The sequence below is a fragment of the Salmo salar genome, chromosome ssa17 (assembly GCF_905237065.1).
Source record: "Salmo salar chromosome ssa17, Ssal_v3.1, whole genome shotgun sequence".
Classification (NCBI taxonomy): Eukaryota; Metazoa; Chordata; class Actinopteri; order Salmoniformes; family Salmonidae; genus Salmo; species Salmo salar.
The window spans coordinates 60332322-60398070 of NC_059458.1; the positions used below are offsets into that span (position 1 = coordinate 60332322).

Here is a 65749-nt window from a genome sequence, read left to right on the forward strand (position 1 = left end):
AGGAGATGGGGTTACGTGTGTGTGTTGTGTCAGGAGAGCTTTATTTGTTCCTCTATGATGGCAACGTGTCCAGCCCTCCTCCCCTTTCCTGGACGGGCATGAGAGGGGTCTTTGAGTCGCGCCACGCTGCCCAGCCCAGCGACCATTTGGTAACCCGCCATGGTGTTGGCTCACAGGCTGGTGTTGGTGCCCACCATTCCCCCTGGCATTGCAAAACCAGCTGCGCTGGCAGTGGCAGAACAACCAGGCCGGAACGTACCAGACCCACTAACACACTCAAGGCCTGATAGAGAGGCTAAATAGAGAGAGAGAGAGAGAGAGAGAGAGAGAGAGAGAGAGAGAGAGAGAGAGAGAGAGAGAGAGAGAGAGAGAGAGAGAGAGAGAGAGGGGGCAGGGAGAGGGGGGAGAGAGAGAGAGAGAGAGAGAGAGAGAGAGAGAGAGAGCGCAGGGAGAGGAAGTGGAATGAAAGAATCAGAGGATACAGACAGACGTGGTGTGATCAGAATCAGAATCAACTTTATTCACTAAGTACATTTACACATACTCAGAATTGTACTGTACTTGGTGATATGGTGCTGCTAGTGATACACAACATTTAGAGACAGAATACAGACAATGGAGTTTAAACAAACGTTACAAACACTATATATACAAAAGTATGTGGACACCCCTTCAAATGAGTGGATTCTTTGATTTCAGCCGCACCCGTTGCTGACAGGTGTATAAAATCGAGCACACCGCCATGCAATCTCCATAGACAAACATTGACAGTAGGATGGCCTTACTGAAAACCTCAGTGTCTTTTAACGTGGCACCGTCATAGGAAGCCACCTTTCCAACAAGTCAGTTCGTCACATTTCTGCCTTGGTCCACTTTAAGTGCTGTTATTGTGAAGTGGAAACGTCTAGGAGCAACAACGGCTCAGCCGCGAAGGCCACACAAGCTCACAGAATGGGACCGCTGAGTGCTGAAGCGAGTAGCGTAACACTCACTGCTCGGGTGCAACACTCACTACCGAGTTCCAAATTGCCTCTGGAAGCAACGTCAGCACAAGAACTGTTCGTCAGGGGCTTCATGAAATGGGTTTCTATGGCCAAGCAGCCGCACGCAAGCCTAAGATCCCCATGCACAATGCCAGGCGTCGACTGGAGTGGTGTAAAGCTCGCCGCCATTGGACTCTGGAGCAGTGGAAACGCGTTCTCTGGAGTGATGAATCACGCTTCACCATCTGGCAGTCCGACGGATCAATCTGGGTTTGGCGGATGCCAGGAGAACACTACCTGCCCCAATGCATAGTGCCAACTGTGCAGTGAAGGGAAATCTTAACGCAACAGCATACAATGACATTCTAGATGATTCTGTTGTTCCAACTTTGTGGCAACAGTTTGGGGAAGGCACTTTCCTGTTTCAGCATGACAATGCCCCCGTGCACAAAGCGAGGTCGATACAGAAATTGTTTGTCGAGATCGGTGTGGAAGAACTTGACTGGCCTGCACAGAGCCTTGATCTCAACCCCATCAAACACCTTTGGGATGAATTGGAATGCAGACTGTGAGCCAGGCCTAATCGCCCAACATCAGTGTCCAACCTCACTAATGCTCTTGTGGCTGAATGGGAGCAAGTCCACGCAGCAATGTTCCAACAGTTAGTGGAAAACCTTCCCAGAAGAGTGGAGGCTGTTATAGCAGCAAAGGGGGGACCAACTCCATATTAATGCCCATGATTTTGGAATGAGTGTGTATGTTTCAGATGTTTCCCACTAGCCATAGTGCAGCCCGTTGAATGTTCCTCTCAGAGCCACTTAATGAGACATGGTGACTGAGACCTCCTCCATTTAATTAAAACCATGATTCACTCACTCCTTCACGGCCACCATGCAGTCTACAGCCCTGAGTCTACACTCTATAGCCTGGTCCCAGACCTGTTGCTGCTCTCTCGATAACCTCTCCTAGACAGACTGCGTAAACATAAATGGCACCGTATATCTGTCATGACACAATGGGATGCGTGAGACAACAAGCAGCATTAGTTATGGTGCTAATGCAGACTTGGAAAAAATCACGATTTTGCAGGTGTTAGCATCTATTGAATTTTGGAAGGTGCGGGAACATGTGGCCCATAGACTTGCCCGTAACTTGCAGAGAAGGAGGGTGGAGCTCTTCGTTCCAGTTCCAATCCTCATTATACGTATGGACCTATAACTTCATCGAGCATCTGACCAATTACGCAAGACTTTAGTTCTGGGTTAGCCGAGAAAACTCTCCTGTGGTCATTATAGCGCCTGTGGTCATTATAGCGCCTGTGGTCATTATAGTCTGGTCCCAGACCTGTTTGAGATGTCTTGCCAACACCTATGTTCTTCTTCACAGACAATAGGAGTTGACAAGACAACACAAGCAAATCTGGAACCAGTCTAAGTCTCCACTTCTGTACCCTAACAGTCCTGCTTTGGTGTTGTTGGTCTCAAGGTAGCAGACTGCAGACGGCGTCGCCACAAGCTGTTACCCACTCTAATGACTAAATCAATGTGCTGCTCCATGCTCCCAGCACATAGACCAGGGGCTCGGGACTAAACTGAGCACTCACCCGAAAAGAAACGGCTACTGGGCAACAAATTCTCTCTTTGTCTAACACACACACACACACACACACACACACACACACACACACACACACACACACACACACACACACACACACACACACACACACACACACACACACACACACACACACACACACACACACACACACACTTATTTCTTCTCTGAAACAAATTGACAACAACAAAGGAAGGACCAATATGTTCAGACACGTACGTAGCTGACACACACACACCTCGCTGGCTCTTCTGGCCCTCTGAAGGTAAATATTAGCCGTGAGTCTGTCTGACAGGCTGAGCAGCACTTCACATCATCGACGGACCATGCTGTCACCACCCAGAAATGATCCAGCACCCTCCTCTATCCCTCTCTCCAACACACAGCCGCTAATAATGCCCAAATGTGGTTAACTTCCCGTGTTAACCCGCAGTTAACCTGCTAACCACCCAGTGACTAAAACATAACAACCAAATCAATATTTATCGGCAGGAGGCAGCGTGATTACATTCACATCCCTCTTAGTCTGACGTTCCAGCAACCGCCCAGTAACAGAGAACAGAAGAGGTTTGCTGAGATCAACAGAACCCAGTCAGACTGGTTAATGTGCCTTTCAATCAGAGTCAAGCCCTCTAACGGTTTACGATACGTGGCAACCAGATGTTGATGTGTAGAAAACGGTCCTTAAGCAGACATTTTCCATCATTAACATCCCCCTTCCATATCCACCTCCTATCAGGGAGGACATTATTGTTTGGGGTTGAGAGAAACCCCTGAACATCTGTGAGCCCCTCGTCTGTTAAATAGAGAGGTCTGCCCCATTAGACACAGCACCTTTCACTCAACTATTTACAGTGTGTGTGTGTGTGTGTGTGTGTGTGTGTGTGTGTGTGTGTGTGTGTGTGTGTGTGTGTGTGTGTGTGTGTTTATGCCCTGTTACAGCTGTATCCAAAGAACACACACTCCCACTCGGTTCTTCTGTCTCTCTACCACCTCCTTTACTCAATCACACCTACACACTCCCACTCTCTTCTTCTGTCTCTCTACCTCCTTTACTCAATCACACCTACACACTCCCACTCTCTTCTTCTGTCTCTCTACCTCCTTTACTCAATCACACCTACACACTCCCACTCTCTTCTTCTGTCTCTCTACCTCCTTTCCTCAATCACACCTACACACTCCCACTCTCTTCTTCTGTCTCTCTACCTCCTTTACTCAATCACACCTACACACTCCCACTCTCTTCTTCTGTCTCTCTACCACCTTTCCTCAATCACACCTACACACTCCCACTCGGTTCTTCTCTCTACCTCCTTTACTCAATCACACCTACACACTCCCACTCTCTTCTTCTGTCTCTCTACCACCTTTACTCAATCACACCTACACACTCCCACTCGGTTCTTCTGTCTCTCTACCTCCTTTACTCAATCACACCTACACACTCCCACTCTCTTCTTCTGTCTCTCTACCACCTCCTTTACTCAATCACACCTACACACTCCCACTCTCTTCTTCTGTCTCTCTACCTCCTTTACTCAATCACACCTACACACTCCCACTCTCTTCTTCTGTCTCTCTACCACCTCCTTTACTCAATCACACCTACACACTCCCACTCTTATGAGAGTTCCTTCCAAAAACCTACTAAGGCTTTATTAGGTATCTGTCCTTTATCACCATTTGGGCCACACAGCTTGGTTTCACCAGGCAAGGAGAATGTGTCTCTCTCACAGTAGTACAAATCATAAAGACATAAAAGACTGCTGATACCACTGAGAGACGACTGGTCTTCTCTGTGGTTTCTGAGGGGGAGGCTGACTTCATTTTTCCCATACGCAGTACTACCAGTAAACGTGTTGTGTGTAACTGTGTGTGTCTGTGTCTGTGTGTGTGTGTGTGTGTGTGTGTGTGTGTGTGTGTGTGTGTGTGTGTGTGTGTGTGTGTGTGTGTGTGTGTGTGTGTGTGTGTGTGTGTGTGCACCCCCTGCTGCTGAGAGGCCTCTTACTTGAGGCCCATGATCAGATTATCAGAGGCACAGGAAGTAAGGGGGGGAAGTGGGGGCTCTCTCTCACTTTCTAGAAGACTATCTGTCTATTGTCGCCCATATACATGAGTCTGTGTTTGTTGTTCTGTGCTAAAGAATGTCTATAGCTGTTAATTACTTAATGACTGCATTATCAGAGCACGTGTGTGTGTGTGTGTGTGTGTGTGTGTGTGTGTGTGTGTGTGTGTGTGTGTGTGTGTGTGTGTGTGTGTGTGTGTGTGTGTGTAGCTGTCAGTAACCCAGTGGCAGTCCCCTGTAATGAAGTCCAGACTCTCCAACACATGGCTATCAACCTCACGGCTGCCTGGCCAAAAGTCCAGACGGAACACAGTCATGGGCCCTGAACCGAAGCACCACAGGCCAACGAAATATACAGCATAAATAGGGAACAGTTCACTGTGTGTGGACAGAGCCACAATGTCATGGTCCTTCCCCATCCTTCATGCCCCTCCGGGATGTTTGATCCAAGGCCTTGGGAGTCAAGCTGCTGAGGAAAACAACAATCCCACTCAGATCACACCAACAGGACATCCGGGATATGCTTCCACAATACAGACTCACAGGCAGAGGAGAGAGCAAGGATACAGGACAATGGGGTTGGGAGAGGGTGAGAGAGACAGGCGGAGAGAGAGAGAGAGAGAGAGAGAGAGAGAGAGAGAGAGAGAGAGAGAGAGAGAGAGAGTGGGAGAAGAGTGAGGGAGAAGAGAAAGAGTAGCGAGAGAGAGAGCCCACTGGATAGCTCTTCTGACAACAACCCCACACCCACTGAGGACACACAAAAGCCAGAGATTGTGCTCCTCATTGACTCTAATGGGAAATACATTGATGAGAGGAAACTTTTTCCAAAACACCAAGTGGCTAAACTCTGGTGTCCCAACACCTGGCGTGCCCTGGAGCTGTTGTTAGAGGACCGACTATGGTCCCCGAGCCACATCATAATAGTCACAGGCACAAACGACCTGAGAGCCCAGCAGGAAAGGGTGGCCACAGCATTCAAGGGAGTGTTTGAAAAAGCCTCTTCCCCAACGCACAAGTGGTTATCTCCACCTGCTACCACGAAAAGACTTTCACCCTGCCACCACACTGTGGGTGAATGCAAGCACTTCCTGGGACTGTGCCTCAAAACCAAATGTTTACCTGGCTCATCACTCCACCTTGGACTTGAAGAGCCTTTATGACCAGGTCCACCTCTCCAAGGCAGAAATCCCCACCTTTGCCAGGACCCTGAAGGACATCACCCTCAACCGCAGCCCCAGCACCTCATACAGGAGCAACAGAGAAACGGACGCCCCGCCCAGACCAGCGAGACACTCTCCCTGAACTGTGAAACCTAAACCACACGAAAACAACACTAGACATTATGGAACGCAAAGCTTTACCTAACTCATCCTGGAATATACAAGGTCTGAGGTCAGCTGCCTTTGGCCTAAAGAGCAGGAACCCAGACTTCATGAAAGAAATTGGAAATACAGACATTGTTATCCTACAAGAAACATGGTATAGAGGACACGGACCCACTGGTTGCCCTGTAGGTTACAGAGAGCTGGTAGTCCCATCCACCAAACTACCAGGTGTGAAACAGGGAAGAGACTTGGTATAGTGCAGATCTAACCCACTCTATTAAATTTGTCAAAACAGAAACATTTAACATCTGGCTAGAAATTAATAAGAAAATGATCTCAACAGAGAAAAATGTCCTCATGTGTGCTACCTATATCCCCCCAATAGAATCCCCATAGTTTAACGATGACAGCTTCCCCATCCTAGAGGGGGAGATCAACCATTTCCAGGCCCAGGGACATGTACTAGTCTGTGGCGACCTAAATGCCAGAACTGGATAAGAACCTGACACTCTTAGCACACAGGGGGACAAACACCTACATGGAGGTGACAGCATTCCCTCCCAAATATGTCCCTCTAGACACAACAATGACAGAAAAAAGGAAAAAAAAAACGTGTCACAACTCCTGCAGCTCTGTCGCACGCAGGGTCTGTACATAGTCAATGGTAGGCTTTAAGGGGACTTTTACAGTAGGTACACCTACAGCTCATCCCTTGGCAGTGATACTGTAGATTACTTTATCACTGACCTCAACCCAGAGTCTCTCAGACCGTTCACAGTCAGTCCACTGACACCCCTATCAGATCACAGCAAAATCACAGTCTACTTGAATAGAGCAATACTCAATCATGAGGCATCAAAGCCAAAGGAACTGAGTAATATTAAGAAATGCTATAGATGGAAGGAAAGTAGTGTAGAAACCTACACATTTTTTTTTGGCAACAACAAAACATTTCACTGTAATAGTGAAGGTGTAAACTTGGCAGTAGAAAACCTAAACAGTATATTTGACCTCTCAGCTTCCCTATGAAATCTAAAAATGTCAAGCAGACAACCTAAGAAAATGAACAACAATGACAAATGGTTTGATGAAGAATGCAAAAACCTAAGAAATATATTGAGAAACCTATCCAACCAAAAACATAGAGACCCAGAAAACCTGAGCCTACGCCTTCACTATGGTGAATCCCTAAAACAATACAGAAATACACTACGGAAAAAGAAGGAACAGCACTTCAGAAATCAGTTCAATGTAATTGAAGAATCCATAGCATCTAACCACTTCTGGGAAAATTGGGACACACTAAATAAACAACAACAACACGAAGAGTTATCTATCCAAAACGGAGATGTATGAGTAAACCAGTCGTCCAATTCTTTTGAATCTATAACAAAGAACAAACAGCAAGAAAATACTGTACATGATCAAATACAAATCTTAGAATCAACTGTTAAAGACTACCAAAAACCCACTGGACTCTCCAATTACATTGAATGAACTACAGGACAAAACACAAACCCTCCAACCCTAACAGGTCGGTGGTGTTGATGGTATCCTAAATTAAATGATCAAATATACAGACCACAAATTCCAATTGGCTACACTTAAACATCATCCTCAGCTCTGGCATGTTCCCCAGTATTTGGAACCGAGGACTGATCACCCCAATCCACAAAAGTAGAGACAAATTTGACCCCAATAACTACTGTGGGATATGGGTCAACAGCAACCTTAGGAAAATCCTCTGCATTATCATTAACAGCAGACTTGTACATTTCCTCAGTGAAAACAATGTACTGAGCAAATGTAATTTACCAAATTACCGTTCGACAGACCACATATTCACCCTACAAACCCTAATTGACAAACAAACCAAAACAAAGGCAAAGTCTTCTCATGCTTTGTTGATTTCAAAAAAGCATTTCACTCAATTTGGAATGAGGGTCTGCTATACAAATTGATGGAAAGCGGTGTTGGGGAAAAAACATACAATATTATAAAATCCATGTACACAAACAACAAGTGTGCGGTTAAAATTGGCAAAAAACACACATTCCTTTCCAGAGGGCTGTGGGGTGAAACAGGGATGCAGCTTGAGCCCCACCCTCTTCACCATATATATATATCAACGAATTGGCGAGGGCACTAGAACAGTCTACAGCACCGGGCCTCACCCTACTAGAATCTGAAGTCAAATGTCTACTATTTGCTGATGATCTGGTGCTTCTGTCCCCAACCTAGGAGGACCTACAGCAGCACCTAGATCTTCTGCACAGATTCTGCCAGACCTGGGCCCTGACAGTAAATCTCAGTATGACCAAAATAATGGTGTTCCAAAAAAGTCCAGCTGCCAGGACCACAAATACAAATTCCATCTAGACACCATTGTCCTAGATCAAACAAAAACCTATACATACCTCTGCCTAAATATCAACACCACAGATAACTTCCACAAGGATGTGAATGATCTAAGAGACGAGGCAAGAAGAGCCTTCTGTGCCATCAAAAGGAACATAAAACTCAACATCCCAATTAGGATCTGTCTAAAAATACTTAAATCCGTTATCGAACCCATTGCCTTCTATGGTTGTGAGGTCGCACCAACCAAGAATTCACAAAATGGGACAAACACCCAATTGAGACTCTGCATGCAGAATTCGCCAAAAATATACTTTGTGTACAATGCAAAACCCCAAATAATGCATGTAGAGCAGAATTAGGACTACATGCGCTAGTAATCAAACTCACGAAAAGAGCTGTTCAATTCTACAACCACCTAAAGGGAAGTGATGCCCACACATTCCACCACAAAACCATCACCTACAGAGAGATGAACCTAGAGAAAAGTCCCCTAAACCAGCTGGTTCTGGGGCTCTGTTCACAAACACAAACTGACCCCACAGAGCCCCAGGATACAAACTCATTTAGACCCGACCAAATTATGAGAAAGCAAAAACATTACTATTTGAAAAAACAGAATAAATTAGAATGCTATCTGGCCCTAAACAGAGAGTTCACAGTGGCAGAATACCTGACCACTGTGACTGTCCCTAAATGTAGAAAATCCTTGACTATGTACAGACTCCGTGAGCATAGCCTTGCTATTGAGAGAGGCCGCCATAGGCAGACCTGGCTCTCGAGCGATGACTGGCTATGTGCACACTGCCCACAGAATGAGGTAGAAACTGAGCACCACTTCCTAACCTGCCAATGGTATGACCACATTAGAGTCACATATTTCCCACAGATTATAGACCCACAACAAATTTGAAAACAAATCAAACATTGATAAACTTCCATATCTGTTGGGCGAAATACCGCAGTGTGCAGTCATAGCAGCAAGATGTGACCTGTTGCCATGAGAAAAGGGCAACCAGTGGAGCTCAAATAACATTGTAACCTCAACCTATAATCATCTGTTTATGCATTTCCCCTTTCATACTTCAACCACTTGCACATTGTTACAACACTGTACGAAGCCAATAATAGAACATTTGAAATGTATATATTATTTTATAACTTTTGTGAGTGTAATGTTTACTAATGTATCCCTTGTTAATTTCCCTTTTGTTTATTGTCTATTCCATTTGCTTTGGCAATGTAAACATGTTTCCCATGCCAATAAAGCCAATTTAATTGAATTTTGAGAGAGAGAGAGAGAGAATCTTGTTTTATCACTCTAGGTCATCTCTTCTCTGTTCAGGATAACATCATAAGCTTTTATGCTGGAGAATTCCACAGAAACTGTGACAAGAATTCTAGAATTCCCACAAAAGGGATAAAAGCCATTGAATTCCAATGCACAAAGGGAGACACTGTAGAGCTCTAGAATGTAAGTCAATGATTCTATCATCAAAATCCAGTGATTATGGATGAGGTAACCACAGTCTGCAAATCAGCCGTCTTCCCCAAAGTATCAGTTCCACCTTACATTACTGTCCCGGGGTAGCAAGCAGTAAGGAATTTTGAGTTTCCCAAATAAATTCCACCGGCTGCTTTGGCCATCTCGTTCTTTCCCAAGTCTTTTCCGCAAAACTCCATCTGACTGCCTCATACACCCTTTTCCCCCCTCCCCTAGCTCTCTTTGAGGTCCGTCGCTATGGAAATCTTCCCCAAAAATTCAGCTGGGTTCCAAATTAGGTCAGTGAGCCATGTCACTGTCCATGCTCGGCTGCTCTAGTCTGGACACACTGGTGCATTATGGGGGATGTGAAACGTGAGTGTGTGACTGAGGCCAGAGTGCACAACCAGGTCACCAGTCACACACAGCCAAGAAAATACACTGAACAGAGCCCCAGTATAAACACGTGCACAAACACACACAGAGACAGTCATGCCCAGTCTCTCCAAAATACCCCCTGGCACCTCTCACCCAAAGAATACTGACTAAACTAAACATCCATATTAGCTGCTGTTGCTCCTTTGGTCCCAGTCCTAATGCCTTTATAAGGCTGCCTGCAGTGGAAGGCAACCTCACACAGACACTGAATGATCTATCAGAGGCACAAATGTTCAACTGAGCTCAACTGACAATGACTCAAGCTGGATCTGTCTCTTTGAAGAACACTTTCACTGGAGTGTTTCCAGTGTGTGTGCATGTTTGCAGCCGTGCACGCATGCGAGCAAGTGTGTGTGTGTGTGTGCATGTGAGTGTGTTGAGCCCACAGTGAGACACCCAGATGAGGAGTCTCTCTCCACTGTCTGGTTTAGAGGTCGTGACCTCAAAGGGCCTGTAAAGGAGGTGAGAGTTTGCACAGGGGGGCGAGACAGGATTCCCAGGCAGTCTAACATTCCGGAACCAGAGGAACGCTCCTCGGACTTCCGTGTGCCGTGAACTGTTATGGGAAGACCAGAGGAGTTCAGTCTGTCATGTTCTTAGTGTGTATTGTGTGTGTGTGAGTGTGGGGAGGGGAGGTCAAGAGGGAGATAAATAAACACAATTACACACTGAAATGTCAGACATTGTCCGTTATTCACCTAAGCAATGGGCAGGAACCAGACAGAACAGTTTTAGGCTACTGGAATAGTGTGCAGTTTGGTTCACCTGCCGTTGATGGGGCAACCTCAGATCAGGTTTCATTTGCCAGACCACTATTAATGTCAATCCCTGGTCTCACCCATATAATCGCTTCCTAATCCCAGACACACAACCCCACTACCATTAAACACACCACACATCTACTCCACCACCACTGACACACACACACACACACACACACACACACACCATCTTACACAGGGCTTTCTCTCATATGTCAGACATGGATTCTTCAAAACAATGACATGCAACATTTTCTGATGTCCCCTCTTCTAAAACGATAGGTCCATGCATGCCTCTACCCCTATGCCTGGGAGAGGCTCCCTATAGCAACCCCCTCAGCCTTTTGTCTTTGTGGAACTACAGAATGTCGCGGGGGAGTCATGCATCACCGCTGGAAAGCATTTCTCCACATGCCCTAGTATCTGTGTGCGCACTAACGCACATATACTGGGACAGTCTCCCCGGTGCTGTTTGGTTAACGGAATAGGGATGACACGCATTCCGGTGCAGTAGGCTAGTGATGAGAGCCCCGTCGCGGGTGTAGCCTACATCGATGACTCACAACCGAGGCCTCAGAAATTCCACCAAATGATGTGGAAGTACGGCGTGGCAATTTGAGTTTTACCCATTAGTACTTGGTTATTCTATAGTACAATGAATTTGCTGCTATCCCCCTTCCTTTCAACAAAATCCATTACCATCTTGTTCACTTTTCGGACACAACTTTGTATCAAAGGAGGGGAACGAATAAAGTATTAGTGCAGAATCCCCTTTAGCAATAATACGGTCACTTTGGCTGTGAAAAATCTACATGGTACAATACCCTGTTATTATTTACATCCCTATATTCCCTACTACCGCAAATAGAGACGTGGCCACATTGAAATAAAGCGTAGCCAATGTATTCAATATAATTGAGGTAATTAAATCACACTTTTTTTCTCTCATACGTCACTTACACATCATTCTTGTATCTCCCTTTCTAAAAAGTGTATTTTTGCCACCTCTCTGATCCTGGACCATGGCGTGGAACAGAAGCTGAAATGAAACACTTTCAGTCATGGGAGGAATTTAACAGAAATAATTTATCCTTACAGTAAACCTGTTGTAGGTCAATATTGAGGCATTTTGCTGTTTGTACAGTGCGATCATTGCGTGTCTGAAAGCAGGGCTCTTTGATTCATGGTACAGAGCCTCTACTGTACGGCCGCGGCCGAACTGTACCGTGGCAGAGGCACAGTGTCCACCTTCAGCCAAACTGACTGGAGGGAGACAAAAATAATCCATCCATCCATACCAGCGAAAACGCCCGCGACTACAGGCAATGCGTACCGCAATCTCAAAACACACATGTGCTCGTTTCCCGAGAGATTACTGACTCTGGCACAATAGCCTATACAATCAATTGCATAAACACAAAATCTATGTGATAGTGTTTGACCTAAAACAGGCAACTAATTATTTCCCAACCTCGGCGACACATGATGGAATTACGCGTCCGCCGGATAGATGGGTGTTACAACCTTGTAATTATTTATAAAATGCATGATTCAACACAGTCAACGAATACATCGATATCAACATGCCACAACAGAGTGGGCACTGGGCAGCAGTGAGGACGTCACAGATCAATGAACACATCACACACAACAAATTCGAGAGAGACAGAGATCCTACCTACCTGGTTGGAACATACTTTGGAAATAAAAGATGACCAGAATAAAAGATCCCAAACAAGTGGCGAGTACCATCCGGCATATTCTGCTCATCCTCATCAGCTCGAGCAGAGTCTGTTTCATGGCTGGCAGGGAATGACTGTGGCGGATTTTCTGTGTGGAGGTCGGTCGGTCTGAGCACCGGGGCTTGGCGTGCCGTTGTGGTACTGATGGTGATACTCACTGCAACTGTCCGCTACTCAATGAGCTCAATGCTTTCGCTCTGGACTGTACTATTCGTCCCTCCCTCCTAAACTACAGGGGAAGCAAGACAACGATTCTGCCACCCTTTTGCAACAGAAAATGAGCGCGCCCAAAGGCAATGAGCAAGGGAGACGAGTAAAACAAAACCGCTATCTCACGTCGCACGCTGAGAAATGAATGGTTTTATACCACATTGCTGTATATTTATGTTTGTATGTGTCTAAATATGTCTAAGTGTTTCACCCTTGTAATAAGATTATTCATGGAAAGATGCATTATCACCATCTGAGTGAGTAGCTGTGTAAGAGAAACTGTTAATTATAACAGATATTACATAACGTAGGCTATCGTACAAACCGGTGTTCTTGTATGAAAATGATTTGTGGATCAGTTTGTGAGTAAATTGCGCGCATATATAGATTAGATATATGATTCTTGTTCAAGTCCAGTGATGGGAACACCATATTTAGGTATTTTAATTGCACACAAATCAATTGAGTTAATAGAATTTCAGTCAAATAATGTTGTCAAATCAGGCTACTGAGAGTTATGAATTGAATATATGTGTACTACCTGCATATGACATGGCTAAAATTGACCCATTTTGCCCGTTGGACGTTGCCTTGCCAGTCTTGCAGAGGCCATAGAAGGATAGGGTATGCCAATGTGGTAATTCCCAGGGACCGAGTTTGGGAAACCCTGCCATAGAGTACCACAGTGTGAGTCATCATCAGTGGCGATTTTAGCATGTAAATCTTGGTGGGGCAAACAATTTTTTTTTAAACTAATTATGCATGCCAGCAAAGCCACAACACAACACTAAACAATATATTTATTGCACTAAAATGTTGACAAATGGTGTCCACAAACTGTTAGGACCTACATAAAGCTGTCCTAACAGCAGTCCCAACACCTTACAACTGCTACACCTGGCTATAAGCAGAGCATTGTCTGGCAGTGAAACAGTTCATTCAGCCTCATTTACTGCCTTTTTAAAAACATAGCTGATATGGCTGACTTGTTTAAACAAATGTGGTTTCTACTGACAATTGAGATGTACAAATTATGGCATAATGGGACGACGAGCGGATAAGAGGCAATCCGTAATTTAGATTAAGACATTCATGAGCGAGCTAGGACGGATATTGTCAATATAACAATTTGTTCAGCACTTTTGAAATGCACAGCGACAGAATTCAGAGCATGGGCCATTCTTACAGTATTCTCCCTGTACACAAAGTCAGAACCGTAGGATAAATAACGGGGGCATATAAGCAGACAATGAAAGCTCTTACAATATTCAGTGATTACATTTCTTTAAAACAGGCTATAGGCGACACGTGCATCACCAAGTCCGAACAGTAGGTGAAATTAAGAGGGGAAAAGGAACCAAGTTATTAGCGTGAGGCACATGGGCTACTAAGAGCTTACTACACAACATACACTTAGTATTACTTTCTTAGCTACAGTATACATATCTCCCTGGCATATTACATAATTTATGCAGCAGCATACAATACATTTTTGGACACACCTTGTTATGCTGTGTTCACTTTCTTCCAAACCACTCATTGTTGAATTTGAGATTTCCAACTTATTGTGTAATGTTTATGTCCAATGGCCAATTGAGCACCGATACGTTTGAGCTATAATCTCTCTTCCTTATTTATCTTCATATGACAAGGATTGAAAAGGATTTGCCAGTAGACTGTCAACTTGATTCATGATGACTGCTAGCTAAGATTTTGAAAGCATGATGTGGCCACATTTTATCTGTGTCCAATGACCTTGAGCCTTCTTGGATGGGAACTTTTAATATAACTCTATGGCAGCACCCAAAGGGCTACTTCGCGGTGAAGTAGTGTCCCCATGAGTGACAGAATACTGAGCCAATCACGGCGCAACCCTCTGTATTTTCTGCTGGCTTGCCCCACCACCACAGAACCACTGAGCTGCCTTATTCAAGAAAACAAAAGACTATGATATATATATTTTTACATTGTTTGCAAACTGATGTGACACATTAACACCAAAATAACATGCAAAACAGGCAACCCCCCACCCCCAAAAAATAACATTTATTATTTTTTTGCAAATAATGTGGGGCTTGTCTGAAAGAGATTTACATGGATATCAAAATGTCACGGCATGGTAAGCCTACATGAAACACAGCCCTTAAGTGTTTCTAAAATCCCCAATGTGAAAAATGAATGGTGGAAAAACGATTGGAACCATTTTCCTGTTTGACCGCTAGGTTTTATGGGTATTAGGACACCTTCACTGTGGATCTTTATTGAGCAAGTCCACAGTGGTCTATTCTAAAAACCAATAGAAATACCTTCTGAAAAGATCCCAAGCAAAGTGACAAATTTTAATCAAGGTATCGTTATGATTATAACGAGGACAATTGGAGACATAGCCGAATGGTATTCCTAATAACTTGTTCTGGGTGATATCAAATACATCTCCAGACAGACACTGTTCCGCTTTCCTTCTATTGATCTAATTATATTCTAATAGCGTTTGTAGACTGGTGTACTTTTCCTTATTGGTACATCAGTCTCAGAATGCTCAATGTGTCTGCATAAGGAATAAATAGCAAGGCTGTCTAGAGGACAAGCTGAACTGTAAGCAGTAATAAAAAATGTCTTCCTCAAGCAGAACTAAATCGTTAGTGAAGCATGCCTCTACAATGTTCCATGGGGTAGTACCAGTGATTATCTGCATAAAAGAGAGGTGCAGCACAAACTCATCCATGCGCACACACACGTGCTTACTCTGAATTAACATTTGTGTCTGAAGTGACGGATGTTAATAGCCTTATTAGGGGGGGGGTTCTCTATCATTCTAGGTGTTGCAGCCTTTTGCCCCGTCTCTCATCCCAATAGTATGAGAGACCTTACTAATGATCTCTGTGAATATTCACAGTGTTTAAGTCAGTCACTATGTCCTGCAGAACTGAGACAGAGAAAGACAAATAGAGATAGTGAGGGAGAGAAAAAGACAGTGAGAGAGATTGTAGTCTTAGGTTAATGTATCCCTGTGTGAACCACTTACTTTCATTAAAAATAAGAAATATTAATTAATAAAATTCTCTTAATTCTGAGTTTAATCTTGATCTGTTCATTACATTACGGCACTTAAAACCCTTCAGACCGTAGCTACAGAACCCTGCATAAAAGCATGAACTGTGTTTCTACAGTATTTAAATGCTTAATCAGGGCTTTATTGCTACTCAGCAGCCATTAAACCGAGTCAGTACAGTCACAGACTAATGAGTATTCATATGGACTGCAGAGTTCACAGCTGAAAGGTGTCAGAGGTGCCTCCGCAGGTTAATATCAAAGTTTGGTTCATTAATATGGCAAAACTAAGTAAAAAAAAAAAAAAAAAACATGTAAACAGGAAGTGACCCCAGTGTCTAGGGCCAGCAGCAGCGTCAGTCCCCGCCCACCTGTCAATCAGTCTCCGGACTCAGACGTCATTGGACAGTTGATAGCTGCCCGTCACGCAACAATGAAAATGTTCTGACAGGCTTCTCCCTGCTATCTGTACCGTTGCCTTGGGCAACAGTGATTGACAGCAGGGGGCTAACCTCAGCAGTTCCTTCTGACCATCATGGCGTCAGTGGCATGCTGAGTTACTGTCAGTTTGGTCAACACCTGAGGGAGAGACAATTAATAACCATTTAACACAGACTCAACATCCTTTCAAGAGAGAGAAAACGTTTGTGTGAAGTCCAGACATTTTCCAAACAAAAACCGACCCCACCCAGCACTACTGTTATAAAACCTGTGAGCCATATCACACTTCTCAAATCCCATCTTCCCTGCTCAGTTGGAAACTAAAGTTTTCTACAAACTCCATTAAACTGTCTATTGAAGTCTTAAGAAAGTTTTCAAAGTGTCAGGAGAGTGAAAAGCAGCCCACCAGGACATTGGGATGAGGGCTCCATCCTGTATTAGCTTATAGGAAATGTACTGTGTGTGATGTGGTTTGTAATGTAAGTCTATGAAAGATTCACACAGGGAGCATTAGCAGCAAGAAAATCAACAGATACAGTTGATCTGGGACTGCTGGACTTTTGATAATATACGGTGGCCATTTTGTGCCGGATTGTTCACCATACATTAGTTATTGCAATGGAGAGGAAACTGGCGTACTGACCTGGGCACAAACAGGGTGGAGTCCCACAGTGGTGTCCAGCTGCTGTTTGATCAGACCACACTTCAGAGCCACAGCAAAGCCCTTGATCACCTCTGCACTGGGCCCCATCACATGGAGACCTACCACACGCTCCTGTGGAGGTGACAGAACACACAATAATATACAGAAAACACACAAATATGCCTATACATGGTGGCAAAAGCTGAATGAACATGGTGAAGTGTTCCTCTTGTCACAGGCCGGCTCATAGCCTGTGGCAAAAATGAGGGGACATCAACAACAGGTATAGGCCAATTCAAAAAGTTATTTATTATAAAACAAAACTAACTCTACACAAAGAAAAAGGAATGAGGTGTGGAAATGTCATAATGTAAGGTGTATGTAGGATGCATGGATGCGTGAATATGTGTATGTGAACATGACTGAGTGGAAACTAAATAAACCAACAAAGGAACAAACAAAACATGATCATACCTGGAGGAGCAGGGAGAGAAAGCGATAGAGGTTAGTGGAGCAGTTTTATACCCTGAGCCCAGGTGGCTCCAATCACGCCAGCTCCAATCACTAATGACCCTCCTCTGCCTGCAGGAGGAACCGCCCCTGCACTGCAGAGGAGGAGCCGTGACACTCTAGAGCAGGGATGGGCAACTCCACTCCTCCGGGGCGTGACTGGTGTCATACTTTTGCCCCAGCTAACACACCTGACTCCAATAATTGGTTTAATCAGCTGTGTTTTCTAGGGATGGCCCCAGAGGACTGGAGTTGCCTATCCTTGCTTTAGAGGAAAGAGAATACCCTCAAAGAGAAAAGACATTTAAAGTCAAGCACTAAAATCCCAAACACATACAGTGAGGGAAAAAAGTATTTGATCCCCTGCTGATTTTGTACGTTTCCCACTGGCAAAGAAATGATCAGTCTATAATTTTAATGGTAGGTGTATTTGAACAGTGAGAGACAAAATAACAACAACAAAAATCCAGAAAAACGCATGTCAAAAATTTTATAAATTGATTTGCATTTTAATAAGGGAAATAAGTATTTGATCCCCTCTCAATCAGAAAGATTTCTGGCTCCCAGGTGTCTTTTATACAGGTAACGAGCTGAGATTAGGAGCACACTCTTAAAGGGAGTGCTCCTAACCTCAGTTTGTTACCTGTATAAAGGACACCTGTCCACAGAAGCAATCAATCAATCAGATTCTAAACTCTCCACCATCGCCAAGACCAAAGAGCCCGCCAAGGATGTCAGGGACAAGATTGTAGACCTACACAAGGCTGGAATGGGCTACAAGACCATCGCCAAGCAGCTTGGTGAGAAGGTGACAACATTTGGTGTGATTATTCCCAAATGGAAGAAACACAAAAGAACTGTCAATATCCCTCGGCCTGGGGCTCCATGCAAGATCTCACCTCGTGGAGTTGCAATGATCATGAGAACGGTGAGGAATCAGCCCAGAACTACACGGGAGGATCTTGTCAATGATCTCAAGGCAGCTGGGACCATAGTCACCAAGAAAACAATTGGTAACACACTACGCCGTGAAGGACTGAAATCCTGCAGCGCCCGCAAGGTCCCCCTGCTCAAGAAAGCGCATATACATGCCCGTCTGAAGTTTGCCAATGAACATCTGAATGATTCAGAGGACAACTGGTGAAAGTGTTGTAGTCAGATGAGACCAAAATGAAGCTCTTTGGCATCAACTCAACTCGCCGTGTTTGGAGGAGGAATGCTGCCTATGACCCCAAGAACACCATCTCCACCGTCAAACATGGAGGTGGAAACATTATGCTTTGGGGGTGTTTTTCTGCTAAGGGGACAGGACAACTTCACCGCATCAAAGAGACGATTGACGGGGCCATGTCCCGTCAAATCTTGGGTGAAAACCTCCTTCCCTCAGCCAGGCCATTGAAAATGGGTCGGGGATGGGTATTCCAGCATGACAATGACCCAAAACACATGGCTAAGGCAACAAAGGAGTGGCTCAAGAAAAAGCACATTAAGGTCCTGGAGTGGCCTAGCCAGTCTCCAGACCTTAATCCCATAGCAAATCTGTGGAGGCTAGCTATAGGTTCGAGTTGCCAAATGTCAGCCTCAACCTTAATGACTTGGAGAAGATCTGCAAAGAGGAGTGGGACAAAATCCCTCCTGAGATGTGTGCAAACCTGGTGGCCAACTACAAGAAACGTCTGACCTCGTTGACAATCACAAAGGGTTTTGCCACCACGTACTAAGTCATGTTTTGCAGAGGGGTCAAATACTTATTTCCCTCATTAAAATGCAAATCATTTTATAAAATTTTTGACATGGGTTTTTGTGGATTTTTTTTTGTTGTTAATCTGTCTCTCACTGTTCAAATAAACCTACCATAAAAATTATAGACTGATCATTTCTTTGTCAGTGGGCATACGTACAAAATCAGCAGGGGATCAAATACTTTTTTCCCTCACTGTACAGTTGAAGTCGGAAGTTTACATACACCTTAGCCAAATACATTTAAACTCAGTTTTTCACAATTCCTGATATTTAATCCAAGTAAAAACTCCCTGTCTTAAGTCAGTTAGGATCACCACTTTTATTTTAAGAATGTGAAATGTCAGAATAATAGAGAGAATGATTTATTTCAGCTTTTATTTCTTTTATCACATTCCCAGGTGGTCAGAAGTTTACATACACTCAATTAGTATTTGGTAGCGTTGCCTTTAAATTGTTTCATTTGGGTCAAATGTTTCGGGTAGCCTTCCACAAGCTTCCCACAATAAGTTGGGTGAATTTTCCTCCTGACAGAGCTGGTGTAACTGAGACAAGTTTGTAGGCATCCTTGCTCACACGTGTTTCTCAGTTCTTCCCACAAATTTTCTATAGGATTGAGGTCAGGGCTTTGTGATGGCCACTCCAATACCTTGACTTTGTTGTCCTTAAGCCATTTTGCCACAACTTTGGAAGTATGCTTGGGGTCATTGTCCATTTGGAAGACCCATTTGCGACCAAGCTTTAACTTCCTGACTGTCTTGAGATATTGCTTCAATATAGTCACATAATTTTTCTCCCTCATGATGCCATCTATTTTGTGAAGTGCACCAGTCCCTCTGGCAGCAAAACACCCCCACAACATGATGCTGCCACCCCCGTGCTTCAGGGTTGGGATGGTGTTCTTCGGCTTGCAAGCCTCCCCCTTTTTCCTCCAAACATAACGACGGCCATTATGGCCAAACAGTTCTATTTTTGTTTCATCAGACCAGAGGACATTTCTCCAAAAAGTACGATCTTTGTCCCCATGTGCAGTTGCAAATAGTAGTCTGTCTTTTTTATGGCGGTTTTTGAGCAGTGGCTTCTTGCTTGCTGAGCGGCCTTTCAATTTATGTCGATATAGGACTCATTTTTACTGTGGATATAGATCATTTTGTACCTGTTTCCTCTAGCATCTTCACAAGGTCCTTTGCTGTTGTTCTGGGATTGATTTGCACTTTTTGCACCAAAGTACGTTCATCTCTAGGAGACAGAACACGTCTCCTTCCTGAGCGGTATGAGGGCTGCGTGGTCCCATGGTGTTTATACTTGCATACTATAGTTTGTACAGATTAACGTGGTACCTTCAGACATTTGGAAATTGCTCCCAAGGATGAACCAGACTTGTGTGGAGGTCTATAATTGTTTTTCTGAGGTCTTGGCTGATTTATTTTGATTTTCCCATGATGTCAAGCAAAGAGGCACTGAGTTTGAAGGTAGGCCTTGAAATACATCCACAGGTACACCTCCAATTGACTCCAATTATGTAAATTAGCCTGTCAGAAGCTTCTAAAGCTATTACATAATTTTCTGGAATTTTCCAAGCTGTTTAAAGGTACAAGTCAACTTAGTGTATGTAAACTTCTGACCCCCTGGAATTGTGATACAGTGAATTATAAGTGAGATAATCAGTATCTAAAAACAATTGTTGGAAAAATGACTTGTGTCATGCATAAAGTAGATGTCCTAACCGACTTGCCAAAACTATAGTTTGTTAACAAGACATTTGTGGAGTGGTTGAAAAACGAGTTTTAATGACTCCAACCTAAGTGTATGTAAACTTCCGACCTCAACTGTATGTTCAGGTATTGTGCCCTGTCCCCCGTGGCGATGACGAGTGTCTCTGCTGTGTGATATGTCCTCCTCCCGTTGACATCTTGTCGCCTGATTGGATAACAGCCACAGAGTGACATGACATCACTGACCAGGGCCGTTACTATCGAAATCCCATGAGGAAACACAGAGAATCCTTGTTTGAAGTCCCATATCCAAACTGCTTCCTCATGCTTAGCTGTACACTACACCCACCACCACCCTGTCCAACTGTCCAGACCTCCCTCTACTCCCATTATTCTCACCTGTCCAGAAGCCCCTCCCCCTTGCTGATCTGTACAGTGTGTGGCTCCTGTATCTCTCCATGGGCGTTCAGGTAGGTGACATCACTGTCCCTCAGCTCCCTCCTCAGCTCAAAGCTCACAGACTTCACATGTTGATGTACCGTCTCCACCATATCACCCTAGCCATGGGACACTACAGGCCATAATAACACATAGCAACAGACCATATGAACACATAGCAATGCACACATCTAATCAACCACTAGCATTTAAACTCTGGATAGGACGCAAATAACTAAAGATAACATTTGACGGAATGATAACTAACACACACATTCAATATTGATTCAATGGAACAAAATACATATCTAGACTATAATAGAACTGATGCACTGTAACTGATGCCCTCTCCCTCTCCAACTCTCACCCTGTTTCTCAAACTTACAGCCGTACTTCCGGGCATCCTGGATGGCTTTTCCCAGCAGAGAGGCTTGGTGCAGGAGGTTCCAGGGAATACTGCCCACGTTCACACTGGAACCAGCAAGACTTGGCGGACAGCGAAAGTCAATAACGGCTCAGAAAATGATTGAGCAAGAAATGGCATTATGTAATGAAGTAATAGACAATATGGTGAAAACACTGTCTGCATCACATTTACATTTACATTTTAGTCATTTAGCAGATGCTCTTATCCAGAGAGACTTACAAATTGGTGCATTCACCTATAATATCCAGTGGAACAACCACTTTACAATAGTGCATCTAAATCTTTTAAGGGGGGGGTTAGAAGGATTACTTTATCCTATCCCAGGTATTCCTTGAAGAGGTGGGGTTTCAGGTGTCTCCGGAAGGTGGTGATTGACTCCGCTGTCCTGGCGTCGTGAGGGAGCTTGTTCCACCATTGGGGTGCCAGAGCAGCGAACAGTTTTGACTGGGCTGAGCGGGAACTGTGCTTCCTCAGAGGTAGGGAGGCGAGCAGGCCAGAGGTGGATGAACGGAGTGCCCTTGTTTGGGTAGTGCCTTTAGGAGTGGGAGCCACCAAGTCAAGGACCAGCACCCTCCTCCCAAAGCCAGCAGCGTCATGAAAGAGAAAAGGGGAAAAAGAAAGGGGGAATACAGATAGAGAAGTGGGTGCGGGTAAAGAGAGGTGTCAGTCAGATAAAGTAAAATCCCAAATCCTCTCACTGTCAAGTTCCTTCCTCTCATTTTCACTTATCTCTGGATTTCGGAATATAACAGCTCATATCATTTGCATAAAATCTATTTATATGATAATTATCACAGTATGCTTGGGCACACTGTGAGCATTGGCCAGATCAGATGACTGCTGGTTAAACGAGTTAGTGTGTGTAGGCTGGCTCACAGCCAATTGGGGTTAACACAGCTTTATGCAGGTTGACTACATGTAGAGATAGGGAATATCTGACCTTTGAAGAGGGTTGCAAATCCCAGAAAGGAGAAAAAGAGATTCAAACGGACATATAGGGATCTCATAGCGTTTAGCCATACCCTTATCCTACTCCTCCTCTGTTCCTCTGGTGATGTAGAGATGAATCCAGGCCCTGCAGTACCTAGCTCCACTCCTATTCCCCATGCGCTCTCTTCTGTAACCGTAATAGCCTTGGTTTCATGCATGTTAAAATTAGAAGCCTTCTCCCTAAGTTTGTTTTATTCACTGCTTTAGCACACTCTGCCAACCCGGATGTCCTAGCCGTGTCTGAATCCTGGCTTAGGAAGTCCACCAAAAATCTTCATCCCTAACTACAACATTTTCAGACAAGATAGAACGGCCAAAGGGGGCAGTGTTGCAATCTACTGCAGAGATAGCCTGCAGAGTTCTGTCCTACTATCCAGGTCTGTACCTAAACAATTTGAACTTCTACTTTTAAAAATCCATCTCTCTAAAAACAAGTCTCTCACCATTGCTGCCTGCTATAGACCACCCTCTGCCCCAGCTGTGCTCTGGACACCATATGTGAACTGATTGCCCCCCATCTATCTTCAGAGCTCGTGCTGCTAGGTGACCTAAATGGGGACATGCTTAACACCCCAGCCATCCTACAATCTAAGCTTGATGCCCTCAATCTCACACAAATTATCAATGAACCTACCAGGTACCACCCCAAAGCCATAAACACGGACACCCTCATAGATATCATCCTAACCAACTTGCCCTCTAAATATACCTCTGCTGTTTTCAACCAAGATCTCAGTGATCACTGCCTCATTGCCTGCATCCGTAATGGGTCAGCGGTCAAACAACCTCCACTCATCACTGTCAAACGCTCCCTGAAAAATTTCAGCGAGCAAGCCTTTCTAATAGACCTGGCCCGGGTATCCTGGAAGGATATTGACCTCATCCCGTCAGTAGAGGATGCCTGGTTATTTTTTTTAAATGCCTTCCTCACCATCTTAAATAAGCATGCCCCATTCAAGAAATTTAGAACCAGGAACAGATATAGCCCTTGGTTCTCTCCAGACCTGACTGCCCTTAACCAACACAAAAACATCCTGTGGCGTTCTGCATTAGCATCGAACAGCCCCCGTGATATGCAACTTTTCAGGGAAGTTAGAAACCAATATACACAGGCAGTTAGAAAAGCCAAGGCTAGCTTTTTCAAGCAGACATTTGCTTCCTGCAACACAAACTCAAAAAAGTTCTGGGACACTGTAAAGTCCATGGAGAATAAGAACACCTCCTCCCAGCTACTCTGTCACCTCTGATAAATCCACTATAATTAAGAATTTCAATAAGCATTTTTCAACGGCGGCCATGCTTTCCACCTGGCTACCCCTACCGCGGTCAACAGCACTGCACCCCCCACAGCTACTCGCCCAAGTCTTCCTCATTTCTCCTTCTCCCAAATCCAGTCAGCTGATGTTCTAAAAGACCCTTTCTTTCTAAAATTACCTGCCAAAATTGTTGCAACCCCCATTACTAGCCTGTTCAACATCTCTTTCGTGTCGTCTGAGATTCCAAAAGATTGTAAAGCAGCTGCTGTCATCCCCCTCTTCAAAGGAGGGGACACTCTTGACCCAAACTGCTACAGACCTATATCTATCCTACCCTGCCTTTCTAAGGTCTTCGAAAGCCAAGTCAACAAACAGATTACCGACCATTTCGAATCCCACCAGACCTTCTCCACTATGCAATCTGGTTTCAGAGCTGGTCATGGGTGCACCTCAGCCACGCTCAAGGTCCTAAACGATATCGTAACCGCCATCGATAAGAAACAATACTGTGCTGCCGTATTCATTGACCTGGCCAAGGCTTTCCACTCTGTCAATCACCACATCCTCATCGGCAGACTCAATAGCCTTTGTTTCTCAAATGATTGCCTCGCCTGGTTCACCAACTACTTCTCTGATAGAGTTCAATGTGTCAAATCAGATGGCCTGTTGTCCGGGCCTCTGGTAGTCTCTATGGGGGTGCCACAGGGTTCAATTCTTGGGTCAACTCTTTTCTCTGTATACATCAATGATGTCGCTCTTGCTGCTGGTGAGTCTCTCATCCACCTCTACGCAGACGACACCATTCTGTATACTTCTGGCCCTTCTTTGGACACTGTGTTAACAACCCTCCAGACGAGCTTCAATGCCATACAACTCTCTTTCCGTGGCCTCCAACTGCTCTTAAATACAAGTAAAACTAAATGCATGCTCTTCAACCGATCGCTGCCCGTACCTGCCCGCCCGTCCAGCATCACTACTCTGGACGGTTCTTACTTAGAATATGTGGACAACTACAAATACCTAGGTGTCTGGTTAGACTGTAAGCTCTCCTTCCAGACTCACATCAAACATCTCCAATCCAAAGTTAAATCTAGAATTGGCTTCTTATTTCGCAAAACAAAGCATCCTTCACTCATGCTGCCAAACATACCCTCGTAAAACTGACCATCCTACCGATCCTCGACTTCGGCGATGTCATTTACAAAATAGCCTCCAATACCCTACTCAATAAACTGGATGCAGTCTATCACAGTGCCATCCGTTTTGTCACCAAAACCCCATACACTACCCACCACTGCGACCTGTACGCTCTCGTTAGCTGGCCCTCGCTTCATACTCGTCACCAAACCCACTGGCTCCAGGTCATCTACAAGACCCTGCTAGGTAAAGTCCCCCCTTATCTCAGCTCACTGGTCACCATAGCAACACCCACCTGTAGCACGCGCTCCAGCAGGTATATCTCTCTGGTCACCCCCAAAGCCAATTCCTCCTTTGGCCATCTTTCCTTCCAGTTCTCTGCTGCCAATGACTGGAACGAACTACAAAAATCTCTGAAACTGGAAACACTTATCTCCCTCACTAGCTTTAAACACCAGCTGTCAGAGCAGCTCACAGATCACTGCACCTGTACATAGCCCATCTATAATTTAGCCCAAACAACTACCTCTTCCCCTACTGTATTTATTTATTTATTTTGCTCCTTTGCACCCCATTATTTCTATTTCCACTTTCCAGTGCAAGTAAAACATTCCAGTGTTTTACTTGCTATATTGTATTTACTTTGCCACCATGGCCTTTTTTTGCCTTTACCTACCTTATCTCACCTCATTTGCTCACATTGTATATGGACTTATTTTTCTACTGTAATATTGACTGTATGTTTGTTTTACTCCATGTGTAACTCTGTGTTGTTGTATGTGTCGAACTGCTTTGCTTTATCTTGGCCAGGTCGCAATTGTAAATGAGAACTTGTTCTCAACTTGCCTACCTGGTTAAATAAAGGTAAAATAAAAAAATAAAAAAGATAGAAAGATCATTAAGAAAACCTGCAGGGAGAATGGATTAATCTCAAATAATTGTTATTAATGAGTTTCTCTGAATTTGAAACGTAATTAAAATAACAATTCCTCTTAAAAAAAGAGCAAGACTAGAAGAGAAAGTGAGACAGATCCATAGAGGGTGGTAGATCAGTGACAGACAGGAAGAGACACAGACAGACAGTACTGTAGATGTTGTGTAGTATTAGTGACCCACCTTCGACACAGCCAGGCCTCCAGACCCCACTCCAATGACCAGCAGGTCATAGTCATACTGTCCACAGGACAGCCTTGTTTGCTCCATGTCTCTCTGCTGCAAGACAGACCAGTCTCTTGTGTGCTCCTCAGACCTAGGAGGAGACCGCTGGGGTTGGAGCGAAAACCTACAGGAAGGTAGAGTAGCTCTCCAGGAACTAGGTTGAAGAGCCCTGATAGATATGCTATATAACCACAGAGACTCAAAACAGCCCTAATGGTAAACAGACACAGGATTGGACTTTGGCCACCCTCTGAGCTATAATCAGTCCAGGTTGGAATGGGTCGGGACTGGAGAGATATAACCCTGTCCTGTCAGTGGGACAAGCTTAATCACCCTACATTGATGCTCCAAAATGGGATTTGTAATAATTGCTGATGAGCTTGCCATATGTCTTTGATCTAGACACACAGAGCAGTCAGGGGATGTCTGTTGCAGTCAGGTCCTCCACCTCATATGCCTATAGAAGAGAGGGGACAGAGACAGAGACAGACAGGGAGAGAGAGAGCATTAGGGTCCATACTAGTCATACAGTAAGCATTAGCTGTTTGATATTTCCATTAGAGAAGGAAATTAGGCTAAATCACAACCTTGAGCACAAAGAGACATCTTTGAAGTGTGCTTCTTTGTCTCTCTGGGTGAATATTAGCACACCACATGTATAATTCCTCCAATAACCCCTGAGAAAATGTGACACCTCGTTTCACTCTGAATTTGAAAGACATTATGCTCTCTTAAAAAAAGGAATCTTTAAAAGGATTTAACATTTCAGTCTAGGGGTGTTTCTATCAGAGGTGGTGCAGGCAGTGTGGAAAGGAGAATTATGTTGTGTCCACAGAGAGTTTTACAACCTTTCAGATATTGTTATAGGAGCTCTTCTATTGCAACATAAAAACATCCTTTATATCCACACCCATTTCAACATCCATGTCTGATCCATAGTGGGTTGGAATTAGATCGGCAAGTGGTTTCAGAGTGAAACATAGTGAAGGGGTGTAAAAATACAAGTTAGGGCATTTTTCAACAAACATTTGCATCAGCAGCAGAAACACATATCATTGTACCGTTGATGATATTATGTCAATCAATTCGACTGGGACTCGTGAAGTTTACAGTTCAGCACTGCCTCTTTTCAATTTCTGTTGGTGTAATGTAGCCACCTGGTGGATACAATCAGAGCTGCACTGAAGGTTATACCACAGAATTTCCAAACCATCGTGACTATACTATTGATTATCAATAACTAAATATTGGATGGGTCCATATCATTTTTTTTAATAATCTGATTTCGTAGAGAAACAAGATCCAAAGAGAAGCATACAATATGTATTTACCAACACACTGCATAAATAAATCCAATAAAATATGATTCCAACCAACGGAACGTGTTGTTGGCAAATTCTATCAAGTATATTCTATCCTTCAAGATGATTCTGGAAGGCGTAAGTTATAGCGGTGAACTTTTCCAAATAGTTTCGCTGAAATTTCTGACTCAACCTTTCAGCGAGTGTGCCGATTTTGTCAGTGGACAGTACACAAACGCATGCGCAAAAGGTGCTGCGCTGGTGTTCACTCGTGGAAACAGGCAAATGCATGGATATGTATATCACTGTAATTATGTGAATACACAATAATATATTCAATCAGTTAGTGTGTTAAATGCAATACAATTTTGCACTAGGTCTGATAGGTCATGAAAACACCCTGTTCTTCTATAATCATAACAGACATACTGCATGATGACATCACCATTACATTGTATTAGTCAAAGCTTTTATTTGAAACAATATAATGGTAACAAATGCACATAGAGAAAGCTTTTGTAGCTTTTGAGTAGAACAGCTTTTTACACGTGTAGCTACCAGGTATCATTTAGTGGGAGGGTGACACATCGACAAAACGGCCGCATGGCGGTCAGGGGAGGCAGTGCACTGTATGTTGGGAGGACGTGTAGCTCCGTGCTGGGACTGGTTCTTTTGCAGCCATTTTCTGTCCAACCAACGGCCGTTTTGAGAAGGTAACCAACCAGGGCTTCATTGCAGGTTTGTGCCTGGCTCCGGCCAATGATTGCTAACCAATTCCTCGTTAGCTCGAATGGAAATGTCCGTCTCTGACTAATTTCTATTTGTTGCGTTTAGGAGTTTGAGAGCAGGAAGTCTCGTAAAAATGATGAATTAGCTTCATGTCCCCCTGCCTCCGTTTTCAATACAAAGAACAGGCCGAAATGCGAACTTCCGATATGGAATTTCGTTGTGAACAGACAGGTTTTGCAATGAGACAACCAACGTGGCTACAGGATAACGTGAAATTGTACCCAGAATGCTTTCGTTGCAACAATAGTCGTTGATTAGTCGAAATAAAAATGTGTGAGGGTCAAATGGCTACCTAACTAAAGCCATTGCTTCCTTTGTCCAAATTTTATTTCGCACGAAACATTTGCTAGTTAACGCTAGCTTCCCATTTAGCAAACAACCGCTCATTTGGTCAGCGAAATTAACTAATTCGGTAGACATGCTAGCTAACCGTTTTCTAGCAACCTAACCTGGCGAACACTTAGCCAGCTAGCTAAACATTATTGTTTAGCGAACTAGCCAGTCAACAGTAAGTGCCTTCCAACAACTCAGCTATTTGAGTCAAACCATGTCGTCCTTTGTTCCAGATGGAAGAAGACCGTTCCACCACCGACGCCTCCCAGCTAACGTTGGGCATCTCTGGTGAATACATGTCAGGAGGATATGTACTCCAGTCTCAAGATGGTAAGAGACATCAGTTGATAAATTCAAGCCTAATTGGGGAACCAGGTGTGCGGATATCATGAATCGAATATCCCCCAATCAAAATCTACTGTAGTAATTTTTTTAACCATAATTTAACAAGGCAAGTGAGTCGAGAACAAATTGTTATTTACAATGACGGCCTACCAAAATGCAAAAGGCCTTCTGCGGGGACGGGGCTGGGATTAAAATAAAAAACAGGACAAAACACACATCACGACAATAGACACCACAACACTACACAGAGAGACCTAAGACAACAGCATAACATGGCAGCAACACAACATGGTACAAGTATTATTGGCCACAGACAACAGCACAAAGGGCAAGAAGGTAGAGACAATACATCACGCAATGCAGCCACAACTACATTATCACATTCTCTACATCTCAATGCAACAGTGTCAGTACCTAATGCCTATAATCAATTATCCATGTTTTCCACTTAATAATGTGTGTGATGAAGATGATGGAGAGGAGAGTCTGAACGACCATGATGATGGGGGCATGAAAGAGAACTTCCGGGAGCAGGACATCTACCTCCCCATCGCTAACGTGGCACGCATCATGAAGAACGGCATCCCACAGACCGGGAAGGTAACCATGGTGTGTGTGTGTGTGTGTGTGTGTGTGTGTGTGTGTGTGTGTGTGTGTGGTGTAGGCTGTGTGAGAGCAAGACTTGTGTCGTATTCATTAATGTACACCATAGTAAAACGTTTAACAGAAAACCAAAAGTTTCTTATTGGACAAGTTCAGATAGTCCCTCCCTGTTTCAGTCTGTTTTTTGTTCTTCTCCGTTTGGTGCCAAGTGAATACGACCCAGAAACATTCTCCTCATCTTATTCCTCTTTGTCCTAAATTGTGTGTGTGTGTGTGTGTGTGTGTGTGTGTCTCACAGATAGCGAAAGACGCCAAGGAGTGTGTGCAGGAGTGTGTGAGTGAGTTCATCAGCTTCATCACGTCGGAGGCCAGTGAGCGCTGCCACCAGGAGAAAAGAAAGACCATCAACGGAGAGGACATCCTGTTTGCTATGTCAACCCTGGGCTTCGACATGTACGTGGAGCCCCTCAAACTCTACCTGCAGAAGTTCAGAGAGGTGCGACTAAACACACTACTTCTGCTCTGGCAATTAGCACATCACATGCTATTTAATCTCTCACAATGTGTTGTTTCCTAGGCGATGAAGGGGGAGAAGGGAATCCCAGGTGTGTCGGTGGGAGAAGGCCTGGGGGAGGAGCTTACCGACGATAGCTTCAGTAAGTGGTTCAGAACAGGTCTCAGTTTTGTCATCTCATACTAAAGTAGAGGCTTTACAGTCATGCATACATATGTAAAATGTATGCGGGCATCAGTAAGTCGCTTTGGCTAAAAGCATAAGCTAAATGGCATATTATAGTCTTGTGCTGTGGACGGTTTTGTAATGTCCTCTTCCCTCTATTCCAGCGAATCAACTGCCAGCCGGAATAATAACAGCCGACGGCCAACAGCAGAACGTCATGGTGTACACCACCTCATATCAACAGGTAAGTGACATCATATCAACAGGTAAGTGACATTTGAACCAGAACTAGACCATTACGTCATATCCATGACCGTTCTCTCCATTCTCTCCACTGTTCCTGTAGATTCCTGGCGTGCAGCAGATCCAGTTCTCATGACGAGGCCTTGCTCCTGCTCTGACCGCGGCGGCCATCGACTGCACGGGTACAGGCCTGGTGACTAGGCTGAGCGTATGACCCCACCGTCAAAGGGTCAAAGGCAATCATCAGAAGGACAGGAGTTCTTGGAGGGGGGCTGTTATGGGTGGGAAGGGATGTATCAACCACCACAACCCTGTCATGTAAATGTACAAGTCTGTTCACTAAATGTACTACGTAGTCATGAGCTGCCACATGGTTTGGAGTACATCTTTCAACCAGTTTGGGATACCTTATTTTTAATGCTAATTGGACCACTTAGTTTGTTTTTGTACATTGATTGTTTTATGCAGGTTTGGGAGGTGGAATGGGACGGTTTTTTTTGCTCCCTCATTTTTGAACCATGAGGAGAGGTGTCTTTAATGTCAGCTCTTTTCTACGTGGACAAACTAATACCATGCGCTTTAATGTAATGTAAATCCTTTGAATAAAAATCCAAATGACCCAATACCTTCTGGTTGTCATCGACCTCTTTACACACATCTGAATGATTACACCATTTTTTTTTGCAGTGCTACTGTAATAAATGTAATTTACTGTCATTTAAGGCTCCCGAGTGGCGCAGCAGTCTAAGGCAATGCAACTCAGTCACTACAGTCCCCGGTTCGAATCCAGGCTGTATCACACCCGGCCGGGATTGGGAGTCACACAGGGCGGCGCACAATTGGCCCAGCGTCGCCGGGGTAGGCAGTCATTGTAAATAAGAATTTGTTCTTAACTGACTTGCCTAGTTAAATAAAGGCTAAATCATTATTTTTAAAATTTTATATATATAACCAGGGGTAAAAGTAGATTTGATTTATTCCTGGTACGGGATTTCAATCAATACTGTTTTAATCAATATGACAGTTAAAAATAATCAGTTACAGTTTAGCCATGTAAAGAGTTAACTGTTCCAGGAAGATAACCACAAACAGCATGATCATTACACAGGTGCACCTTGTGCTGGGGACAAAAGGCCACTAAAATTAGAAGTTTTGTGTCAACACAATGCCACAGATGTCTCAAGTGTTGAGGGAGTGTGCAAATTGGCATGCTGACTGCAGGAATGTCCACCAGAGCTGTTGGCAGATAATTTAATGTTAATTTCTCTACCATAATCTGCCTCCAATGTCGTTTTAAGGAATTTGGCAGGACGTCCAACCAGCCTCGCAACCGCAGAGCGTATAGTGTCGTGTGGGCGAGCGGATTTCTGAATTCAACGTTGTGAACAGAGTGCCCCATGGTGGCGGTGGGGTTATGGTATGGTCAGGCATAAGCTTAGGACAACAATGACATTTTATTGATGGCAATTTGAATGCACAGAGATACCGTGACGAGATCCTGAGGCCTATTGTCGTGCCATTCATCACCTCATGTTTCAGCATGATAATGCACAGCCCCATGTCATAAGGATCTGTACATAATTCCTGAAAGCTGAAAATGGCCCAGTTCTTCCATGGCCTGCATACTCACCAGACATCCATTGAGCATGTTTGGGATGCTCTGGATCAACGTACACAACAGTGTTCCAGTTCCAGCCAGGAACTTCACACAGCCATTGAAGAAGAGTGGCACAGCATTCCACAGGCCACAATCAACAGCCTCTGTGCGAATGAGATGTGTCACGCTGCATGAGGCAAATGGTGGTCACACCAGGCACTGACTGGTTTTCTGATCCACACCCCTACCTTTTTTTAAGGGATCTGTGACTAACGGATGTATATCTGTATTCCCAGTCATGTGAAATCCATAGATTAGGGCCTAAGGAATTTATTTAAATTGACGGATTTCCTTATATGAACTGTAACTCAGTAAAATCTTTGAAATTGTTGCATGTTGCATTTATATTTTGTTCAGTGCATATGTTAAACATTTTATACTTTCGTTATAGGATTTATAGGACTTTTATCTATGTTGAAATATCATGTCTCAATATTAGTTAATATTATCCCATAAGAAAATGGTGACAACTCTAAAGCTTAAACTATCAAGAGCTGATTTCAATAAATACTTCATGGTTTCATCTTTGGTCTCTGTCTAGATGTGGCCTACTCCAGCAGTCTCCTGTCTGAAGAGCAGTTCCTGTGCTCTATCTGTCTGGATGTGTTCACTGAGCCTGTCTCTATTCCATGTGGACACAACTTCTGTAAGGCCTGTATCAGAGGATACTGGGATACCAGTGACCTGTGCCAGTGTCCAATGTGTAAAAAAAACATTAGATAAGAGACCAGGTCTGTTTGTCAATACTTTCATTTCTGAGATGGCTGCTCAGTTCAGACAGACAGTTGAAGTTAAAACTACCAGCAGCCCACACCAATGCCCTGACATAATTGTAGAATTATCCTGTGACATCTGCACTGGGATGAAGCTCAAGGCCCTGAAGTCCTGTCTGGTGTGTCTGACCTCTTACTGTGAGACTCACCTGGAGCCTCATCAGAGAGTCCCAGCCTTAAAGAGACACAAGCTGATCAACCCTGTGGAGAACCTGGAAGACAGGATGTGTAAGAAGCACGAGAGACTCCTGGAGCGGTTCTGTAGGACTGACCAGACATGTCTTTGTGTCTTGTGCTTGAAAACAGACCACATGACTCATGACACTGTCCCTCTAGAGGAAGAGTATGGATAGAGGAAGGCTAAACTGAGGCAGAAGTGCAGCAGATGATCCAGGAGAGACTGCAGAAGGTTCAGGAGATCAAACATTCAGTAGATCTGAGTCAGAAAGATGCAGAGACGGAGATATCAGACAGTGTACAGGTCTTCACTTCTCTGGTGCGCTCCATTGAGAGAAGCCAGGCTGAGCTCATTGTGATTGAGGAGAAGCAGAAAGCAGCAGAGAGGCAGGCTGAAGGGATCATTAAAGAGCTGGAGCAGGAAATCATTGAGCTACAGAGGAGAAGCACTGAACTGGAGCAGCTCTCACACACTGAGGACCCCCTCCACCTCCTACAGAGCTGTCCATCCCTCTGCACCCCTCCATCCACCAAGGACTGGTCTGAGATCAGTGTTCACAGCGATCACAAGGTGAATGTTCAGGTGAAAACCATGTGGACTTTAGGAGCGGCCAGAGAGTCCATCAACAGGAAGGGGAACATCACAAAGAGCCCATTAAATGGATCCCGGTGCTGTGGTCCTGAGGGAGGAGAGTAAGTACTCAGCCTGTACCTTCCCCTGTGTCTCCTTATACCTGAGAGAGAATCCCCAGAAGGTGGGGGTGTTTGTGGATTATGAGGAGGGGCAGGTCTCCTTTTATGATGTGGAGGCCAGGTCTCATATCTACTCTTTCACTGGCTGCACCTTCACTGATAAACTATATCCATTCCTTGGCCCTGGCAATGATTAAGGTGAAAACTCTTCCCTTCTGTTCATCTCTCCTGTCAATCACCCAGACTGAGTTCTGAACTGAACTAAATGACCAGTACATTTAATAAATTAAGAATAATCATCATCTGTCGTCATACAGTACCAGGGAGAATATTTCACTGTAATGTAATTTCTGGTGGTGGTTGTTTGTGTCCCCCAGCATTGTAAGCTATAAGAAGATATACGATCTCTCCAGGCTCATAAGTTATGATTCATATCTGGAGTTACATTTCTGAGGAATTTCTGATAATGAGATAATATAAGCAACATTTTTGTTTTTTTAAGCTCATTTATTGTTTGCACTGTATATCTCTAATAACCTTTAATAAACTTGAATCCTGGATTTTGAATCATACAGTAGAAGTAAGAAATACTTGAGTCATTTTCATACACTATCCTAGTCATCCAGTGGAAGTGGTTTCAGTCCAAGCCTGTCTCGGTATTGGTCCATGTATGGCCGAGCTACCTCCCACACCTAGAGAAGGCCACGGGTGAGAAACATAAACAGAGAAGTTAATTTTTATCTGCCTCGTTATCAATTAGCTGGATTGGTTAAAAATATCATACTGAGATGGGGTGAGTCTCTTGCCTTTTCCTCCCTGAGGAGCGTGTGAGCAGCCTCGATGTCAGGACTCATTTGACGGTCATGATCCCAAGGCCTGATGGGAAATAAGAATAAACTGATGTGTTGTAGAACTCTCCCCACACCTTTCCAGAACAACAACATTGGGCAGTCCTCAAATCAGAGATTCACATTCTCATGGTTCGTACCTGACAACAGTACGCACTAGCTCATGGACTTTCTCCAGAGGGGTAGTGGACTTGAGCGGGCGGAGAAACTCCAGGGCTTGACAGGCAGCGAGCAGCTCTATGGCCAGAACTGAAAAGCAGCAATGCCTTTTTATTTTCATGGTTAACTCTGTATGCATGATATTTGATGGGACGAGCATATCACACACTAATGCCATGTGACTTTACTATAGGAGTTACCTTGCTCTACGTGTTCCACCACCCTCAGGGCCTTTCTAGCGGCCCAGCCCCCCATGGAGACGTGGTCTTCAGTGGCTGCGCTGGTGGACAGGGAGTCCACGGAGGACGGGTGGCACAACGCCTTGCTCTCAGATACTGCAGGGGAGCAGAGACAGACACACACACTAATGTTTTCTGTGTGAACACACACACACACACACACACACACACACACACACACACACACACACACACACACACACACACACACACACACACACACACACACACAAAGAGACCTACCAAGGGCGGCAGCAGTGCAGTGTGCAATCATGAAGCCAGAGTTGAGGCCTCCGTCTTGGACCAGGAAGGCAGGCAACTCACTGAGGGAGGGGTTGACCAGCCTCTCTGTCCTCCTCTCACTCATACTGGCCAGCTCATGGACCCCAATGGCCAGGTAGTCTAGAGCCTGGGGGAGAGAGAGGGTTAGCCTTGTCCCAGATCAGTTTGTGCTGCCTTGCTAACTCCTGTGATCATTGGTAAGGCAGTGCAAGTATATCTTTGACCAGTCTAGGAAAGAGGGGGAACAGTACTGAAGGAACCAAGGAGTTTATTGTATGGAGTGAATCTATTTGTCTGTGACTCTACCTTGGCTGGGTATTCTCCATGGAAATTACCCCCAGAGATAGTCTCACCTCGCTCTGCAAAAACCAGCTGGAGGAGAGTTAAGGTTTCATATATGGGACAACATTATGAGTCTCTAATATAAACTGTAAACAGGAAACCAAAGCCCATATGGCTCCTCCTTGTGGTGAACTTATATAAACACAGGAGGGGACTAAAAGGAGATCAAAGAAAGACATGATGTCTTCAAGTAAATATAACACTGTAACTCAGTGGGAGGATACAGGGTTGTCAGTGGCACTGTTGAGCTCAGTGGAGAGGATGCTCTTAACAAAGGCTATGGTGTCGTTAGCCACCCCATGAACCTACAAGAGAGGAGAGAGACACAAATAAACACTGGTACTAGGGTTAGTTCACTCCAGCCCCTCACTGCAGGGGTACAAAGAGTTGTAACACACACACATGCACACACATGCACACACACACACTCTACCTGTGGGATACAGCGGAGGGTGTATGCATCCTGGACACGGTCACATGTCCTATGACTATCTACAGGAAAACACAACAAAGGAAGTCAGAGACAGGAAATGACCAACTAGCACTGTTAAGGTTCCCACCAAAGGAGTAAACGTCTTCATTTGGACACAAAATCATAAGAATAATTGAGTGTGTGTGTTTCGCCTGCCTGACTTTACCAGAGATCTGGGAGGGGAAGATGTCCGAGTGGAGTAGAGAGCGGAGTCTCAGAGCCACCTCTATCTGACCAGGGTGTGGCCTCACTGCATGGACGTCTGGAAGGGCAGAACAAATCAGTACACAATGGAATGGAACAGCTAACTTCTTATAGCTTTATCAAAGCTCCAACAGTGAATTCACTATGTGTGTGAATTCACTATATGTGTGTGTGTGTGTGTGTGTGTGTGTGTGTGTGTGTGTGTGTGTGTGTGACCGCTGTGGAAGGCCTTAGTGGTGCCCCTCAGGGCCTCCAGGCTGAGGGCAGCGATGATGTCAGCCTGCCTGGCCACGCCCACAGCTCGCTCCACTGCCTCTGCCGCCAGAGATGACATCATCTGAGTCCCGTTGATCAGACCGATGCCCTGCACGTTAAAACACTTATCCTTACTTGATCCTCAAAGACATCACTATCTACTGTGATTATATCCCAGATATGATATCATCTAACCCCAGCTATCAATAATCAGTATACAAGACTACTTAATCAATGCCTGATAGAAAATCCAACAAATAGTAAAAACAAGAGTTCCTATTACTACAGCTCTAGCACTGTACCTCTTTAGGCTTCAGTACCAAAGGTGTGAGTCCATGACATTCCAGTACCTGGAAGGGAGGAAAGAAAGAATAAATGAGAGGAGAAAGAAAGACGAAGAAAACGAGTTAGGGGCCTTAATGTATACATTTTATCTCAGTCAGTCATCTAACAAAAACACATTGGTTCTCTGAGGTGTGTCTTTGGGTTGAGAGAGAGAGGCATTGTGGTTAACCCAACTGTTTTGGCATGGTCCCAGCCGCGTTGAGGCGACCACATCCTGCCCTCTCCCATAAGGCCCAGGGTGAGGTGGGCCAGGGGGGCCAGGTCTCCACTAGCCCCTACCGTTCCCTTCTCTGGCACCCACGACAGGCAGGAGGCTGGGGGATTAGAGAGAGAGAGATCTGTCACACACACACACAGACACACACAAGCACAATGTACCTGGACAGGACATGCATACACACAATCACACATGTACACATCCACAAACACACCCACAGAGTTCACGGTTGCTATAAGTCAAACTGTTGAATCAGAATTTCAATGAATGTTGTTACTGTAGACTGGGTTTACCATTGAAGGCTTTGACCATAGCCTGGATCGTTTCCATGGAGACGCCACTGTAGCCTTTGGCCAGAACGTTGATCCTCAGAGCCAGTAGCATACGGGTCCTCTCTACACTTAATGGAGGGCCCACTCCTACACACACACACACACACACACACACACACACACACACACACACACACACACACACACATACATACATACATACACACATCGAAAAGTATTTCAAGGACAGGCCAGATCTGTCCCTTGGATATAAAGGTATTATAATGACATATACTGGGTTTATGTAAGCATGGTAACCCACCAGCACTATGAGATCGAATCAGATTCGCCTGTAGTTCCCTGAAGACAAAAACCCAAAACACACACACGCACACGCACACACACACACACACACACACACACACACACACACACACACACACACACAGTGATGAAATTATTCTGACAGTTAGCGATTGACAAACAGATCTAGTTCACAATGTTTATTCAAATGGGAAAAGACTAGTTCTTCCCAGCTAGTTAATAAACAACTTACATGAGTTTATCCTTCGGAATGAGCGTATGGGCAAATTTCCCAAACCCTGTGTTGACGCCATAGACAACTACAGGGAAAGAACACACAGATATACATAAAGAGACATATAAACACATGTAGAATCACACATTCTATTAATCTATATAATCTATTAATATATATCTATATATTCTATTAATCTATAGCTATATATTCTATTAATCTATACATACCTCGGTTTTCTTTTATGATGGTTTCTATCACTTCTCTGGCTTCATTGACTTTCCCTTCAGCCTCGTAGGTCAGCTGGGTGCCAAAACAGAGGAGTTCAAACGTTAACCGACAGTAGTCGGCCAGCACGGCTGATAACGGTCTGATTGGACTATGATGAAGCATGGTCTTCTTTAATCATACCTTGATGTTGAACAGGCCTTTCCCCAAACGGACCAGATCAGCTGTGTTCAGACTGTTCCCATCCAGAGAGAGGTACTGGAACGCAACAAGACACACACACAGACAACGTCAATGACAGGCATACAGACAGAGACACAGCAATGTAGTCAGCTGATATACAGGGTTACATTGTGGGAAACGTGTCAAATTCGATTTGCTTTTCCATTACAATTTTGACTATTTAATTATGTTCCTCCATCAAGTCTCCCATCCTTTTCTCCCCACACCCTTATTTATGCCAATTAATAGAATATTGTTCAAGCAGAGTATAATAACAGAATGCAGATACTCACCTTTTTGGGATCTAGACACTGGCGTTTCCCAATGGCAGTTTCTTCCTTACCAGCGTTGATAAAGTCGTTGTGCTCCTGCACATCCATTAGGAGAGAGAGAACAACTGTCAGAGAGAAAGAGAGAGAGAGGGATACAATCAGAGAGTGGTAAAGACAGGTAGCAACCTGTGACAATGACAGAGACAATTCTTTATAAAGCCAGGGGAAAGGATCATTTTCATTCATTAACTGGTCTACCCACCACGGGGCTGGTTGCAACACAGTTAGGCTTGTGCCTGGTCATTACTCTACGTCCGATTAAACATGTAATACCAACTTTTTGTTATGTGTAACTGGTGCAACCACCCCCTGTACATTAACAGTTCTGTCTCACATTATGTCCCTGTCTTGTTCCCCAGTCAGTGTACACCAATGTTTAGCGGAGAAGTGGAACGACAATAAAAATGTCACGCCAGCTCCCCCTCCCCTCCCTGGCGCTCGACGGCGCCAGGCTCCCCAGCGTTACGCACTCCTGCCACCATCATTACGCACTGCTGCATTCCCCCGTCACGCCCATCAGTAATTATTGGAATCACCTGGACTCAATCACCTGTGTCATTACCCTATATCTGTCTGTTCCCAAGCTCTGTTCCTTGCTTCAGGATTAATGTTTGTATGTCGTGTTCCTTATTAAACATTGACTCCCCGTACCTGCTTCTCTACTCCAGCGTCCATCCTTACAGAATCCTGAAGCCATCAAACGAAGCATCGGGGAGTGCTGGCTTTCCGCTTGGTGGTGACGCCGATAGAACCAGGGATGCCTAAGCCAGCTCGTCCACCTTCCATGCCCTAGCTGCCTCGAGGGTTTTCTTGTCCCGGTTGGCTCGGCAGGCGCCCATCCCACGTCAGGCCTCAGCCGGATCGCCAGGGTTTTACGCCTCCCGGCTTGCCAGGCGTCTGCGCTTCATCAGGCTCCCATGTTCCAGCAGGATCCTCGGGGGGGGTAGGGGGTACTTTCACCGCTGCTCCCCCTTCCTGGCGCTCGACGGCTCCAGGCTCCCCATCATTACGCACACCTGCCACCATCATTACACCTGCCTTCCCCCCCGTCACGCACATCAGCAATTATTGGACTCACCTGGACTCAATCACCTGTGTCATTACCTCCCCTATATCTGTCTGTTCCCTGCTTCAGGATTCATGTTCATATGTGGTTGTGTTACCCGTGTGCTAACGCTGTTCCTGTCTTGTTCCTTATTAAACGTTGACTCCCCGTACCTGCTTCTCTACTCCAGCTTCGGTCCTTACAAACACACAATATCAAACTAAAGTGTGAAGGCTTATTCAACTTTTTTTTAGCATGAGTCCTTTACCACTCCTTGGTTAGCCAGCATCTGCCTCCTCAGGTGATGCTGTAGATGAATCAGTTCCCTCTTTATGCTGCATCTTATTGATGAAACATTATTCATGGAAAAAGGTCAGCTTCACAGTCAAGTTCCAGCCAAAGCCTATACAACCCTCATTCTAGGCTTGTGCAATTATAGATCTATTATACCCAGCCACCAAGCAGATTGTGTACAGTAAAGGAAGGGAATTGTCATTTGGAATGTGACCCACCAAGCTAGTTGTAACAGTCATGAGCCATAGCAGTCTGATATGATAAATCTGATTATTTCAAGTGTTGGATAATCATTTGTGCAAATGGTCAATGTGGACCATGCAAAAACACAGATCTGTCTGTAAAGACAGACAGGTAGATTGTAGTGTACTTGTTTGTACTGGAACTACAGATGTAACGGAGTAAGCAGCTGATTTGTCATGTGTCTATAGAAATAGGGTGGAGCTGTGTTGAACAGTAATGAAACATGTGGGCTGATTCAGTTGTCAGCAACTGGGTGTCTGACTTTCTGTTAAAATCCGTTTCTGAGAAAGCAACGAAGGAGCGCAACTTTGGCAGTTTTGGACATTTCAAATAGATTAGAACAGCGTGTTTAAGGCACTTGAACACTTGCAGCCCACACTTGGGTCAAAGCCTAATAAAAGGAGATGTATCAGAGAAATCTCTCATCTTGGGGTTGACCATAACAGCCATTGATCAGTGTCAGAAGAAACAGCAGATATGGCTGGACTGCGGATTGTGGTAACCGTGACTCCAGACATGCCCATGGGATGGTATGTATGGGATGGTATCTATAGGATGGTATCCATGGGATCAATCAATCAAATGTATTTATAAAGCCCATCTTATATCAGCTGATGTCACAAAGTGCTGTACAGAAACCCAGCCTAAAACCCCAAACAGCAAGCAATGCAGGTGTAGAAGCACGGTGGCTAGGAAAAACTCCCTAGAAAGGCCGGAACCTAGGAAGAAACCTAGAGAGGAACCAGGCTATGAGGGGTGGCCAGTCCTCTTCTGGCTGTGCCGGGTGGATATTATAACAGAACATGGTCAAGATGTTAAAATGTTCATAAATGACCAGCATGGTCAAATAATAATAATCATAGTAGTTGTCGAGGGTGCAACAAGCACGTCCGGTGAACAGGTCAGGGTTCCATAGCCGCAGGCAGAACAGTTGAAACTGGAGCAGCAGCATGGCCAGGTGGACTGGGGACAGCAAGGAGTCATCATGCCAGGTAGTCCTGAGGCATGGTCCTAGGGCTCAGGTCCTCCGAGAGAAAGAAAGAAAGAGAGAAAGAGAGAATTAGAGAGAGCATATTTAAATTCACACAGGACACCGGATAAGACAAGATAAATATTCCAGATGTAACGGACTGACCCTAGCCCCCCGACACATAAACTACTGCAGCATAAATACTGGAGGCTGAGACAGGAGGGATCAGAAGACACTGTGGCCCCATCCGATGATACCCCCGGACAGGGCCAAACAGGCAGGATATAACCCCACCCACTTTGCGAAAGCACAGCCCCTACACCACTAGAGGGATGTCTCCAACCACCAACTTACCGTCCTAAGACGAGGCCGAGTATAGCCCACAAAATCTCCGCCACGGCACAACCCAAGGGGGGGCGCCAACCCAGACAGGAAGACCACGTCAGTGACTCAACCCACTCAAGTGACGCACCCCTCCCATGGACGGCATGGAAGAACACCAGTAAGCCAGTGACTCAGCCCCTGTAATAGGGTTAGAGGCAGAGAATCCCAGTGGAGAGAGGGGAACCGGCAAGGCAGAGACAGCAAGGGCGGTTTGTTGCTCCAGCCTTTCTGTTCACCTTCACACTCCTGGGCCAGACTATACTTAATCATAGGACCTACTGAAGAGATAAGTCTTCAGTAAAGACTTAAAGGTTGAGACTGAGTCTGTCTCTCTCACATGGGTAGGCAGACCATTCCATAAAAATGGAGCTCTATAGGAGAAAGCCCTACCTCCAGCCGTTTGCTTAGAAATTCTAGGGACAATTAGGAGGCCTGCGTCTTGTGACCGTAGCGTACGTGTAGGTATGTACGGCAGGACCAAATCAGAAAGATAGGTAGGAGCAAGCCCATGTAATGCTTTGTAGGTTAGCAGTAAAACCTTGAAATCAGCCCTTGCCTTAACAGGAAGCCAGTGTAGGGAGGCTAGCACTGGAGTAATATGATCACATTTTTTGGTTCTAGTCAGGATTCTAGCAGCCGTATTTAGCACTAACTGAAGTTTGTTTAGTGCTTTATCCGGGTAGCCGGAAAGTAGAGCATTGCAGTAGTCCAGCCTAGAAGTAACAAAAGCATCGATTAATTTTTCTGCATAATTTTTGGACAGAAAGTTTCTGATTTTTGCAATGTTACGTAGATGGAAAAAAGCTGTCCTTGAAACAGTCTTGATATGTTCTTCAAAAGAGAGATCAGGGTCCAGAGTAACGCCGAGGTCCTTCACAGTTTTATTTGAGACGACTGTACAACCATCCAGATTAATTGTCAGATTCAACAGAAGATCTCTTTGTTTCTTGGGACCTAGAACAAGCATCTCTGTTTTGTCCGAGTTTAAAAGTAGAACGTTTGCAGCCATCCACTTCTTTATGTCTGAAACACAGGCTTCTAGCGAGGGCAGTTTTGGGGCTTCACCATGTTTCATTGAAATGTACAGCTGTGTGTCGTCCGCATAGCAGTGAAATTTAACATTATGTTTTCGAATGACATCCCCAAGAGGTAAAATATATAGTGAAAACAATAGTGGTCCTAAAACGGAACCTTGAGGAACACCGAAATGTACAATTGATTTGTCAGAGGACAAACCATTCACAGAGACAAACTGATATCTTTCCGACAGATAAGATCTAAACCAGGCCAGAACTTGTCCATGTAGACCAATTTGGGTTTCCAATCTCTCCAAAAGAATGTGGTGGTCGATGGTATCAAAAGCAGCACTAAGATCTAGGAGCACGAGGACAGATGCAGAGCCTCGGTCTGACGTCATTAAAAGGTCATTTACCACCTTCACAAGTGCAGTCTCAGTGCTATGATGGGGTCTAAACCCAGACTGAAGCGTTTCGTATACATTGTTTGTCTTCAGGAAGGCAGTGAGTTGCTGCGCAACAGCTTTTTCTAAAATGTTTGAGAGGAATGGAAGATTCGATATAGGCCGATAGTTTTTTATAATTTCTGGGTCAAGAGAGGCTTTTTCAAGAGAGGCTTTATTACTGCCACTTTTAGTGAGCTTGGTACACATCCGGTGGATAGAGAGCCGTTTATTATGTTCAACATAGGAGGGCCGAGCACAGGAAGCAGCTCTTTCAGTAGTTTAGTTGGAATAGGGTCCAGTATGCAGCTTGAGGGTTTAGAGGCCATGATTATTTTCATCATTGTGTCAAGAGATATAGTACTAAAACACTTTAGTATCTCCCTTGATCCTAGGTCCTGGCAGAGTTGTGCAGACTCAGGACAATGGAACTTTGGAGGAATACGCAGATTTAAAGAGGAGTCCGTAATTTGCTTTCTAATGATCATGATCTTTTCCTCAAAGAAGTTCATAAATGTATTACTGCTGAAGTGAAAGCCATCCTCCATTTGCGAATGCTGTTTTTTAGTTAGCTTTGCGACAGTATCAAAAATAAATTTCGGATTGTTCTTATTTTCCTCAATTAAGTTGGAAAAATAGGATGATCGAGCAGCAGTGAGGGCTCTTCGGTATTGTCTTTCCAAGCTAGTCGGAAGACTTCCAGTTTGGTGTGGCGCCATTTCCGTTCCAATTTTCTGGAAGCTTGCTTCAGAGCTCGTGTATTTTCTGTATACCAGGGAGCTAGTTTCTTATGACAGATGTTTTTAGTTTTTAGGGGTGCAACTGCATCTAGAGTATTGCGCAAGGTTAAATTGAGTTCCTCGGTTAGGTGGTTAACTGATTTTTGTCCTCTCACTTATCCTTACACACACACAGTCAATAAATGATTCTGACAGTTAGCGATTGACAAACAGATCTAGTTCACAATGTTTATTCAAATGGGAAAAGACTAGTTCTTCCCAGCTAGTTAATAAACAACTTACATGAGTTTATCCTTCGGAATGAGCGTATGGGCAAATTTCCCAAACCCTGTGTTGACGCCATAGACAACTACAGGGAAAGAACACACAGATATACATAAAGAGACATATAAACACATGTAGAATCACACATTCTATTAATCTATATAATCTATTAATATATATCTATATATTCTATTAATCTATAGCTATATATTCTATTAATCTATACATACCTCGGTTTTCTTTTATGATGGTTTCTATCACTTCTCTGGCTTCATTGACTTTCCCTTCAGCCTCGTAGGTCAGCTGGGTGCCAAAACAGAGGAGTTCAAACGTTAACCGACAGTAGTCGGCCAGCACGGCTGATAACGGTCTGATTGGACTATGATGAAGCATGGTCTTCTTTAATCATACCTTGATGTTGAACAGGCCTTTCCCCAAACGGACCAGATCAGCTGTGTTCAGACTGTTCCCATCCAGAGAGAGGTACTGGAACGCAACAAGACACACACACAGACAACGTCAATGACTGTCACGGGCTGGCTCGAGGAACAGGAGAGGTAGAGTCAGGCGCAGGAGACAGAGAGAGTTCGTGACCACACTTCTTTATTGGAAGCACTGTACTCCGCCCGCTCGATGTCCGCGTCCACCTCCCAGACCACCGGTGCCACCAGGCAGGAGGCTGGAAGTATGGGCGTGGGATCGGTGGACCGTTCCTCGGCGTCATGGAGACGAGACAGTGCGTCGGCCTTAGTGTTCCGGGAACCTGGGATATACGAGATGTTAAACCGAAATCTCGTAAAGAACATCGCCCACCTGGCTTGACGCGGGTTCAGTCTCCTCGCCACCCTGATGTACTCCAGATTGCGGTGGTCAGTCCAGATGAGAAAAGGGTGACGTGCCCCCTCAAGCCAATGTCTCCACACCTTCAGGGCTCTGACCACAGCCAACAGCTCCCTGTCCCCCACATCATAGTTACACTCCGCTGTTTGAATGTTAAATGACGAGACAGAGGCATTGATGCGAGTAACCAGTCTTGTTCAGTATATTGCAATACATCCGGGGATATTTCAAGCACACCGGTAAAAACACTGGAGTTGCAGTAATTAACATTTACCAACAGATGGCATCACTGTGCCATCTTACACCCATAACATCTTTCCTTTTATAAAATAGGACAGGAGCTGTCAATTCACTAACAAAACAAACCTAGTAATAATTTCCAACATGAACAGTTTAGTATTTTTATTTTATTTTTATTTTTATTTTTTTCAGGTAACAACTTAACACATTTTGATACTCTCTTCACTTTTATCTCTGTCTGTCAACAATCCCTAATGGGAAACCTACAGATTAAGTATTTTTGGTGGCTGGGACAGACGCCCACAGCGTGAAAAGACAGGGGGCTTGTCTGCGAGGACTGCGGGTCCCCGCACAGGCGTATCACCTGACTGTCTAAGGGGAGTATTGATGGGCGTGGGAGCGGCCGACCTGTGATCCCTTGGCTCTTCGCCCAGTGCCTCAGGCCCCATGTGACTTGCTGGGGTTCTGTCTTTTGTCATGCGACCCCTTTGACCATCAGGGTTCTGAGTAGGTGCTGGCTCAGCAATCCGAAGGTCAACCCTGTTACGACGGTACCGTGATCCATTCACCTCGACCAAGTAGGAGCGTGGTGCCACTTTCTGTACACAGGATCCGAGTCTCCAGAGGCCAGTCCGGTCCCCTGGTAGTGGCTTCATCCGCACCGTTTCACCCACCCTGAGCTCAGGTAAGTCTTTTGCTGATTTGTCATAGATGAACTTGGAGACCTGTCTTCTGTGACGTAACTTCACCAGCACGTCTGTCACCACACATGGCTCCAGGAGAGTGCTGGCTACTGGCAGAGCTGCTTTTAAGCGCCGTGCCATGAGGCGCTGGGCCGGGCTGCTATCCATGCCTTCTGTCGGGGTATTGCGCCACTGCAGGATTGCTTTCCAGGCATCTTTGCCCTCTCGCAGAGCTTTTTTGCAGAGGTTCTTTGCGATTTTGACTGCGGACTCCGCCTTCCCATTAGCTTTTGGGTGTCGTGGTGATGAAGTGACGTGCTCGAATTCCCAATCTGCAGCAAATTTTCGGAACTCAACTCCGGAGAATTGGGGTCCATTGTCTGAAATTACCCTATCTGGCTGGCCATAGCGGGCAAACTGAGCCTTACAGCGTTTGATTGTTGTCTCTGCTGAGAGGTCGGGGAGGAGGTCAATCTCCCAGAAGTCTGAGCAATGATCGACTACCAGCAGAAAGTCTTTGCCACTGTGCTGGAAGAGATCTAGACTTACTATCTGCCAGGGGCGCATCGGTAGCTCGTGGGACATCATCGTCTCTCTCTGTTGCTCAGTGGCATATTCATTGCAGATTGTGCATTTACTGACATAGTCTTTGATTTCACTCTGCATTCCTGGCCAATACAGTGTGTCACGTGCTTGTCTGTAACAGGCCTCACCTCCTATGTGACTTGAGTGCACACGCGCCAACATCTCAGGGCGCAGAGAGCGGGGAATAACGACTCTCTGACCCTTGAATATTACTCCGTTTTGAACACTGAGCTCCTCTTTGACTGGCCAATAATCTCTGACGGCTAAAGCAGTTTCTTCCTTGCAGTCGGGCCAGCCCATCAGAATCACAGACCTCAATGCCTGGAGTTGCTCGTCCCTGTCTGTGTGCTGTCTGATTTGTATAAGGCGCTGGTCCGTGACATTGAGGTAGGTAGCCTGGTTGATGTGTTCAACATCCACTTGCTCTGTTTGTAAGCTGCACACTGCGTGTCGTTCATGCATGGAGCGTGTGTGAGTGCCTGATGCAGTAGCCCTGCTGAGCGTGTCACTCACATACATCTCTGGCCCTGGCTTATACACCACCTTGAGGTTTTAGTTTTGTAGGGCCAGTAGCATGCTCTGCAGTCGTTTCGGGGCATTCAGGAGAGGCTTGCTGAATATAGCAATAAGGGGCTTGTGATCTGTCTCTGCGGTAATATTGTCGCGCCTGTACAGATAGTGGTGGAAGCGTTGGCATGCAAACACAATGCTGAGGCACTCCTTCTCTATCTGGGCATAGTTCTGCTCTGTTGGGGTGAGTGCCCTAGAGGCGAATGCCACAGGCTGGCCCTCCTGCATGAGGCAACAGCCAAGTCCATACTGGCTTGAGTCACTCTGAATCGTGACAGATTTTGACACATCGTAGTATCGCAGTACAGGTGTCTGGGTGACCAGTTGTTTTATTTCCCTCACCGCTGCGTCATGTTTTGGGAGCCAATGCCAGATGGTTTCCTTGTCCATGAGCCTCCTTAGTGGCTCACACACTTCAGAGAGCCGCGGTAGGAACTTGGCCAGGTAGGTGACGAATCCGACGAAGCGCTGCACTTCCTTCACGTCAGATGGGTGGGGCATTTCCAAGACAGCCTTCACTTTTTCAGGATCCGCCTTCAATCCAGTGGAGGACAAGATGTGCCCATGAAAGCGGACCTCTGGCACTTTAAACTGAAGCTTTTTTATGCTTAGCCTTAGCTTGACCTGTCTGCATCTGACCATCAGGGCCAGCAGCTTGGCGTCATGGTCACATTCTGCCTCCTCATCACTGTCCCCACAGCCCACTACGAGGATATCATCTGCTATGGGTTCCACGCCACTGAGTCCCATCAACAGCTCATGCTGTTTCCGCTGATACACCTCTGGAGCCACGGAGACACCAAACGGGAGCGTCAACCACCTCTTCCTGCCCCAGGGTGTCCAAAAGGTGGTCATGTAGCTGCTGGGCTCGTCGAGCTTGCACTGCAGGAAGGCATCTCTGGCGTCCACGAGCGTGAAGACTCTGGCCTTTGGGAGCTTGTAAAGAACATCCTCCAACGTGGGCATAATGTAATGTGAGCGTCTCAGAGCCCGGTTGAGGTGTTTAAGATCAATGCATATCCGTAGCTTGTCTGGTTTCTTGACGATGACCATATTACTTATCCAGTCTGTAGGCTCGGTGACGGATATCATGTGGCCATCTGCTTCGTATTTGTCAAGCTGAGCCTTTGTAGCTGCTTTCATGGCCACTGGTACATTGCGGGGTGCACACTGGACAGGCTGGATTGCTGCGTCCAACTCAAAGTGGACTTTGAACTGACTCGACCGGTGCATTGAAGACATCATGGTATTTGCTTAGGAGGGTCTCCTTGCTCAGGGGCCCAGCCTGGACATTGTCTATAATGTTAAGATCAGCTGGGATGGTGAAGTTAATAAGTCCAAGGCGCTCGCATGTAGAACCTGACAGTAATGGCTGTTGACTAGCCTCAACAATTTCAAACTCATGGGTGTGTTTCTGGCCACGTAAAACACACTCTGTCACAAACAGGCCTAAAGAGGTCATGAACTGTCCTGAATACAGTTTCAGCTTGGTGCTACTCTGTGTGAGTTTGTCTCTGGGCGCGAGCCTCCTTTTGTCTTTAAGGCTCATAACGTTACATGTGGCCCCTGAATCTAGCTGGCATTGCTGTGGTTTATTATTAAGTAGCAAAGTGACAAACCACTTTTGTCCTTTTGCTCTCACTGCCCCTATGCACTCGCTAGCATATACATCCTCTGCGCTGTTGTTCCCTTCATCTGTGTTTGTTTCAATGGAGTGCACTTTACCCTCCTTTCTCTTGCTTTTCATGCAGACCCTTGCGAAGTGATTAGCTGTACCACAGGATTTGCATATTTTTCCATAGGCTGGGCAGTATTCTTTTCCTCGTCCATGAGAAATGCCACAATATCTGCACGTATTGGGGTTGTCTGCTGCAGAGTTGGCTGTAGTATTAGCATTAGCTGTGGCAAAGGGGAATTTCTTTACTGGCTGCCTGAATGTAGCATTGACATTGTCCATATGTTGTCTTTCTAGTTCCATGGACCTTATCCGTATATCAGTAAGCTCTGCTGCGCGGCATGTCTCCACTGCCAAGACCAGCGTCAGGTCACGTTCTCTCAGCAAACGTCTGCGGGTGCCCTCATCAGTTATGCCAAGCACTAGCTTATCTCTGATCAGTTCATCTCTTAAAGCACCATAGTCACATGTAGCTGCCTTTTCCCTTAGCCTAGTGACAAAGCTGTCAATGGACTCCCCGTCCTCCTGTTTGCAACAACCGAAAACATAACGCTCGTAGATAACGTTCTTTGCTGGCTTGAAGTAATGTTCAAGAGCATCAAGAATAGCTGTAGCGTTACCTTGCTGAGCTGCTGTTAGGTTCAGGTTGTGTTTGTATATGTGTCGGCATTCTGTTCCCATTATAGTCCTCAAAGTGGCAGCCACTACCTCATCGTCCTTTTCCTGAAGTCCCGTTGCTAGTGCATAGTCCTCCCATTCACCTCTAAACGTATCCCAGTTTGTGCTCCAGTCTCCGCTAAGCTTCATAACGGCGGGAGGGGGAATGTTCGCTGCCATGTCTAACCGGTGCTAACAACACTGAAGCTAACTAGCAACTCACTCTAGCTAAGGACAATTCCGGCGTCCGGCGAGGTTTTACTCAAATAAGCATTTTTCAGTGGGTAAACCAGAACAGGTGGCTCTAATTTGCGGAATGCATGGTTAGTTATCCGACTCTGACACCATGATTGAATGTTAAATGACGAGACAGAGGCATTGATGCGAGTAACCAGTCTTGTTCAGTATATTGCAATACATCCGGGTATTTCAAGCACACCGGTAAAAACACTGGAGTTGCAGTAATTAACATTTACCAACAGATGGCATCACTGTGCCATCTTACACCCATAACATCCGCCGGACTCAACTTCCTAGAGAAGAAGGCGCAGGGGCGGAGCTTTGGGGGGGCGCCCGAGCGCTGGGACAGCACGGCTCCTACCCCAGCCTCGGACGCGTCCACCTCCACTATGAAGGGCAAAGAGGGGTCCGGGTGCGCCAGCACCGGAGCGTCGGTGAACAAAACCTTCAGACGACTAAAGGCCCTGTCCGCCTCCGCGGACCACTGCAACCGCACCGGGCCCCCCTTCAACAGTGAGGTAATGGGAGCCGCCACCTGCCCAAAGCCCCGGATAAACCTCCGGTAGTAATTGGCAAATCCCAAAAACCGCTGCACCTCCTTCACCGTGGTGGGAGTCGGCCAATTACGCACGGCTGAGACGCGGTTACATTCCATCACTACCCCTGATGAGGAAATGTGATACCCCAAGAAAGAGACGGCTGGTTTGGAAAACTCACATTTCTCAGCCTTGACGTATAGGTCATGCTCCACCAGTCGCCCAAGCACTTTACGCACCAGAGACACATGCTCGGCGCGTGTAGCGGAGTAGACCAGAATGTCATCGATGTACACCACTACACCCTGACCGAGCAGGTCCCGGAGAATCTCGTCCACAAAGGATTGAAAGACTGCGGGAGCATTCTTTAACCCATACGGCATGACGAGGTACTCATAATGGCCAGATGTGGTACTAAATGCCATTTTCCACTCGTCTCCTCCTCGGATACGCACCAGATTATATGCGCTCCTGAGATCCAATTTCGTGAAGAAGCGCGCCCCGTGAAATGACTCCATCGCCGAGGCGATGAGAGGTAGTGGGTAACTGAAACCCACTGTGATGGCATTTAGACCTCTATAGTCAATGCACGGGCGCAGACCTCCCTCCTCCTTCTTCACGAAAAAGAAGCTCGAGGAGACGGGTGAGTGAGATGGCCGAATGTATCCCTGCCTCAAGGACTCAGTGACGTATGTCTCCATAGCCGCTGTTTCCTCCTGAGACAGGGGATAAACGTGACTACGAGGAAGGGCAGCGCCCACCTGGAGGTTTATCGCACAGTCTCCTCGTCGATGAGGTGGTAATTGGGTCGCCTTCGTTTTACTGAAGGCGATAGCCAAATCGGCATACTCTGAGGGAATGTGCACGGTGGAGACTTGGTCTGGACTCTCCACCGTAGTCGCACCGATGGAAACTCCTATGCACCTGCCCAAGCACTCATTTGACCACCCCTTAAGAGCCCTCTGTCCCCACGAAATCTTAGGGTTGTGAGTGGCTAGCCAGGGAATCCCTAGAACCACTGGAAATGCTGGGGAATCGATGAGGAAAAGACTAATCTGCTCCTCATGACCCCCCCGCATTACCATAACCAGAGGCACAGTGACCTCCCCTGACCAGCCCTGACCCTAGTGGTCGACTGTCTAGGGCGTGCACGGGGAAGGGTTGGTCCAACTGGACCAGGGGAATCCCCTAACTTAGCCGCGACCCCACGCTCCATAAAACTCCCTGCTGCGCCTGAATCGACTAGCGCCTTAAACCGGGAGTGAGGGGAGAAACCAGGAAAGGACACTGACACATACATGTGACGGACAGGGGGGTCTGGGTGAGGCTGGTGCTGACTCACCTGAGGTGTCAAAGGAGCGCTCTGCCTGCCTTCTGGACTCCTAGGGGAGTCTCCCCAGCACCGGTCCACAGTGTGCCCTCTGCGACCACATGAGGTGCAGGATCGACCTCCCCTCCAGTCTTCCTGGCTGCTGCCCCCCTATCTCCATAGGCGTGGGAGCAGGAGGGCTGGAGGGTGGAATGAGCAGGGCCCGGGTCGGACGTCCGCGGGCGGCCAGCAGATTGTCCAGTCGGATGGACAGATCCACCAGTTGGTCCAGTGTGTGGGTCGTGTCCCGACAGGCTAATTCCCGGCGGACGTCCTCCCTTAAACTACAACGGTAGTGATCTATAAGGGCCCTCTCATTCCACCCTGCTCCCGCGGCCAGGGTCCGGAACTCGAGAGCGAAATCCTGCGCGCTCCTCGTCTCCTGCCTCAGGTGAAACAGCCGCTCACCCGCCGCTCTCCCCTCCGGGGGATGATCGAATACTGCCCGAAAGCGGCGGGTGAACTCTGGGTAGTTGTCCCTGGCTGAGTCCGGACTGTCCCACATGGCGTTTGCCCATTCCAGGGCCTTACCCGTGAGGCAGGAGACGAGGACACTGACGCTCTCCTCCCCCGAGGGAGAGGGACGAACGGTCGCCAGGTATAACTCCAACTGGAGTAAGAAGCCCTTACACCCAGCGGCCGTTCCATCGTACTCCCTGGGGGGAGCGAGTTTCACCCCACTGGTACTGGGTGCTGTGGGTGCTGGTGGGGGCGCAGGCTGTTGGCCTGCCGCGTTCAGGGGGCTGAGAGCGCGTCGGTCCCAGCTCTCCAGGCGCGCCAACACCTGATCCAGGGCGTTTCCCAGCCGGTGGAGCAGGGTGGAGTGTTGGTCTATGGTTTCCTCCATGGACATGGCTGGCGCTGAAGCTCCTGCTGACTCCATTAAGTTTGGGTACGTGATTTCTGTCACGGGCTGGCTCGAGGAACAGGAGAGGTAGAGTCAGGCGCAGGAGACAGAGAGAGTTCGTGACCACACTTCTTTATTGGAAGCACTGTACGTGGTCAACAAAGTATAGGGGCGCAGCCCTGAAAGATTCTGCGGTGGTGTACACAAATAAAATAAACCACTGGCAGAAGGAAAAACTCAGTACACGTTCTTTTCGAACACAAAAAACCCGGACAAGCAACACAATCACGTACAACCACACACATCCTACGCTAACCTAAATAACCGCCCCTTACTAATGACTAACCCAAAACAGGTGCGTGCCTACCTAGACCTAACCAAACGAAAGTGAAACAAAAAGGGATCGATGGTAGCTAGTAGGCCGGCGACGACGACCGCCGAGCTCCGCCCGGCCGAGGAGGGGCGCCACCATCCGTCACTGTCGTAACAATGACAGGCATACAGACAGAGACACAGCAATGTAGTCAGCTGATATACAGGGTTACATTGTGGGAAACGTGTCAAATTCGATTTGCTTTTCCATTACAATTTTGACTATTTAATTATGTTCCTCCATCAAGTCTCCCATCCTTTTCTCCCCACACCCTTATTTATGCCAATGAATAGAATATTGTTCATTTTTACATTTACATTTAAGTCATTTAGCAGACGCTCTTATCCAGAGCGACTTACAAATTGGTGCATTCACCTTATAATATCCAGTGGAACAACCACTTTACAATAGTGCATCTAAATCTTTTAAGGGGGGGGGGGGTTAGAAGGATTACTTTATCCTATCCTAGGTATTCCTTAAAGAGGTGGGGTTTCAGGTGTCTCCAGAAGGTGGTGATTGACTCCGCTGTCCTGGCGTCGTGAGGGAGCTTGTTCCACCATTGGGGTGCCAGAGCAGCGAACAGTTTTGACTGGGCTGAGCGGGAACTGTGCTTCCTCAGAGGTAGGGCAGAGTATAATAACAGAATGCAGATACTCACCTTTTTGAGATCTAGACACTGGCGTTTCCCAGTGGCAGTTTCTTCCTTACCAGCGTTGATAAAGTCGTTGTGCTCCTGCACATCCATTAGGAGAGAGAGAACAACTGTCAGAGAGAAAGAGAGAGAGAGGGATACAATCAGAGAGTGGTAAAGACAGGTAGCAACCTGTGACAATGACAGAGACAATTCTTTATAAAGCCAGGGGAAAGGATCATTTTCATTCATTAACTGGTCTACCCACCACGGGGCTGGTTGCAACACAGTTAGGCTTGTGCCTGGTCATTACTCTACGTCCGATTAAACATGTAATACCAACTTTTTGTTATGTGTAACTGGTGCAACCACCCCCTGTACATTAACAGTTCTGTCTCACATTATGTCCCTGTCTTGTTCCCCAGTCAGTGTACACCAATGTTTAGCGGAGAAGTGGAACGACAATAAAACTGTCACGCCAGCTCCCCCTCCCCTCCCTGGCGCTCGACGGCGCCAGGCTCCCCAGCGTTACGCACCCCTGCCACCATCATTACGCACTGCTGCATTCCCCCGTCACGCCCATCAGTAAATATTGGAATCACCTGGACTCAATCACCTGTGTCATTACCTCCCCTATATCTGTCTGTTCCCAAGCTCTGTTCCTTGCTTCAGGATTAATGTTTGTATGTCGTGTTCCTTATTAAACATTGACTCCCCGTACCTGCTTCTCTACTCCAGCGTCCGTCCTTACAGAATCCTGAAGCCATCAAACGAAGCATCGGGGAGTGCTGGCTTTCCGCTTGGTGGTGACGCCGATAGAACCAGGGATGCCTAAGCCAGCTCGTCCACCTTCCATGCCCTAGCTGCCTCGAGGGTTTTCTTGTCCCGGTTGGCTCGGCAGGCGCCCATCCCACGTCAGGCCTCAGCCGGATCGCCAGGGTTTTACGCCTCCCGGCTTGCCAGGCGTCTGCGCTTCATCAGGCTCCCATGTTCCAGCAGGATCCTCGGGGGGTAGGGGGTACTTTCACCGCTGCTCCCCCTTCCTGGCGCTCGACGGCTCCAGGCTCCCCATCATTACGCACACCTGCCACCATCATTACACCTGCCTTCCCCCCCGTCACGCACATCAGCAATTATTGGACTCACCTGGACTCAATCACCTGTGTCATTACCTCCCCTATATCTGTCTGTTCCCTGCTTCAGGATTCATGTTCATATGTGGTTGTGTTACCCGTGTGCTAACGCTGTTCCTGTCTTGTTCCTTATTAAACGTTGACTCCCCGTACCTGCTTCTCTACTCCAGCTTCGGTCCTTACAAACACACAATATCAAACTAAAGTGTGAAGGCTTATTCAACTTTTTTTTAGCATGAGTCCTTTACCACTCCTTGGTTAGCCAGCATCTGCCTCCTCAGGTGATGCTGTAGATGAATCAGTTCCCTCTTTATGCTGCATCTTATTGATGAAACGTTATTCATGGAAAAAGGTCAGCTTCACAGTCAAGTTCCAGCCAAAGCCTATACAACCCTCATTCTAGGCTTGTGCAATTATAGATCTATTATACCCAGCCACCAAGCAGATTGTGTACAGTAAAGGGAGGGAATTGTCATTTGGAATGTGACCCACCAAGCTAGTTGTAACAGTCATGAGCCATAGCAGTCTGATATGATAAATCAGATTATTTCATGTGTTGGATAATCATTTGTGCAAATAGTCAATGTGGACCATGCAAAAACACAGATCTGTCTGTAAAGACAGACAGGTAGATTGTAGTGTACTTGTTTGTACTGGAACTACAGATGTAACGGAGTAAGCAGCTGATTTGTCATGTGTCTATAGAAATAGGGTGGAGCTGTGTTGAACAGTAATGAAACATGTGGGCTGATTCAGTTGTCAGCAACTGGGTGTCTGACTTTCTGTTAAAATCCGTTTCTGAGAAAGCAACGAAGGAGCGCAACTTTGGCAGTTTTGGACATTTCAAATAGATTAGAACAGCGTGTTTAAGGCACTTGAACACTTGCAGCCCACACTTGGGTCAAAGCCTAATAAAAGGAGATGTATCAGAGAAATCTCTCATCTTGGGGTTGACCATAACAGCCATTGATCAGTGTCAGAAGAAACAGCAGATATGGCTGGACTGCGGATTGTGGTAACCGTGACTCCAGACATGCCCATGGGATGGTATGCATGGGATGGTATCTATAGGATGGTATCCATGGGATCAATCAATCAAATGTATTTATAAAGCCCATCTTATATCAGCTGATGTCACAAAGTGCTGTACAGAAACCCAGCCTAAAACCCCAAACAGCAAGCAATGCAGGTGTAGAAGCACGGTGGCTAGGAAAAACTCCCTAGAAAGGCCGGAACCTAGGAAGAAACCTAGAGAGGAACCAGGCTATGAGGGGTGGCCAGTCCTCTTCTGGCTGTGCCGGGTGGAGATTGTAACAGAACATGGCCAAAATGTTCAAATGTTCATAGATGACCAGCAGGGTCAAATAATAATAATCACAGTGGTTGTAGAGGGTGCAACAGGTCAGCAACTCAGGAGTAAATGTCAGTTGGCTTTTCATAGCCGATCATTGAGAGTATCTCTACCGTTCCTGCTGTCTCCAGAGAGTTGAAAGCAGCAGGTCTGGGACAAGGTAGCACGTCCGGTGAACAGGTCAGGGTTCCATAGCCGCAGGCAGAACAGTTGAAACTGGAGCAGCAGTTCCCAACCCACTTTGCCAAGGCACAGCCCCCACACCACTAGAGGGATATCTTCAACCTCCAACTTATCATCCTGAGACAAGGCCGAGTATAGCCCACAAAGATCTCCCCCACGGCACGAACCCAAGGGGTGTGCCAACCCGGACAGGAAGATCACGTCAGTGACTCAACCCACTCAAGTAACGCACCCCTCCTAGGGATAGGGATGGCATGGAAGAGCACCAGTAAGCCAGTGACTCAGCCCCCGTAATAGGGTTAGAGGCAGAGACAGTGGCGGTTCTAGACCATTTCAACTGGGGGGGGCCAAGCTGGGGCCAGTTGTACTGTTAGAGGGGCCAGTTACATTAGACGTTATTGTTGTCATATCGTTTTCTTCACTGCATTGCAGGCATTAGCAGGCAAAAGACCATGTTCATAATCATTAGTGTTCCGCGTTGCCACTGTCTAATAACGGATGTAAGAGAGGGGAACCGGCCAGGCAGAGACAGCAAGGGCGGTTTGTTGCTCCAGTGTCTTTCCGTTCACCTTCACACTCCTGGGTCAGACTACACTCAATCACAGGACCTACTGAAGAGATGAGTCTTCAATAAAGACTTAAAGGTTGAGACCGAGTCTGCGTCTCTCACATGGATGGGCAGACCATTCCATAAAAATGGAGCTCTATAGAAGAGAACCCTGCCTCCAGCTGTTTGCTTAGAAATTCTAGGGACAGTAAGGAGGCCTGCGTCTTGTGACCGTAGCGTACGTGTAGGTATGTACGGCAGGACCAAATCAGAAAGATAGTGTAATGTTTGTATGGTATCTATGGGATGGTATCCAGGCAGAGTGTTAGTAGGGTAAAGCGTAGTGGCGCGACTACTGCAGAATTCCAGAGACAACATTCCAGCAGTGGAGACCGGTCAATTAGATTGAGAACTGGAGCAAGGCACGGAGATACCAGGGAGACGCAGGCAGGGTGCCTGGCCCTTTTAGATTCACTCACACACACACACACACACACACACACACACACACACACACACACACACACACACACACACACACACACCTGCCTTCAGGTCGTAGGAACATCTTGTGTGGGAGGTAAAAGACAAAGCCTATTATCCCTCTAAGGGCTCAGACACACCAATAGCATTTGCTGGCTGAGAGTAGTTAGCACTTCTGAACGTCATTTGAGAACAGAGTGCGCACCAATTTTACATATAGAATCACGTGAAAAATTAGAACGCTAGATCCACATTCTGTGCGATGTGTGCGAGCCTTAACATACAATTAAGAGTACATAAACAATCTCCAATCCCACACAGGACAGTTTGTTTACTATCAGCTCAGGGCCATTGCTCTGGGTGTTACTAAACACTGGGACCACCACAGCTCCATCCATAGTCGACCCCCCTAACTGAGGTGCTGCCCTACACTAAACATTCCTTTGACCTCCCATCCCCTGCGGACTCTGCTGTCCCTGTCTGAGCTTCATACTTCCACATTTGCAGGCTGATGGGTTAAAACCACAGACAACCGTACGGCCATCTCTGATAAGGTGTGAGGGAGGTTATGGGTGCGGAATGTATGGGGTAGGGCAAGGGGCAGGGGGAGATGGGAGATTAAACCTGAGAAGATCAATGCCAGGGTTACCCACCATGAGGAATGTCAGGAACAACAAGAGGATTAGGGAAGGAGACGGGGGGGGGAAGACAGAGGAGAGGAGGGAGGAGAGGAGAGGGGGGAAATAGGGAGAGTATGTAAGAGAGAGAGACGGGGGGCAGAGTGAGCAATGGTTTAGAGTGATGTATGTGTGAGTGGGAGAGAGTGAAGGAAAAAGAGAGAAAGTGTGTGAGAAAGTTAAAGGGATTTGGGCCGGTCTGTCCTCATGTGTGGTTGGCTAGTGTACACAGGGCTGAGGGGCCAGAGCTGTGCACCTGTCAACTGGAGAGAAGGGGAGAGGAGAGAAGGGGAGAGGAGAGAAAGAGGAGATGAAAGAGGAGATGACAAACATTCCTTCACCACCGCTGCCATTCCTTAGCCATGCACCCAGCCCTGAGGCACTAACACACAGATAGCTAGCCTGGCAAGCTCCATAGCTACTAATAGGGAACCAGAGATGGCTAAAGCTGAAACAGTCTGGTGATATGACATCATGACTATAAGTATGACTATAGTATTTTATAGTGACCATGACTTTTAGTGACCATGACCTCCTATGAATGACGCTAACACGACTGTGTTCCAAACCTTTCTGCGGCCCCCAGACTGGAAGTGGTCTCTGTCAAGCACTCTCCCACACACCCCATTTCCTTCAATAGAAACGGGGGATCGCCCCTCGCTTTTCCCTGGGCCACTTCCTGTGCCGCTCCCAGTCTGTGAATAAACAGAACATTTCTGTGTCTGCGTGTCTCACTGCTTACACCCCCCCCCCCACACACACACACACACACACTGACCCCGTTGCCATGTCTCCTATCTTTGTCAATCTTTCAAACAAACACACACACACACACACCAAACTACACCCTTTCCCTTTCCCCCTTTTCTCCAGTTTCTCTCCACTTTGTCTGTTCATCCTCTCATCCGCCATCCCATCCAGGACATGCAAAAAATAACAAAACTACATCCATCCCATCCATCACACAGCGGGGAGCCTAGTCCAGGCCTCTCAGCGAGACACATCCAGAGACTGCTTGTGAGTAGCCTCTCCTCCACAATCGCAACCCAGAAAGGGAGCTTCAATGACAGGCTGAGTCAAATGGAGACCTGGTGTAGATCTGGCTGTCCTGTTTATTATCTGTAGTGTCAGTGGTGATGTTTGCATACAGTAGCACCTCCAGATAAGCCCTGGGGCTGTAGGGGTCACTGATACCTCCTCAGCTTTGATAGCTTCCTCTCAGACCCTAGATCTGGGGAATGTTCCATGGGGTCCACAAATATGTCACCCACCCCCAAACTTCTAACCCAACTCCTCACCCCCAGATTCACCCCTCCACTTGTCACCCGGGTCATCCTATGTCAACTCCTTACCTCCATCCCCCTGCCTGATAGAGGTGAGGAGAAAGAGAGGAGGGTGAGATACATAGCGTTCAATAGTTAGAAATCAGCTCAAAGTCTTTGCTGAAAAAAAAACCTCTCTCACACATGATCATGTACACACACACACAGACAGAGAGCAGGAGCGGCTCCGGTTGGTACCAGGCTTCTGATAAGGAGGTGTGGAGTGTTCTGTGTCTTGTCACTGAGCCGTAGTGTACCTCCTCTACACAACTACGCTACGAGCTCACACACACACACACACACACACACACACACACACACACACACACTTCAACTGAAACTATCAAGATATCGCCGACAGACACGGCTTCCCTGTTTCTATTTCATAAACATGGATGTGGAGAATACAGTGTGTAAGTAAAGAAGGTGACTTCCTTATAGTTGAAGTTGGGAACGTCTCTTTCTTCATTTACCTAGTTTATATTGCATGCAATCCTTCTGCTATATGTAAACTAAATATGTAACCTCCTGGATGAAGCACCAGCAGCTTTTTGTACTCAGAAAGGCAGATACACACAGAAGAGTTACTCAATGGAGCACAAATTTCAAGCCAAAAAGGACGTGTTTTGGTTCGAAGAGAAGGGTTGTGTGTTGTATAAAAGGTTGTCTTTGATGTGTTGTAGATATCTTAACAAATCGTTACATTCTTGTGTGTCAGGGTGTCTCCCCCTCCATACCAGCCCAGCTCTCCCCCTGACCTGCTCAGGCAGGGTGTCTCCCCCTCCATACCAGCCCAGCTCTCCCCCTGACCTGCTCAGGCAGGGTGTCTCCCCCTCCATACCAGCCCAGCTCTCCCCCTGACCTGCTCAGGCAGGGTGTCTCCCCCTCCATACCAGCCCAGCTCTCCCCTGACCTGCTCAGGCAGGGTGTCTCCCCCTCCATACCAGCCCAGCTCTCCCCCTGACCTGCTCAGGCAGGGTGTCTCCCCCTCCATACCAGCCCAGCTCTCCCCCTGACCTGCTCAGGCAGGGTGTCTCCCCCTCCATACCAGCCCAGCTCTCCCCTGACCTGCTCAGGCAGGGTGCAGTGGAGGTGGAATACTTTTAGGAGTAAGTAGGCCTCAGATGCTGTCTCCCCACAAGGCTCTGGGATTCATCTACCCATGGAAGGAGAATGCGGATCCTTATTTACCCGTGGAGAGAAAAACAAAAAACCAAGAATGAAAATGATGTACTAAAGCAAAACTTATTCCTACACATACAGTGGGGGGGAAAAGTATTTGATCCCCTGCTGATTTTGTACGTTTGCCCACTGATAAAGAAAGGATCAGTCTGTAATTTTAATGGTATGTTTATTTGAACAGTGAGAGACAGAATAACAACAAAAATATCCAGAAAAACGCATGTCAAAAATGTTATAAATTGATTTGCATTTTAATGAGGGAAATAAGTATTTGACCCCCTCTCAATCAGAAAGATTTCTGGCTCCCAGGTGTCTTTTATACGGGTAACGAGCTGAGATTGGGAGCACACTCTTAAAGGGAGTGCTCCTAATCTTAGCTTGTTACCTGTAAAAAAGACACCTGTCCACAGAAGCAATCAATCAATCAGATTCCAAACTCTCCACCATGGCCAAGACCAAAGAGCTCTCCAAGGATGTCAGGGACAAGTTTGTAGACCTACACAAGGCTGGAATGGGCTACAAGACCATCGCCAAGCAGCTTGGTGAGAAGGTGACAACATTTGGTGTGATTATTCGCAAATGGAAGAAACACAAAAGAACTGTCAATCTCCCTCGGCCTGGGGCTCCATGCAAGATCTCACCTCGTGGGGTTGCAATGATCATGAGAACGGTGAGGAATCAGCCCAGAACTACACGGGAGTATCTTGTCAATGATCTCAAGGCAGCTGGGACCATAGTCACCAAGAAAACAATTGGTAACACACTACGCCGTGAAGGACTGAAATCCTGCAACGCCCGCAAGGTCCCCCTGCTCAAGAATACATATACATGGCCGTCTGAAGTTTGCCAATGAACATCTGAATGATTCAGAGGACAACTGGTGAAAGTGTTGTGGTCAGATGAGACCAAAATGAAGCTCTTTGGCATCAACTCAACTCGCCGTGTTTGGAGGAGGAAGAATGCTGCCTATGACCCCCAAGAACACCATCTCCACCATCAAACATGGAGGTGGAAACATTATGCTTTGGGGGTGTTTTTCTGCTAAGGGGACAGGACAACTTCACCGCATCAAAGGGACGATGGACGGGGCCATGTACCGTCAAATCTTGGGTGAAAACCTCCTTCCCTCAGCCAGGGCATTGAAAATGGGTCGTGGATGGGTATTCCAGCATGACAATGACCCAAAACACATGGCCAAGGCAACAAAGGAGTGGCTCAAGAAGAAGCACATTAAGGTCCTGGAGTGGCCTAGCCAGTCTCCAGACCTTAATCCCATAGAAAATCTGTGGAGGGAGCTGAAGGTTCGAGTTGCCAAACGTCAGCCTCGAACCTTAATGACTTGGAGAAGATCTGCAAAGAGGAGTGGGACAAAATCCCTCCTGAGATGTGTGCAAACCTGGTGGCCAACTACAAGAAACGTCTGACCTCTGTGATTGCCAGCAAGGATTTTGCCACCAAGTACTAAGTCATGTTTTGCAGAGGGGTCAAATACTTATTTCCCTCATTAAAATGCAAATCATTTTATAACATTTTTGACATGTGTTTTTTTCTGGATTTTTTTGTTGTTATTCTGTCTCTCACTGTTAAAATAAACCCACCTTTAAAATTATAGACTGATCATTTCTTTGTAGTGGGCAAACGTACAAAATCAATAGGGGATCAAATACTTTTTCCCCCCGCTGTACCTCAATCTCCCTGATGTTACCGCAGCAGAGGACATAGTGCCCAATTACAGAGTGAAATTCCTGTACTTGAAGTCTTCATCAAGTCTGATTGTTTTATCACCTTCTTTGTTTTCTGAATGTAAATCAGGGGGGAGTTCCATCACTTTAGGATTGGAGACATCCTAATGGAAATTGAATAGGGAAACATGTTGATGGAGAAGCTACCAAATGAATCCATTGTTGTTAAGCACCTGTTGCATAATCTAATCTCGGTCAGTGTTTTAAAATGATCTCATTTTTGGCCTGATTAATTTCATTTCTATCACCAGTGGACACTCAGTGTTAGTCGGTAACTGAATCAATGTTTTGTTTACTGAGTAAACCTGGGCAACAGTGCCCACTACAGCAGCCCATATTGACATGGTTCTACCATGATCATTCACCTTCAATACACTCACATGTAACTAATACCTGCAATAAATGTCCTGATAAACGAATCTGTGGTTCCAAACATGGAATTCATCATATAAGGCAGGACCTGGCCTTCAACTTTCTGTGTTTGGCGAGTCCAAGGAGGGGACTCACATGGTAGGGGTGTAAGAGGGGAGCACTGTGGTTAAGTGGGGGGTTGTGACGTGGGAGATATTAATGTTTGTGAGGTAAGTGAGAGGGAGACCTAGAGGCACTTCCCACGGTGTCTCCCTGAAGAGACTGGGGAGGTCTAGGAAGATGGAGGGATGTGTAGGGGATGAGGAGGAACGTAGGGGGATGTAGGTGTAAGTCGGACTTAGGGAGTTGTAGGGGCGTTTGGGGTGTAAGGAAGGAAGGAACAAAAGGAGGTGTAGGGGTATAGATGGAGGAGAGGACTGGGGGGGTAGATGGGACGTAAGGGGGGAGGTGTACCGAATTGAGAAAAGTTGTAGGAAGGTGTGAGGGAGAGTTTGAGGAGAGAACACGTGCACACATTCCAAGCATGCCCGCACCATTGTAAGAGGCTAATGAGGCGGATGAGCGCTGCTCCGGGGCGAGAGAGACAAAACCCTCAGAACGCCGTCTGGCACGGTAAAGTGAGCTAACGGGAGAGGAATTCCAAACGCTGGACATGAGAAAGCATGGCTCAGAGCCAGCAGATCGCTCTCTCACACACACATACAACTCACTGAGGTTAAGTAACCATGTCTTTGGAATGTGTATGAGTTCACATCAACAGGGCGGGCACTATCTCTGGGTCGAACTTCCCCTTTGTGACATAGAGATAGATGTTGGTACCAACAATCACATACATCACTTGGGACAGACACACAGTCACATGGCTAATCTGCCAAACTGATCTTTCGAGAAGTTTTAGAACACAGCTTTTTTCATTTTATTCTAGTTTTAGAAGAAGTTAAGTATTTGACTTTGTTTTGTATGCCAACTCAAATACTATTTCTATAATGCACCATCAATAGGAGTGGCCAAGAAAAACATACTAATAGATAATGACAGCTTTAATAAACAAAGACGAAATCAATGTACTAACTGTCCATTGGTGCTCACAGTCCTAGGCAACTTGGCACTGAAGGGAGCTGAGAGCCAAAAATGACAGTTGATGGTTACATGACAGCTCAGTCAGCAGCCCCACCGTGATTCCCCTCCCAGCCCTGTGTCTGGCCAGCCTGGTGAGGTGAGGTGCAGCATCAGCCCTCAGTCAGATGATGATACGTGTAACGTTTGAGGAGTTTAGAGGATCCCTAACACCAACACGGCATTCCTCTGACCAGCTGCTGGTGTTAGGGATGATTGGTGGCAGTCACACACCAGCTCCCTCACTCCCTCACACATACACAAGCTCAGATAGATTTGTACACGTGTAAAAACATTTGTCGACTCTCTCTGCCACATGCACACAAAGTCAAGTCACAAACGAACAAGGGCACACACGGTGTGTATGTACACCACTCCACACTCATAAACTACACTAAACTCTTAAGTGTTCTATCAACCAAATAAATTGTATATTGTTGAAGGTAAATGAATAACCCAGGCTGACATGGACCATGGGAGGGACTACCATTAGTATAGCTTTGAAAGCTCCATATCTAAACAGCTTAATAATGACCAACTATTTCAGTCCAGAGAATCGCCCATGGAAACCTCCACACCCATGATCTTATCTCCACTATTTCCCCCCTAATTTCCCATCACCAGACCAGCCACTGGATCTTATATCAGACACCATGCCTGGGGCCCTTACATATTTCAAAGATACATGTATTACAAATAGGGATTGATGTAGAAGTTATTCAAGATATTAATTCAATATTGTCTAACACATGAAGCTGCCAGTTGAGGCAAATCAAGTATTTTTGCACAATTTTTGATTTATTTAACTGACTGATCTTTGAAGAGGGCATATCAAAAGTGCTTTCAAAGCAATTCCAGGAAAGCCTGTGAAATCCCGTTGCCATGGCTCTGAGTGGAATTAACTCAGCTCTCTCCTTAGGGTCAAACAGCCTGGCTTGGATCCCCAAATCCAAAAGACAAACATCGCACCTGCTGGTTATATGCCACTTTCCCAAGCTAATTAATCTATTATTTGTTGGCTAATATGGTGAATGAATGGAGTACTATAGATATGAATGATTTGGGAAACATGTCTTACCATGTCGTGTGTCTGAATGAAGCAGCATGCTAAGAGTCGCTCATGGTATTTTAATGGACTGAATTGGATGACTTAATCAATGCAAAAAAACTCCAGCACATGTCCTTGTAATTTCCCCTCAAACCGATGTCAGTTACAGTGCCTTGCAAAAGTATTCATACCTCTTCGCGTTTTTCCTATTTTGTTGCATTACAACCAGTAATTTAAGTTGATTTTTATTTGGATTTCATGTACTAAATAGTCCAAATTGTTGAAATGAAATTTTAAAAATAACTTGTTTCAAAAAATAAAATAAATATAAAAACGGAAAAGTGGTGCGTGCATATGTATTCACCCCCTTCGCTATGAAGCCCCTAAATAAGTGGCACCACCAAGCAAACGGCACCATGAAGACCAAGGAGCTCCCCAAACAGGTCAGGGACAAAGTTGTGGAGAAGTACAGATCAGGGTTGGGTTATAAAAAAATCTGAAACTTTGAACATCCCACGGAGCACCATTAAATCCATTATTAAAAAATGGAAAGAATATGGCACCCCAACAAACCTGCCAAGAGAGGGCCGCCCACCAAAACTCACAGACCAGGCAAGGAGGGCATTAATCAGAGATGCAACAAAGAGACCAAAGACAACCCTGAAGGAGCTGCAACGCTCCACAGCAGAGATTGGAGTATCTGTCCATAGAACCACTTTAATTGAGGACAGACGTTCCGCTAGCGGAACCCCGTTCCGCCAGCAGGACCCCTCGCCAACAGCCAATGGAATAGCAGGGTGCGAAATACAAAACAACAAAGATCTCATAATTCAAATTTCTCAAACAATCAACTATTTTACACCATTTTAAAGATAAACTTCTCGTTAATCCAACCACATTGTCCGATTT

General features: G+C 46.0%; 3 protein-coding genes, 1 long non-coding RNA gene and 1 pseudogene across 9 annotated transcripts in view; 2 read left to right on the top strand and 3 right to left on the bottom strand.

Moving 5' to 3' along the window:
* Positions 1 to 12969, bottom strand: part of LOC106576221 (carbohydrate sulfotransferase 11) — an 80412-nt gene extending 67443 nt beyond the window's left edge. The window contains exon 1 of one of the 2 annotated variants that reach the window (XM_014153261.2): positions 12716 to 12969. In XM_014153261.2, the coding sequence (XP_014008736.1) occupies positions 12716 to 12833 (118 nt within the window). In that variant the 5' untranslated portion in view covers positions 12834 to 12969. The remainder of the gene's footprint in view (positions 1 to 12715) is intronic. The other variant, XM_014153262.2, reaches the window with a different exon arrangement.
* A 1962-nt stretch (positions 12970 to 14931) lies between these two features.
* Positions 14932 to 23174, bottom strand: LOC106576222 (uncharacterized). Of its 2 annotated transcripts, none has more exons than XR_001321910.2 (4): positions 21891 to 23174; positions 21485 to 21656; positions 17121 to 17252; positions 14932 to 16615 (listed from the first exon to the last, which is right to left on the bottom strand). It is a non-coding gene; the product is annotated as an uncharacterized lncRNA (long non-coding RNA). The 2 variants fall into 2 exon arrangements; XR_001321909.2 differs by having other exon boundaries at positions 21909 to 23165.
* A 5124-nt stretch (positions 23175 to 28298) lies between these two features.
* LOC106576223 (nuclear transcription factor Y subunit beta) lies at positions 28299 to 31409 on the top strand. Of its 2 annotated transcripts, none has more exons than XM_014153263.2 (7): positions 28299 to 28530; positions 29148 to 29244; positions 29729 to 29859; positions 30161 to 30358; positions 30440 to 30518; positions 30706 to 30785; positions 30888 to 31409. In XM_014153263.2, the coding sequence occupies exons 2-7, from the start codon at positions 29148 to 29150 to the stop codon at positions 30918 to 30920; spliced, it is 618 nt and encodes a 205-aa protein (XP_014008738.1). In that variant the 5' UTR covers positions 28299 to 28530; the 3' UTR covers positions 30921 to 31409. The 2 variants fall into 2 exon arrangements, with proteins under 2 accessions (XP_014008738.1, XP_014008739.1); XM_014153264.2 differs by having other exon boundaries at positions 28369 to 28505.
* Positions 31410 to 32948: 1539 nt separating this feature from the next.
* Positions 32949 to 34525, top strand: LOC106576250 (E3 ubiquitin-protein ligase TRIM47-like; annotated as a pseudogene).
* Positions 34526 to 34570: 45 nt separating this feature from the next.
* On the bottom strand, positions 34571 to 39984 carry LOC106576224 (histidine ammonia-lyase). Of its 3 annotated transcripts, none has more exons than XM_045699869.1 (19): positions 39691 to 39984; positions 39001 to 39104; positions 38669 to 38743; positions 38488 to 38560; positions 38276 to 38342; positions 38042 to 38079; positions 37741 to 37866; positions 37405 to 37544; positions 37188 to 37235; positions 36915 to 36994; positions 36593 to 36688; positions 36388 to 36442; positions 36179 to 36259; positions 35919 to 35984; positions 35574 to 35739; positions 35292 to 35426; positions 35073 to 35181; positions 34891 to 34960; positions 34571 to 34776 (listed from the first exon to the last, which is right to left on the bottom strand). In XM_045699869.1, the coding sequence occupies exons 1-19, from the start codon at positions 39746 to 39748 to the stop codon at positions 34699 to 34701; spliced, it is 1665 nt and encodes a 554-aa protein (XP_045555825.1). In that variant the 5' UTR covers positions 39749 to 39984; the 3' UTR covers positions 34571 to 34698. The 3 variants fall into 3 exon arrangements, with proteins under 3 accessions (XP_045555825.1, XP_014008740.2, XP_045555826.1); XM_014153265.2 differs by having other exon boundaries at positions 36388 to 36446; positions 36847 to 36994; XM_045699870.1 differs by lacking the exon at positions 39691 to 39984 and adding an exon at positions 39242 to 39364 and having other exon boundaries at positions 36388 to 36446; positions 36847 to 36994.
* Between the last annotated feature and the right edge of the window lie 25765 nt (positions 39985 to 65749).

Bases quoted from the DNA above. Each gene is read 5' to 3' on its own strand.
- LOC106576223 (XM_014153263.2), top strand. From the start codon at position 29,148: ATGGAAGAAGACCGTTCCACCACCGACGCCTCCCAGCTAACGTTGGGC. The intron at 29,245-29,728 runs GTAAGAGACATC...TGTGTGATGAAG, and splicing joins TGTACTCCAGTCTCAAGATG to ATGATGGAGAGGAGAGTCTG. The intron at 30,786-30,887 runs GTAAGTGACATC...CTGTTCCTGTAG, and splicing joins ACACCACCTCATATCAACAG to ATTCCTGGCGTGCAGCAGAT.
- LOC106576224 (XM_014153265.2), bottom strand. From the start codon at position 39,748: ATGCTTCGTTTGATGGCTTCAGGATTCTGTAAGGATGGACGCTGGAGT. The intron at 38,561-38,668 runs GTATGATTAAAG...TTTGGCACCCAG, and splicing joins AAGGCCTGTTCAACATCAAG to CTGACCTACGAGGCTGAAGG. The intron at 38,343-38,487 runs GTATGTATAGAT...CTTTCCCTGTAG, and splicing joins CATCATAAAAGAAAACCGAG to TTGTCTATGGCGTCAACACA.